The sequence below is a fragment of the Panicum virgatum genome, chromosome 7N, assembly GCF_016808335.1.
Source record: "Panicum virgatum strain AP13 chromosome 7N, P.virgatum_v5, whole genome shotgun sequence".
NCBI classification, from domain to species: domain Eukaryota; kingdom Viridiplantae; phylum Streptophyta; class Magnoliopsida; order Poales; family Poaceae; genus Panicum; species Panicum virgatum.
Window position 1 is genome coordinate 25,421,087 of NC_053151.1, and position 71,826 is coordinate 25,492,912.

Genomic DNA, 71,826 nt, shown 5'->3' on the forward strand with positions numbered 1-71,826 from the left:
TAAAACACCCATCACCTGAAGTATTTTTTACAGGTCAGCCCATAATTGATTCGGACCAACAATCTATTTTTTTTCTTTTTTTTTGAGAGGGTACAAGAAGGACGCCACACGCCCACACACCCACGCACACCACACGCACACGTGCGTGTCCTTACACACACTAGAGGAGGATTGGGAAGCACCAGACTTCCAGTGCACGGGAAACGTGCAGTACCACTGAACGCGCACGCGTGTGTACCCCTAACCTAAACCGGGAAATGTCCCGGCAGCAACCGGGGAAAAACCCCGTGAGGCACGCGGGTGTCAATCCCAGGGATCGAACTCACGCCCGGCCGCTCGCGCACCTGGCGAGCGAGCCAACTGAGCTAAACTCAGTCCTCAATCTATTTTTTTTTCTTTGACGTAAGTGCAGTAAAAATAAGATGGAGGCTGCATCTTTACAGAAGAAACATGCTGTACCGCCACGGTTGGAAGCACCGGCAGTGTTTTTTTCTTTTTCTATTCTTTTGTTTTTTCCTTTCCTTCCCGCTTCTTCTTTTTTCCTTTTTTTTCATTTTTATTCTAATACTTTTGATACAACGTTTCCTTTTTTATTTCTCTTTTTCTTAACTTTTTTTATATTTTCTTTTTTATTCCTTTTCTTCCATGTTTTAATTATTCTTTTTTCTATCATGTTATCAACATGTAAGTTTTATTTTTCTTATAATTAGATCTCAGCAAAAATGTATTTGATTGAATTAATTAGCATTGAAGAAAGTTTTTGAAAGTGCATCTAGACTCCTAATGGGTTTTGTGAGTTGGATGACAACATGGTTAAAGAACTAATATATTTGTTGAAGATATCATGAGAAGGAATTTATTTGTAAAAGAATTTACATTATTGGCGCATGTAATGTGGAATCAAATAAAAGGGAAGTATTGATGAATGTCAAGCAAATTGTGAAGAAAAACAGAAACAAGAGTTCATACAATGATAATTGATGGTTTCTATTTATGACTTGGCACAATAAGAAGTTCTTCATTGAAAGATCATGATTGCAAAGCAAGACAATCATATGAAGATGTGAATGTAAGAAGATGAATTCATTATTGATGTTGAAGCAAAGCTAAGCTCAACAAAGGCAAGATAGGATGTAGGAAGCAAGCGACTATGCAGCGAGGTACTATGTGAATATAGATCAAGTGATTACTTGGATCATGGACCTTTGCTAGGGTGAAACAGCTAGTACTTGAAGGGTTTGGAGAGCAAACTAATGTGGAGCATCAAATCATTATTGAGTCATATGGTGAAGTGACTTAGAGATCAAGACAAGCTTCATTGATCATGGAATTTTCTAAGTCACTAGCTCAAGTTGGATTTGCTTAAAGAAAATTAGAAATGTTGAAGTCCCAAGGTTGATAAAGTCAAAGTATGAAAAGTTTGAAGTGATACAAAGCTCAAGTGATAGAATTGTGATTTATATTTATTCTTAAGTATAGGTATGACATACTATCAAGAGGGATGCAAAATTAGTTGATTGACAACAATCAAAAGTGCTCATAGGATACTCAAGTGAGAATCCTGAGAGAAACCTCCTGTTTACTAACTCTGAGTAATACGGTTGACCAAGTTTTTACCTTGGCGCACCAGGTGGAGCTGTCTATCTGGGTTTGGGCTTTTCTGGCTCAAACCGGTCTAACTAGTCTGGGGGACCGGTCTGACCGGTCTTGGGTCTGACAGCTAGTTTCTTGAACAGATCAGTACTCATTTGATCTCCATATCAAATATTTATTCGAATATTAAGCCATTTTTCCTCCATATTGAACATTTGTTCTAATATTAAGCTATTTTCCTCCATATTGAACATTTTTTCTAACATTAAGCCATTTGTCCTTTGTAGACTACATTTATTTTATTTTATGAATCATGTTTAGTTTTTTGTTTGCCGATAACAATTACATGCTCATGTTATTTAAGTATTTATCTACTGTAGTAAAAAATGTTCCAGCATCATAAAAGTTTATTAAATAATATCACATAAATATACTCACGTGTGGTTTTATTTTGAAGATCTTATCGTAATAAATATTATGGTATAATCAAATTTTGATTTTGATATCCGGTTTGAGATTTTTTATGGACATTTTTTTTGTTTCAAACTCACTTGCAAGTGGGATGAAATCATCATTTTTTTAATCATCCGTGTATACATGCACTTGGTTCCCCTATTTTTGTACGTGTTCTCAGTGGGAGCTGATTAGAGCATATGAATAAATTAATTTGGCCTGTCTAGACAGCTGCTATGTATTCTTTCGGGTGATGATTGAAAAACTTATCCCCTTAGCGACACATAACCGTATTCTAAAATGGTTTGCTTCTTAATAATAATTATGACCATTTCAGACAAAGTTTAGTTTTAATGTGTAAAAAAATCCTAAATGTTGTTTTGCCATGGCTGTAGGCTTTTTTCGAGGACGAGCATTAAGTAAGTATTGTAGATGAGGTCAAAAATAGCCGCACTGCATGATGAAACGCCTGTGCTTGAAGAATCAATAGCTATTGCAATATAACCGGTGGATACACGGTCATCACAGGTAGCATAAACAGGAATGATGGCATCACTTATGGCTAGGTCAGGCATCCATAGACAAGGCTAGAGCTGAGAACTTTTTATGGTGGCTGAATGGCTGCAATGGACTAGGCACCCATGGCCCACCGAGAATGACATGGCGATCGTGCTTCTTTTTTCAACAGGATTTTTCCACGACTTGGGAGGTTGACTGGAGCTGATTTGTGCTAAACCACAAGCCATTAGAGGTGGGCATCCGATCCCTATATTATCCACAAGCGATTAGAGGCAAGCATCCGATCCCTACGTTATCCACACGGTATTCATCCAAAACAGAGTTAGACGAGGTTCCGGTTTGCGCTTCTCTGTAGGCCGACGTCCCCGCCCCTCCCTCCCACCCTCTCTTTGTCTCTCTCAGTTTTGTGCAAGTTTTGCTTACCGATTTGGTTTGTTTGGACCTCCCTTTCCGCTGCCTTTGCTTGATGTTTCTTCCTATTTTGCTTGAGCATTGCAACTCTTTTGATTTCCCTTAGCTACATTTGCTTCCATTTTATTTGATGTATGTGACGTGTTGTAAGATGTGTTATCTTCTACCAACATCAAAGATCAGTTTGTTGCTCCCGTTTTATGTGATATATTTGTAAGTTTAATCAATAAATAATTAAATTATATGCAAGTAGTCCGCCAACGCTATTCTACATCCTAGGTGTAGCAGTTCACCCATGAAGCGCCCCGACCCGAAGATCAAGGCTAAACCATGTATTAACTACCGAATAAAGTCTCCGGCATAATACATGTTACATCAAGTGGAGTCCAGAGTCATACAGAGCTTTATTTAACACGTACATGAGGAGTAAAGTGGCAACACAAAGCTACACAGAACAACCATAGGATAACAACTAGCATAGCGACATGTAGGACTAGCTCTTCATCCATCACGGCTCCACTCGATCAGCTTGGGTGCGGACACGATCTACTCGTAGTCTTCTGGCACAAAGTCAGGATCCTCTGGAGAAAAATCAACAGGGGTGAGTACAAAAGTACTCAGCAAGCTCCACCTCACCCTACGGGAGGGGAATGACATGCACGACGCACATTGAGCACAATGCATTAGCAATGCAACTAAAGGTATGCAACACCTTCCCAACACAATCCACAATAGGTAGCTCACTAGTTGTCAGGACCACACCATAGCCTGCCCATACCGTGGGCACGGACCATTCGAATGGATTATACACTCTGCAGAGGTCGTACACTGTACCCACACGCTCGGCTGTCCGAACGGACAACCGACATAGCCGACACCCAGCCGTGGTCACGCCCCAGCCCGGCCGCACAAAACCCTCGGGCCCTGACCCCAATGGTCTATACCCGTAAACCATCCCTGCGACCGCCAGGCTAACCAGTGGGATTAGGCTAAGTCCGGCCCATACCGGAACCTGTGGTCGTACTAAAGTAAGCTAGGTGAGATGTCAAAATAACTCGATCCTTATGGTTCACCAGGGCAGCAACCATCCCTCAACATATCAACTCGAGCCTACCACCACGGTAGCACTCACCTGCCAGTCTACCACCACGGTAGCGCCGGCTCCAGCATACCCAGCTGCCCCGGTCTCAGCCAGATCCCTTCGTATCCTATTCTCAGTTCTGGATATGCATGACTACTCAGATGCATGCATGAGCACACTCAATCACTCAATTACTGGTATATGTAATCGATCCTAGACCCAGGCTACAGCTAACTGTCCTCACATGGATGCAACCGCTCACGTAGGGGTCGATGAAACTTGCCTTCGCTTGCGTACGCGTCGTCGGCGGCGGCTTCCTGCTCGTGGTACGGGTCTTCTGGCTCCTTGGCAGGCTCCTCCTCGGTCACTCCGTGATCTACGGGCGAGAACGGCACAACCGGCAAACAAACACAAGCAAGCAATAAAATAAGCTCAAATGGAGATGAAAATAGGAGGAATAGATAATATGATTTGGGGAGAGTTTAGAAAAAAGAGTTTCGTGAAAAGGAGTTGATATGAAGGAGATATTGAGTTTACAGTATTGATTGGTAGAATGATTTGGATTAAGTGCTCACGGCCTGGGGGTGTTTTGGGCCTTTATTAGTGGAGTTAATGGTCAGGGGAGCTGCCTGCCATCTCACCTTAGCGCGGAACAGCTCGAGGAAGAGGATCAATTGTTGGAGCTTCGTCTCGTGAGTGAGCTGGGCTCGGGAAGAGTGGTTTAGCTAGCGGAGCGAAGTGGCTCGGTGCGCTTGGGCTGGTGACGGGGCTCGTCACGGCCTTGCTCCTTTTATAGGCGAGGAGAGCAGGAGCGGTGTTGCGCAAGGACGGCGACGGCGTGGGCTGTGGCAGCTCGTCGTCAACGCGAACAGTGGCAGTGCTGAAGGCGCGAGCGCCGAGGCGGCAAAGCCGGCGAGGGCGCTGCAGCGGCGTGGGCGAGGTGGGGACGTGGGGGGTGGGCGGCACGGCATGGTGCCGGCGGTAGTGCGCGGTCCCGTCGTGGGGCCGGCGTGTCGCGCGTGCGCGAGCGAGGGCGAGCGGGTGAGGCGGTTCGGCGGAAAAAAGATCTCGGCCGGCACTGTTCGTGGCGACCCCGATTTTTTTAGCGAGGTGGGTGCTGCCATGACGGGTCTTTTCAAGTCAATGGTGTGGGTACTCTATGGCTTCCAGGGAATGATGAAGTTATGGCAAAGGAGGTAGGCGCTGTCATGATTGTCTGGGAATTATGGCATTGTACGGTGACTTGAGAGGCTTTTATGGAAAGAGACGAGATGATTTTTGTCGTGGGTGCAAGCATGCGTATGCTGGTTACTAGAGGGAACGAATGTACTAACGCAAGACAAGAGTATAAAATAGTTTACCTAGTAGTTATGTAACACCTCATATAACGTTAGTATTATTTTACGTTACTAGTTTAATTGCAACATAAGTTTTATTTTAGTGATTGTTGGAAATTGAGGTGGCCCTACTAAGTTGAGGATCTACACCAACTCACTTCAGAGTCGGTCAGCTTCTAGTTACTTAGTGTACCGGGTCCTTTTGACGGCAGAGCCGCCTTTTGCTCCCGGGAGGCCGAGCCTACCAACAGATGAAGTTGGCTTCCGGGTGGCAGAGCCAACCTTCGATGAAGCCCAGACCCTTTTGTGATCCCGGGTGGCAGAGCCAACCTTCGATGGATCACAACTTATACACTAAGTGCTTAAATTTAACCGGAAGACTAACACTTATAAGACGCTTACCTTATTGAAGGAACAAAGGAACACACACCTAGCACACTCTACCTATGCTCACTTCTACCATGCCCTTGGATGTGTGTGGGATGGAGTGGAGTAGTATGGCATGGCAAGGGGTGGCACCCTCCTTATATAGGCACCCATACCCTCTTGGATGAGTGACACTTGTCACAATCTAGGAAGCTCCATACAAATATCTAAGTTCCCTACAAATATCTAATTCTAGAAAATTCTAAATTTTACCATGACAAGAAAATATCCAAGCTTCTTGTCTTCTTATGATTCTTGTGAAACATTCTAGAATCTTGTCATGGTAACCAAAATTATGCCATTGTTTATCCTTATTTTTATAGAACCTTCTAGAATTTTGCATTATAAATTTCAACACTCCCCCCCTTAAGCGTGATGAAAACTGGGATGTTACAAACCTACCCCACTTAGGTTGAATCTCGTCCCCGAGATTCAGCTTCACCACTAAAGAGACTGGGAAACTCGGCTCGGAGCGCGTCTTCTCTCTCCCAAGTTGCTTCTGCTTCCGAATGCCTGCTCCACTGAACTCGGCAAATCCTGACTTCTGAGTTGCGGGTTCTTCGCGTCACAGTGTCCAGAATTTTTACTGGTACCTCTTGATATCTGAGATCATCCTGCAGGTCGATTGTCTCTGGGGCCACTTGTTCTTCTGGTACTCGCAGACACTTTCTGAGTTGGGACACATGGAATACATCGTGTACATCTGACATCTCTGCTGGCAACTGAAGTTTATAGGCTACCGCTCCCACTTTCTTGATAATTGGGAAAGGTCCAATGTAACGTGGAGCCAACTTTCCTCGTACCTGGAATCTGCGTGTGCCGCGAATTGGGGAAACTTTAAGGTACACATAGTCTCCAACTTCGAAGCTGAGAGTACGTCTTCTTCTATCGGCATAACTTTTCTGGCGAGATTGAGCTGCCTTTAGATTCTCTCTGATTTCTGCTATCTTGTCTTCTGCTTCTTTAATAAAATCTGGGCCCTCAATAATGCGGTCACCGACTTCGGTCCACATGAGAGGTGTGCGACACTTCCTCCCGTATAGGGCTTCAAACGGCGACATCTTTAAGCTTGACTGGTAGCTGTTGTTGTAAGAGAACTCTGCATATGGCAAACTGTCTTCCCAATTTTTGCCATAAGTAAGAACACAGGCTCTTAGCATATCTTCAAGGATCTGATTAACTCTTTCGGTCTGGCCATCAGTCTGAGGATGATAGGCTGAACTGAAGTCCAACTTTGTACCAAGTGCTTCATGTAACCTGCTCCAGAATCTCGAAGTGAACTGGGTGCCTCTATCTGACACAATCCTCTTAGGTACTCCATGCAACTTCACAATATGCTCAATATATAATTTGGCTAATCTATCACCTCCATAAGTGGTACGCACTGGGATGAAGTGAGCCACTTTAGTGAGTCGATCAACAATTACCCAAACTGAGTCATGACCACTCTGGGTTCTTGGTAAACCGGTGATAAAATCCATACTAACTTCATCCCACTTCCATACTGGGATCGGCAATGGCTGGAGTAATCCACTGGGCTTCTGATGCTCTGCCTTAACCCTATTGCACACATCACAATGAGCGACAAATCGAGCGATATCCCCTTTCATACCATTCCACCAATACTTCTCCTTAAGGTCCAGGTACATTTTTGTAGTGCCGGGGTGAATGGAATAGGCTGAGTTATGGGCTTCATCCAAGATGGTCCTGCGGAAATGACCTTGCTTAGGCACACATAATCTCTTCTTGAACCACAAGACTCCATCTTTATCTACTCTGAAATCTGGGGCTTTGCCTTCACTGTTGCGACCTTTAATCCATACCAATCTTTTATCCTCCATCTGAGCTTCCTTTATCTGGTCATCCAGGACGGGATGGACACTAAGGTTATAGTTGCAAGAGCGGCGTACAACCCTTAGGTTCAACTTCCTCATTTCTTCACTCAGCTCTGGGGCTTGTGTGACTAAGTGATGGCAATATGCTTTACGACTGAGCGCATCAGCCACCACATTAGCTTTTCCAGGGTGGTAATGAATTTCCAAATCATAGTCTTTGATCAACTCCAACCATCTTCTCTGTCTAAGGTTGAGGTCTGACTGGGTGAAAATGTACTTCAGGCTCTTGTGATCCGTGTAGATTTCACACTTATTCCCAATCAGATAATGTCTCCAAATCTTGAGGGAATGCACCACTGCGGCTAATTCCAAGTCATGGGTGGGGTAGTTCTGTTCATGTGTTCTCAACTGTCTTGAGGCATAAGCTACAACTCTTCCTTCTTGCATAAGCACACAACCCAATCCTTGTCGGGATGCGTCGCAATAAACGACAAAGCTCTTCTGATTATCTGGCAAAACTAGCACTGGGGCAGAAGTTAGTCGCCTCTTCAACTCTTGAAAGCTTCTCTCGCAAGCTTCAGACCAAACAAACTTCGTGTCCTTCCGGAGTAACTCAGTCATAGGCCGGGCTATCATAGAGAAGCCTTCGATGAATCTCCGGTAATAGCCGGCTAATCCCAAGAAACTCCTGATCTCCGAGGCTGAGGTTGGTTGCTTCCATTCTGATACTGCCTTGACCTTTTCTGGGTCCACTTCAACACCTTCAGCTGTTAAGACATGACCCAGAAAACTGACTCTCTGCAGCCAGAATTCACACTTGCTAAACTTGGCATACAACTGGTGTTTTCTGAGCTTTCCTAGCACAATTCTAAGATGTTGTCCATGCTCCTCAGCACTCTTAGAGTAGACCAGTATGTCATCTATGAATACCACGACAAACCGATCTAACTCTTCCATAAACACCTTATTCATGAGGGTCATGAAAAAGGCAGGGGCATTAGTCAGACCAAAAGGCATCACTGTGAACTCATACTGGCCATAACGGGTCCTGAAGGCTGTCTTGGAGATGTCCTCTTGTCGCACTCTGAGCTGATGATAACCTGACCTTAGATCTATCTTGGAGAAGAACTTAGCTCCCTTCAGCTGATCAAACAGGTCATCAATCCGAGGCAGAGGGTACTTGTTCTTGATGGTGACTGCATTCAGATCACGGTAGTCCACACAAAGTCTCATGCTTCCATCTTTCTTCTTCACAAAGAGCACTGGGGCTCCCCAAGGAGAAGCAGCGGGTCTAATAAATCCCTTTTGTTGAAGCTCTTCAAGCTGCTTCTTCAACTCGGCAAGCTCTGGGGCTGCTAACCGATAAGCATTCTTTGCTATAGGTTTGGTTCCAGGGACTAAGTCAATAGTGAACTCTACATCTCTTTCTGGAGGCATACCGGGTAATTCATCTGGGAACACATCTGCGAATTCCCGAACTACTGGCACATCTTCTGGGGATTCTGCTTGGATGTGGTTTACCATGGAGTCTGACAGGCTTGGCTGGATTTGGCATGTGACTGTTAACCCTTGGCAGTTGGTGACTGTCACTGCTCTCTCAGCACAGGCTATGTTTCCGCGGTGCTTGGTGAGCCAGTCCATACCGAGTATGACATCTATCCCTTTGGAAGTAAGGACTACCAGGTCGGCAAGGAATACTACCCCACTTAGGTTTATAGGGATATCTAAGACACCTAAGTGGCAAGGTATATGACCTCCAGGGGAACGGGTTATTAGTGGCCTCTTAAGGGCTATAGTAGGTATATCATGCTTTTCCACAAAGTGGGAGGATATAAAGGAATGCGATGCTCCAGAATCAAAAAGCACTGAGGCTAGAGCTGATTGGACCAGAAACTCACCGAGAATCACTCCTGGTGCATCCTCTGCTTCTTCAGGATTCACATGATTCACTTTTGCCTTGCCGAAGGACTGTTGCTGGCTCTTAGCTGGTGTTGCACGGTTGGCTCCAGTCGGCTGCTTTGGTCCTTGAACAGAGTTGGAGAAAACAGAAGGGGCGGGCTGATTGAGATACGGACAGTTGGCCTTGTAGTGTCCGGCTTCGCGGCAGTGGAAACAGGTCTTCGCATCGGTCACTTGACTTCCACCAGACGGTTGGTTACGGAGGGTATTCTGGGTCTTCATAACAGGAGCTGACTGAGTGGGCTTCTGGAAAGAACTGGGCTGCGCTTTGAATGAAAAGGCACCCTGGCTCCTTGGGCCTGAGTGAGCCGGATACTGGGTCCTCTGGAACTTCTCCAACTGCTGGGGCTTCTTGCTTTCAAACCGACGTTTGCGCTCACTGAGTTCTGCCTTCCTGTTTCTCTCAGTGGTGATGGCCCTGTTGACCATAACATTAAAGTCACTGTGGGTGGTGACTTCAACCAAGGTCCTGATTTCAGGGTTAAGCCCACCAAGAAAAGCTTCTTGCTTCTTCTCGTCATCATTGATATCCTCTGGTGCATAACGAGACAACTCTGTGAACTTATGAAGATACTCTGTCACAGTCATACCACCTTGACGAAGCTTTCTGAACTCATCCCTCTTGAGCTTCATAACACTGCTGGGAATGTGATGTTCTCTGAAGATCTTGACAAAGTCAGTCCATACCATCTCGTTAGCATTTTCATTTATTTCCCGGTAACTCTGCCACCAAGCAAGGGCTGGTCCCTTTAACTGATGTACAGCGAGCAAAACCTTGTCTCTATCATCTGCATGGACCACTTCAAGCTTCATTTCAATTTCTCGCAGCCAATCATCTGCCTCAATAGGGTTATCAGATCCTCCAAACTTAGGTGGCTGCAGGCGGTTGAAATCTGCAATTCTACTGCCATTGCCATTATGATGCATTGCAGGTCTATTGTTGCCAGGATTGCCTTAAGCTTGTGCTGTGAGAGTGGTCACAAGAACTTGAAGGAGTTGGTTCTGCTGCTGCAGTATGGCTGCCAAGTCAATGGGTGCCGGGGCACGGGGAGGTAGCGGCGGTAGTTGTCCATTTTCTGGTGCTTCTGGGGCTACATTCAGAGGGGCTTGGTTTCTCGGGTTGACCTCGTCACCGTCTTCCTGAGCATGGAGTCCCTGGACTCGGCTCGAGCGACGAGACATCTACGGTCAAGGAGGGCAAGATTAGGTGACTCCCCTAGTATAATGCTGGGGTATATTTGTATATATAAAATATTTTGTACCGCACAATGCACACAAACAAATCATTCTAGCACCAAACAAGCATTCATTCAAACAAGCAGGGGTACATGACACGACGGATTACAATAATGCGGCTCGACTTTTAAGGGTCGGCCGGGACGACTCGACTACTGAACCCTAAAACACGGTCTTCGGGGTCACTGTTTCCGGGATCTCGGGGAGATACGGGAGGCGTGGGCGGCACTGATTCACAAATCCTCCTGCGTGGTTGGGACGAGGAACATAGCGGAGTTCCCTCTAGGATTGGCAGCTTCGCGGCAGTCCTGGGATGGCGTTCCTTGCGCTTGGCACGGTCCACTAGGTAGACACCCCTAAGGAGCTGACTGTGGCGATCTGCCTGCTCCCTAAGGTTCTCTTCGGCCATGGCAAGGCGGCTTTCAGCTTCGGCTGCTCGGGTTTCTGCCTGGGCTACAGCCAGTTTAGCCCTACGCCAACGGGACTCCGCTTCCTCAGCACGCTGGATTAAATCTCTCACACGCTGATGCAGTTGGTCGCACAAATCGTCGAGGCTAAGCAAATAGCCAGACATAGCGACAACTGTGGGGTTCTTCTCTGTCCCTGCGGGGCTCTCCAGGTTGCGGATCCTCGCCGCCCAAGCAGGACGGCTACGGTCCAGCGGTGGAAAGTACTTCATGGGAGTGGAACCCAAGTGCCATTCAAACATCTGGCACAGGTACCGCAGCGCCTTGCGAGCTGCAAGTTGAATGGTGTCAGGCATACGGGCTCCAGTGGCGGTGACGCTCCAGGGTTGAATCTCTAAGTACTTATCACTAGCGCCAATATGGATGGTGATCTCACAGCTTTCGGTGCCATGCTCCATGAACTCGCGACCCATGTACTCCGGTCGTTCCGGAATACCAAGTCACACTGTGGCAGCATAAAGCACTCTGGGGAATCCATCTTCGTTGATGCAGTAGGTGGTGGTCCAGTCATCCGCCATCTGATTTTCAAGGGTAGGGTTAGCATAACAAGGACAAAGTTTAAGAAGTAATATATTTTCAAGGATTGACCATCCTACGGCTCCTACGGTCATCGTTTACTACCGGTTCGCGTCCTACAGCCAAGCATGGCTCTGATACCACCTGAAGCGCCCCGACCCGAAGATCAAGGCTAAACCATGTATTAACTACCGAATAAAGTCTCCGGCATAATACATGTTACATCAAGTGGAGTCCAGAGTCATACAGAGCTTTATTTAACACGTACATGAGGAGTAAAGTGGCAACACAAAGCTACACAGAACACCCATAGGATAACAACTAGCATAGCGACATGTAGGACTAGCTCTTCATCCATCACGGCTCCACTCAATCAGCTTGGGTGCGGACACGATCTACTCGTAGTCTTCTGGTACAAAGTCAGGATCCTCTGGAGAAAAATCAACAGGGGTGAGTACAAAAGTACTCAGCAAGCTCCACCTCACCCTACGGGAGGGGAATGACATGCACGACGCACATTGAGCACAATGCATTAGCAATGCAACTAAAGGTATGCAACACCTTCCCAACACAACCCACAATAGGTAGCTCACTAGTTGTCAGGACCACACCATAGCCTGCCCATACCATGGGCACGGACCATTCGAATGGATTATACACTCTGCAGAGGTCGTACACTGTACCCCACACGCTCGGCTGTCCGAACGGACAACCGACATAGCCGACACCCAGCCGTGGTCACGCCCCAGCCCGGCCGCACAAAACCCTCGGGCCCTGACCCCAATGGTCTATACCCGTAAACCATCCCTGCGACCGCCAGGCTAACCAGTGGGATTAGGCTAAGTCCGGCCCATACCGGAACCTGTGGTCGTACTAAAGTAAGCTAGGTGAGATGTCAAAAAAACTCGATCCTTATGGTTCACCAGGGCAGCAACCATCCCTCAACATATCAACTCGAGCCTACCACCACGGTAGCACTCACCTGCCAGTCTACCACCACGGTAGCGCCGGCTCCAGCATACCCAGCTGCCCCGGTCTCAGCCAGATCCCTTCGTATCCTATTCTCAGTTCTGGATATGCATGACTACTCAGATGCATGCATGAGCACACTCAATCACTCAATTACTGGTATATGTAATCGATCCTAGACCCAGGCTACAGCTAACCGTCCTCACATGGATGCAACCGCTCACGTAGGGGTCGATGAAACTTGCCTTCGCTTGCGTACGCGTCGTCGGCGGCGGCTTCCTGCTCGTGGTACGGGTCTTCTGGCTCCTTGGCAGGCTCCTCCTCGGTCACTCCGTGATCTACGGGCGAGAACGGCACAACCGGCAAACAAACACAAGCAAGCAATAAAATAAGCTCAAATGTAGATGAAAATAGGAGGAATAGATAATATGATTTGGGGAGAGTTTAGAAAAAAGAGTTTCGTGAAAAGGAGTTGATATGAAGGAGATATTGAGTTTACAGTATTGATTGGTAGAATGATTTGGATTAAGTGCTCACGGCCTGGGGGTGTTTTGGGCCTTTATTAGTGGAGTTAATGGTCAGGGGAGCTGCCTGCCATCTCACCTTGGCGCGGAACAGCTCGAGGAAGAGGATCAATTGTTGGAGCTTCGTCTCGTGAGTGAGCTGGGCTCGGGAAGAGTGGTTTAGCTAGCGGAGCGAAGTGGCTCGGTGCGCTTGGGCTGGTGACGGGGCTCGTCACGGCCTTGCTCCTTTTATAGGCGAGGAGAGCAGGAGCGGTGTTGCGCAAGGACGGCGACGGCGTGGGCTGTGGCAGCTCGTCGTCAACGCGAACAGTGGCAGTGCTGAAGGCGCGAGCGCCGAGGCGGCAAAGCCGGCGAGGGCGCTGCAGCGGCGTGGGCGAGGTGGGGACGTGGGGGTGGGCGGCACGGCATGGTGCCGGCGGTAGTGCGCGGTCCCGTCGTGGGGCCGGCGTGTCGCGCGTGCGCGAGCGAGGGCGAGCGGGTGAGGCGGTTCGGCGGAAAAAAGATCTCGGCCGGCACTGTTCGTGGCGACCCCGATTTTTTTAGCGAGGTGGGTGCTGCCATGACGGGTCTTTTCAAGGTCAATGGTGTGGGTACTCTATGCCTTTCAGGGAATGATGAAGTTATGGCAAAGGAGTTAGGCGCTGTCATGATTGTCTGGGAATTATGGCATGGTACGGTGACTTGAGAGGCTTTTATGGAAAGAGACGAGATGATTTTTGTCGTGGGTGCAAGCATGCGTATGCTGGTTACTAGAGGGAACGAATGTACTAACGCAAGGCAAGAGTATAAAATAGTTTACCTAGTAGTTATGTAACACCTCATATAACGTTAGTATTATTTTACGTTACTAGTTTAATTGCAACATAAGTTTTATTTTAGTGATTGTTGGAAATTGAGGTGGCCCTACTAAGTTGAGGATCTACACCAACTCATTTCAGAGTCGGTCAGCTTCTAGTTACTTAGTGTACCGGGTCCTTTTGACGGCAGAGCCGCCTTTTGCTCCCGGGAGGCAGAGCCTACCAACAGATGAAGCTGGCTTCCGGTTGGCAGAGCCAACCTTCGATGAAGCCCAGACCCTTTTGTGATCCCGGGTGGCAGAGCCAACCTTCGATGGATCACAACTTATACACTAAGTGCTTAAATTTAACCGGAAGACTAACACTTATAAGACGCTTACCTTATTGAAGGAACAAAGGAACACACACCTAGCACACTCTACCTATGCTCACTTCTACCCTGCCCTTGGATGTGTGTGGGATGGAGTGGAGTAGTATGGCATGGCAAGGGGTGGCACCCTCCTTATATAGGCACCCATACCCTCTTGGATGAGTGACACTTGTCACAATCTAGAAAGCTCCATACAAATATCTAAGTTCCCTACAAATATCTAATTCTAGAAAATTCTAAATTTTACCATGACAAGAAAATATCCAAGCTTCTTGTCTTCTTATGATTCTTGTGAAACATTCTAGAACCTTGTCATGGTGACTAAAATTATGCCATTGTTTATCCTTATTTTTATAGAACCTTCTAGAATTTTGCATTATAAATTTCAACACTCCCCCCTTAAGCGTGATGAAAACTGGGATGTTACAACCCAGTGGTCAAATTACTGATCAATTGATAAAAAATTACTAAAGCGAATTACTATATTAATCGCTGTGTTCGCTTGGCTGTGGTTGATGGCTGGTACTGATTTGTTATGAGAGAACAGTACTGTTGACTGGCTGGTAGCTGGTGGCTGGTGCTGATTTAGTATGGGAGAACAGTACTACTGGCTGGTTAGCTGACAAGCCAAACGAACACAGCGATTACTGAACCACAATGAGTAAAAAGTGTCAGTAATTGTGCGTAATAGCTATTACTAAGATTTTGTTTAGTAATTGGTGTAGTAAACCTAAGATGTAGAATAACACATGGGCAAGTAGTGTCTAAACTTATACCTATTATATTCACATTTGACATATCTTTAATATGATACCAATATTTTTAATATTTGATAATATTTCAAGTGGAATTGATGGTCAAAGTTTATTTCTAAAGTCTTGTCCAAATGCTACACGAAGAAAAGGTTGCGTCATGTTGAGAAATGTACTCGTGAAAGGGGTCAGGTTACGGTCTTGCTGTTTGAATTTGAAACATGCTTGCGCGGGCGCAGGAGACTCGTAGCGCCGTGTCGGTGTGAACGTCCCGTCGTGCCAGCTGCTCATTTCTGACCCGCGCAAGGCGAAGCCAAGCGCGCGTCGGGCTCGCGGAACGCACCCCTGTCCCTGTGCGCGAGACCACTTGGCACGCGACGCGACTCGTTGATTCGTCGCTCCACCCATCGAGAAGGAGCCGGTGGGCCCGCCCCGTTCGGAACCGTGACCCTGGCGTCCGGGCCCCACGGCCCCGACCCCCTTCATTTTTCCTCATCCCATCCCCATCCCATTCAATCCATCGGCAGCATCATCACCACCCGGTGGGAAGAAGGCCCCGCCTCCGCCCTCGCGGAAGAGACGCGGGCTCTCGAACGAACCCGTCCCCATCCCTTCCCTCTTCCCGAACCACCGGAGCGCGGCGGCGCGGCGCGAGACACCTTCGCGGCCTCCGACAACCCCCCGCCTCAGCCGACCCGGCCCACGGGTAAGCCTACTCGCCCCGCTCGCGATTTTCCGCGGCGCGATCTCTCGTGTCCCCTCGGATCGGGCGAGTCGCTGCGGAATCTGCTGCTCGTTGCTTTGGCCTAGGGTTGTGAGGAGAGGTGCGTGGTCACGGTGGTCTGTAGAGCGGCCGATCTCTGATGGGAGTGAGCGGCCTGTTTGTTTCCCTGTGATTGTTGATCTGCACGGCTGGTGCCGTTCGAGATCAGTTAGATTTGAGGAACCCCAGCCGGCACCCGCAATCTGTGCGGGATTAAGTCCTCCTGCGCCAGAATTTCGGTGCTGCTGTTCACCGAGACCTAATAATTAATTAATCTGCTGTTCCTGTGGCCTGTGCGCAGGGGGGGAGCGTGCCTTCGATCGCGGGCGCGGCAGCTGATGGGAGCCTAGATTCCGGGAAGGACAAGGTAATCCACACCCAGGAACGCGTCATCCCGCGGCCGAGTGGGTCACGCAAAGCTTGATCTGAGAATGGGGCTGTTCCGGGCGGCGTCCGGCCTGGCCCGGGTGGCGCTTCGGCGGAACCTCGCGCGCGCCGCGTCGAGCCCCTTCGCGGGCGGCGCGGCCCCCGGCGCCGCGCCCGCGCGCTACTTCCACTCCACGCGCCCGCGCAGGTTCGCCGCGCCCGCGCCCCGCGCGGTGCCGCTCTCGCGCCTCACCGACAGCTTCCTCGACGGGACCAGCAGCGTCTACCTGGAGGAGCTGCAGCGGGCCTGGGAGGCGGACCCCAACTCGGTCGACGAGTCGTGGGACAACTTCTTCCGCAACTTCGTCGGCCAGGCAGCCACCACCTCGCCAGGCCTCTCCGGGCAGACCATCCAGGAGAGCATGAGGCTGCTGCTGCTCGTCAGGGCGTACCAGGTGAGCGGACACTTGAAGGCCAAGCTGGACCCGCTGGGGCTGGAGGAGCGCCCGGTCCCGGACGTGCTGGACCCGGCGTTCTATGGGTTCTCTGAAGCGGATTTGGACCGTGAGTTCTTCCTAGGAGTGTGGAGGATGGCGGGGTTCCTGTCCGACAACCGGCCTGTGCAGACGCTGCGTTCCGTGTTGGAGCGGCTTGAGCAGGCCTACTGTGGCACCATTGGGTATGAATACATGCACATTGCTGACCGTGAAAAGTGTAACTGGCTCAGGGAGAAGATCGAGACTGTTAACCCAAGGGAGTACACCTATGATCGTCGCCAGGTCATGCTCGATAGGCTTATCTGGAGCACACAGTTTGAGAATTTCTTGGCGACCAAGTGGACCACCGCAAAGCGGTTCGGTCTTGAAGGTGCAGAGACTCTGATCCCTGGCATGAAGGAGATGTTTGACAGGGCAGCTGATCTTGGTGTAGAGAGTATTGTCATTGGTATGCCACACAGAGGCAGGCTGAATGTTTTGGGAAATGTCGTGCGGAAGCCCTTGCGACAGATCTTCAGTGAGTTCAGCGGTGGTACCAAGCCTGTTAATGAAGGGGAAGGGTTGTATACAGGGACTGGTGATGTCAAGTACCATCTAGGAACTTCGTATGATAGGCCTACCAGGGGTGGGAAACATATTCATCTGTCACTGGTTGCAAACCCGAGTCATTTGGAAGCAGTTGATCCTGTTGTTGCTGGGAAGACAAGAGCGAAGCAGTACTACTCTAATGATCGTGACAGGACCAAAAATTTGGGGGTATTGCTGCATGGTGATGGTAGTTTCTCAGGGCAGGGAGTTGTGTATGAGACCCTGCATCTCAGTGCCCTTGAGAACTACACCACTGGTGGGACAATACATATTGTGGTCAACAATCAGGTTGCATTCACTACTGATCCAAAGTCAGGGAGATCCTCACAGTATTGCACTGATGTAGCGAAAGCATTGGATGCTCCGATTTTCCACGTTAACGGTGATGATTTGGAGGCCGTGGTTCATGTCTGTGAGCTTGCTGCAGAATGGCGACAAACATTTCACTCTGATGTGGTGGTGGACATTGTATGCTACCGGCGATTTGGCCATAATGAAATCGACGAGCCCTCCTTCACCCAACCTAAAATGTACAAGGTATAGGTTCTTCTTCGTTTCACTTGTTAAGATCTGGCAAAAATTTATGCATACTATGTCTTCAAAGATTTAGCTGTACTGAATCCTGATTCTTCCTGTACCATTTGAGTAATGATATCTCTTGTACTCCATCTAGTTATATGCTGAAGGAGGAAAAAGAACTGTGTTCTGAGTATTTTAGTTTGTATCTTTTGGTATCACAATAAGAAGAATTAATATAAAGTTCAAAATTAATAGTGATTCTGAATAATCAAATTTTGTTTAGTTTTGGTTTTGGTGTTACCCTTGTCACTGTCAATTATGCCCCTTCACATCTGAGAAGTTTTTCTCTATCCGTACCAGGTGATCCGGAACCATCCAAGTGCGCTTGAGATTTATCAAAATAAGCTGTTAGAATCTGGGAAGATCTCGAAGGAAGATATTGACAGGTTAAACAAGAAGGTCAGCACTATACTGAATGAGGAATTCAAGAACAGCAAAGACTATGTCCCCAACAAGAGGGACTGGCTTTCAGCTTACTGGACTGGGTTCAAGTCACCAGAGCAGATTTCACGTATCAGAAACACTGGGTAAATAGCTCCTCTCTTGCGGAGTTCTTTGTTTTCTGTTTCTCTCCAGATTTTGAGTATTCTTTGTGTTGGAAAAAATCACTTTAAGTACCCTTCATGCAATACATTTCATTGCAACCTGCAGTGTCAAGCCGGAGATTCTAAAACGTGTTGGAGAAGCCATGACTACTCTGCCAGAAAATTTCAAGCCTCACAGGGCTGTGAAGAAGATTTTTGATCAGCGGCGTCAGATGATTGAGACTGGAGAAGGCATTGATTGGGCAGTGGGTGAAGCACTTGCTTTTGCTACTCTTATAGTTGAGGGGAACCATGTCAGGTTAAGTGGTCAGGATGTTGAGAGGGGTACATTCAGCCACCGTCATTCTGTCATCCATGACCAGGAAACTGGAGAGCGGTACTGCCCGCTCGACAATCTTGTTATGAACCAAGATGAAGAGCTTTTTACTGTGAGCAACAGGTATGAATTCAGATGTACCAAATTATTCCAGTTAGATTCTAAAGGAAACATGAATATTATTTATTATAACCGGATATGCCCACAGACCCAGCTAATTGTGTTGGCTGCATAGTGGATTTCTTTTTCCACATATTGAGTAAAATTAAAATTTTCAAAACAAGGCATTGCATGTTCACATGTAAACAATGTAAGGTTAAATTATGTTGTAATATTATTGGTGGTCATTGTTCGACGGCTGACATATGGCTTTGAGACTTTGATGTACTATGTTTTCTGTTGCTGTCAATAATTCTAGAAATGAAATACATCTGATCATATATACTTTAAAACTAAACAATGGTGCATCAAACATAGTGAAGGCTCGGATGTCAGGCTCTACCTTTGGTACTGTTAGTCGTAGAGTTGTACTACCTACTTACTGTTGAGCCTGGGTAGGTGGGTTTTGTCTATCAATATATCAGTAGTTTAATTTGAACATCTGAGATAGTGCTATAGGTTTGTACTGGTGAATCGAGAATCACAAGTAAAGTGCAGCAGAAAGCCAGAAACACAGGACTGGGCTATTCTAAGTTTCTAACTAATGATACTGCTAGTGTGCCTTATCTCCATGCATTGTAGGCACTGACATGATGCTGATGAGGAACAGATTATTAAATAAGCATAATGAGTACTGAGATCTAGTAATAAGATTAAAACTACCCAAATACAGGGCTGGGTGATAGAAAATTCAGTGTTAGTTTGATTAAATTGTTGATTTCCACATGCTCATTTGTCATCTTTTTCAGAATATAAGAATTTCGGAACAAAAAATTTTCCACCCTCGTAGCTGGCCAAATTAGTAGCTTTAATTTTAGATGAAGACAAGTATTGGTGCTGTCCTTTAGGAAATGAAAACCTTGAGGTTGAGAGCTGGTGTATATATGTATTTCCCTTTTAATAGTCAATCTGGCTTTCTTTGAACTGACCAGCATGCAATTATTTCAACAGTTCCCTGTCAGAATTTGCTGTTCTGGGCTTTGAGTTGGGTTACTCCATGGAGAACCCAAACTCACTGGTCCTATGGGAAGCTCAGTTTGGTGATTTTGCAAATGGAGCTCAAGTTATATTTGATCAGTTCCTGAGTAGTGGGGAGTCAAAATGGCTCCGCCAGACTGGCCTTGTCGTGTGCCTTCCTCATGGATATGATGGTCAGGGGCCTGAACATTCTAGTGCAAGACTGGAGCGCTTTCTTCAGGTACTATTTTGCATGTTCAACTGCAGGATGCAGTCACAACTACCTCTTGTGCTTGAATTAGCATCCATACACTTGAAAGGAACAATTGCAAGGCCATTTACTGTAAATTAGTGCTCCCGTGATTGGAATTTTTTTTCTCTCTCCTGTGATCGGAATCTGTTTTTTTCTCCCTCTGAAAGTACTTTGTTCCATATGTCACATGACAAACATTATCATTTACCATAAAAATGTTTGTCTTTGCTGCTTGAATGTTCTTTTATTTGTCATGAGCTCATAACTAAGCAGTTAAATACCTAAATGCAAACCTCTGTCATGGAAGTGCACCAAAATTATTCATGGTAGCTCACTGGTGACAACATTAACTTGTACTTCCTCTACTGTTGAGTTTTAACTAGGGACGGCAACACAACAATTTGCGATTTCTATATTGATGGATTTATAGTTCTAGATATTTTGCAGTTATCAGTTCTATTTTCTTTCAGAGGAATATGTTTTGGTTTAGTTCACTGATACATGTTTGAAAATACTGGAGCAAAGAGGATATTTTGAAATTTTAATTGTTGCTCTTGCAAAGTGCTAAAAGAAGGGAATAGAAATGTGATTAAGTATTTTGATTGCACATGTAGATGCTAATACTTTTTGGTTATTATATAAAACATCAACTACTTTATTGCAGATGAGTGATGACAACCCTTATGTTATACCCGAGATGGATCCAACACTGCGGAAGCAAATCCAGCAGTGCAATTGGCAGGTTGTGAATGTAACGACTCCTGCAAATTACTTCCATGTTCTCCGTCGCCAGGTGATTTTTTTTTTTTTGCAATTTTTCTCCTTCCTCCTTTGAAGCATTTTGTGGTGCCGGTGAACTGAAATATTTTCCCTCTGTTTTCTAGATACACCGGGACTTCCGGAAGCCTTTGATTGTGATGTCCCCAAAGAACCTCCTTCGCCACAAGGATTGCAAGTCGAATCTATCTGAATTTGATGATCTTGCGGGCCACCCTGGATTTGACAAGCAAGGGACACGCTTCAAGCGGCTCATAAAGGACCAGAACAATCACAAGGACCTTGAGGAGGGAATCAACCGTCTAGTTCTTTGCTCTGGAAAGGTATCTTGTCATCCTTGGCAGCTGCATTTTCGAGAAAGCAACATTCCTCTCCGGCAAGTCAGCAAGCGAGTCTTTGACCCCTTTTTTTTTTTGCTATGCTCTCAGGTGTATTATGAACTTGATGAAGAAAGAAGGAAGACGGAGCGCACTGATGTTGCCATATGTAGAGTTGAACAGCTCTGCCCGTTCCCATACGACCTCATCCAGCGGGAGTTGAAGAGATATCCAAGTATGTTTATAAGAATAAGTTGCTCGTTTTTATTCTGTTGCATGGTTCATATTCAACATGTCAAGAAATAGTGTATGCACTACTAGGATATGTTTCCCAACTGGACATTCCTCCATTTTCATTAGTATCCAGTATTGCAAGCTGGAAAGATAAACTGACATTTCATTCACCGAATCTTATTCTAATGAACAAGAAAGAAGCTGACACATGCCATCTTGCTGTGTTTCTGTTGTACAGATGCCGAGATCGTGTGGTGCCAGGAGGAGCCGATGAACATGGGTGCGTACAGCTACATTAACCCCCGCCTGCTGACGGCGATGAAGGCGCTGGGCCGGGGTAGCATCGAGGACATCAAGTACGTGGGCAGGGCCCCATCGGCGGCCACCGCGACGGGCTTCTACTCGGTGCACGTGCAGGAGCAGACGGAGCTGGTGCAGAAGGCGCTGCAGCGCGACCCCATCAACTACTCGTTCTGATTCTGATGAAAGAAATCCCCTGTAGATTCTTGGAGTAGCCCTGGAATTGGAGACCTTTTTGATTTTGATACCACTAGTACCGTAGAGAGAGCAGGTCCGAGTCATACCTGTGCAGCAGCCATTTGGTGAAGGTAAGGGAAATAATTCGTTTCGGATGTAGGGTACCGGATGAACGAAAAACTCCCGTTTTAGCGCATGTTTTGTTCTGCATCGCGTAAATTTTATAAGCTGGTAAATGTTGTTATTACAAGTGCCGGAAACATTACTTGCGGTTGAAAATTCATGTTTTTTTTATCAGAGGTGATGCGTAGATCCTGTTATTACAAGTATCAAAATATTTACTTATGGGTGAATGCGCATGATTTTTTTAAGTCATGATGCATAACTTTAGTTTAATGGCAGGATATACCAACAGTACAGCGCGAAGGCACCTGCGAAGCTGTATGCAAAAGAATCTATGAAGAGTTGAAGACCCTAGGACGCGATTGGTTGGCATTCAAATTATTCACTATGGAGATTAATTTTAGTCTTGCCATATTTTATGGCAAGAAAAATGACTACCTAATCTTAGACAAAGTTAGACAAGAATCTTAGGCCCTGAGTAGAAATTAGGCTAATTTATGGCAGCAACCAGACGATACAAGGGACTATCCATGTGGGCAGGCCACGTTGCATAATTGAACAATACCAATCGCAATGGAGTGTTATCAAAAGTTTCATATGTATTAAATAACATGCCACATCAATAATTTTACTAATTTGAAAGTGTCATTATGAGAAGAGATGAGAAAGAGTGTCATGAGATAGAAGCCAGTACAGCTACCAAGTTCTCTGGATAATAGTGCAATAAAACTATGCATTGAGACTGACCTAATGCATCAGTTACTCGGCTAGGAATTCAATGGAAACAAAATTGATGATGGTAACTTTCAAACCAGACATGTAACTAACTCTTTAAGTGTTTTTACCTCGCAAAAAAATCTTAAGTGTGTTTAATAAAATCTTTGAAATAAAACCACACTTGAGAATATCCGATCATTTTTTAATTAACGTGATTTTTTAAACATGGAACAATTTCTAGGTTCGGAGAGAATTATCATTGCAAAAGGAGAAAATTGTTTTAAAAGAAAATTATTTACAGATTTAACCAAAAAACATATTAAAATAAGGACAATTGGTACAAAAATAATATAATAACTCGCGGTACAAAAGAAAGACGTGTTCATGGTCTGCTCGAGAAGAATGAACTATTGTTCAAGTGGAGAATAATATATAAAAGGACCGAACAAGCTTGGGCTGAAAAAAATAGAACTAGGATGTATTATTGGAGGAGGAAGAGACAACGGGAAAGTAAGAGAGAGAAAGAACATGAAACCCGTAATCGGTGGGGATAACAAGATACTTCTATTTCTTCTCTCTCCTCTAAACACATCAAAATATTACACTGGAGCTGCCCGTATTACACCCGCAATCTTGTGACTAAGAGCAACTTTTTTTTTAAAAAAACAAACTGGACAGGAGAGCTGCCGATTATATATATTAAAAAAAATAAAAAGCTCAAATTAAGCAATACAACAAAAAGGATAATGCAATAACACAACACCAAGCCTCTCAACAAATATATCACGCCACTCAAATACACCCCAAACATTCATACTATAAAGGATGAAAGAATTGAATATAATTCTCACCCACTCTAATCCACCCACCCCTCTCACAAAATATTTCTTTTAGCCTAACATGGAAGAACTTAGTGCTTGACCAAATTAGGTGAGAGACAAAAACACCATCAAAGAAAATGTTTCCGTCCAAAATAAATTTTTTTGTTACCGTAATCTCATCTACCCACCTGCGTATACCCACGCTCACCTTCCGCGCCTCACTCCATCGTCCACGGATTGCATTCCTTTCTCACCCGCGTCAGTTACGGTTTCCTTCCTTCCTCCCTCTAAGGCTGCCGTCACTGGGCTACTGTAAACGTTCCTGCAGGATTGGATAGAGGAAAAAACTGCTGCAGCGCGGCCCTGCAAATGGTCCGCTACGATCCCGGACGGGGAGCTCTTCCGCCAAATGTAGCGAGATAGCGTGAGTCCGCTACCGCCCGACGTGGTGTGGGGGCCCGCGCCTCTGCTCCACTTGCCTCCACCCGCGCCAATGCTCCGCCCGCTCGCTGATTCGAGCCGTGCCGCCGCCAGTGCTAGCCATGGCCGAGAGCTCGCCATGGCCGGCCCCACCTCGCAACCGCCGCCTGGCCCGCCCGCCGAAGCCCGCCGAGCGCTCACCCGCTCGCTCCACTTCCCGGCGTTGCTCCCGCATGCCGGCCTGGGGAGGTCCGCCCACCGCCAGCCGCCCGAAAGCGCGCGCCCACCTCCTGACGCTGCGCGCCGCCCGCGCGCACGCACCCCTGCCGCCGCCGCCGGGGAGGATGGTTGCCGCTGGAGGAGGGCCGGTGAAGCCGTCCCCGCGTGCGCGCCCACCCCCACCACGCGCGCGTGCTGCTTGTGAAGCCACGTCGCCGGTCCAGCCGGCCACACCGCCCTAGCCTCCGCGCCCTCCCGACCGCTGCCGCTGGCCGCCGCACCGCTCCGCCGCTCTCTGGCCGCTGGCCGCCGCACCGCTCCGCGTGCCCTTTGGCCGCTGTCCGCCGCATCGCTGCGCCGGACCGGGAGGCCGGAGAGAGAGAGCGCAAGGGGAGGGGCAGAGACAACGGGAGGCGGGAGGCCGGAGAGGAGGGGGAAGGAAAAAGGGAGAAAAAAGAAAAGAGAAAAAAATAAGATTGTAGTTGTATTATTGAATAAAATATGAGATAGTTGTGATAGCGTAGAGGTATAGAGAAGTATGAACGACTGCGAAGAAATTGAATGTAGATTTGAAAATATCGATGATGGAATATATATACTTTAAAGAATGAATTCACAGTACGACGGGTGTCGCTGCGCCGCCTTCCCGCCCGTCGCGCCTCCCCCGCCGCACCACGCCCCCCCCCCCCCCCCGCCCCCCCGACGTGGCACCTGCCTCCGACGCCGCCGTGGTGCGTGGAGGGAAGGGACCTCGCCGTGCTGGCTCCGCCCGCCAACATCGCCGCCACACCTCCCCCGCAGGCGCACGCCGCCCCCCCCCCCCCGCCCCCCCCCCTCCCCCCGTCGCGACTGCGCCCTCACCGGATCGCGTGCTTGACGGCGCATCGCCGCCGCAGCCGCCGCCGCTCGGCTGACTGGGGCAGGACCACTCACTGGACTGGCGGCGGCGCCGCTGTCTCTGCTCGGCTGACCAGGGCAGGACGACTCCTTCCCCTCCGGCGACCTCACCCTCCACCGCACCTCAACTTCGCCCGGTCCCTGCTCACCCGTCGCCTGTTCCCTTTGGTGAGTCTGCTTTGCTTTCCTCGCTGATGCTTCTTCCTCTTGCCATTTGGTGAGTCGTGCCGGATTCAATTTGTCAGCCAAGCGGGGTCGCCTCTCCTTCGCCCTGGCAGTCGCTGCCAAATGGCTCCTTGAGTACAAACTCAGTCCATGAGAGGTGATATAATCAAATTTGTTTGGGTATATTGATTGGTCTATTGAAATATCAAAACACTAGGAGAATGTCATTTTACCTAGCTTGAGTGAATATATAGGTTATTGTCCTCAGAAATACTGGCACCCATGACCCATCTGGAATATTGGTTCAGTTATCTCAGAGACCCAGAAGCACCTAAAGATGCAATAAAAGCTCTTATTTTGTACCCCCTAGAATTGTGAAATAATCTCCCTAAACCTAGAGCTTGTGTGATGAGCCTTCACTCCTGTCTTAACATCATCAAGATTAGGCAACCCAAGGTGCTTCTTTGGTGTTACGAAACGCTTTGTGATTAAGCAAATTGCCATGGTCAGTACTCTGTTGCAGCCTTGCTGGGTGGTTTTTCTTACTTTTTAGCCATGCCTCTTCACTTTTACGCTTTGTGCTCTTGTCATTGACTCCACAAACGGACAGTTCATAAAGACAGTACATGGTAAATTTCCTGGTTGGTTAAGTTGTTAGCTCCAACACTTTTTAGAGCATCTTCTTGCTGCGTAAGATCGTGGGTTTACATCTGGTAAGCTTACTCCATTTCGATTTTCAATAGATTAGCACTTTCAAGCTTTTAATTGTTGCTTCCATAAAATAGGTGATGCAAGTCCTCTAGCAAATCAAGGCTTGGAGGAAAGTCGTTCCTTTTCAGGCATACTTAATAGTTCTTTCTCATCTTTGCATAACGATAATTTTCAGTAACGAAACTTGGTACTTGGTTTTTTTAGTGTACTTTCAAAGTTTCTGGTAGCAATTGGTTTATTCTAGAAAAATAGGTGGCAGCACTATGTAGGATGTGTGGTTCTTGGAAAAAAGTTTGAGTATCTGATTAGCTTTGCATTTGTTTTTATCAGTAGACCTATAAAGCTACTGATTTATCATTCCAAGTAATTCCACCTTTGCTCACATTAGTAGTCTAAATTTTATTAGAATGTGCTTATGTTCAGGCTCACAACAGATCGAGGTGCTTGCTTGTTCAAATTTCTAATACATGCACTACTACTGACAATGTTTCCATGTGTGTTGAGTCACCATTTTATTGCCACCCTGCATATTTGAGTACCGGAACATCTATGGTCTAAGCTGGTCAATTGTTGGTTCTGTTACAACCAACAGCGATGCCCCCCTCCTCATCCATTTTGCCTAGCTTCATCCAGGTACTTCATTTGGGCACATAATTGTCTTTGCTAATTTTCCATACTATAAAAGTTGGAGTGGAGGTGGTTGGTGGGTTGTCCTAATCCAGAAGCTGGTTACAGGTATGATGGTTTCTGTTAAGAATTTGAGTTGCCGCTTAGACTTCTCAGTACCATTTATGCGAGTGTGTCCTAGAAAAGCACTAGGAGTTTCGGCAATTGGGCATGAGAGGGAAGTGTCTGTGTGGTTGTCACACCCATGTAGTAAGCTTGTTTCAAGAAACTAAAAGAGAAAGTTGGTGTGCCTGAGCAATTACTGCATACGCCTTAATATTGGTGGAACATAGAGGTGGTAGCCTGATAGGTAAAATTAAAAAATCCAATAGCTGCATGGACGACAAGGACTTTGTATCTATAATGGCTTGCACTTTGTGTAAAATAATAGGATTGGTGTATAATGGATTGTATTGCATTGAGGCCTTGGCCGGTATATATAAGAGTACAAGACTTGGGGGGCAAAGCTCCCCGGGATACATATGGTAGTCTACGATACGTATATCTATAACTACCAAATATACTCTAATACCCCCCGCAGTCACAGCGGGAGCACCGCAGACGGTGAGACTGAAGAAGAAGCCGAAAGCAGGGGCCAACGGATTAACATCCCCCCGCAGTCATAACGTCGGTGTGGTGCGGATGCTGCGATTGGAGAGAAAACCGGCGAGTAACTCATGCGGATGGTAGCCCTTTGTGCCGATGTCGAGGTAGCCAAGCTGGAGGGTGAGGAGCCATGGTCGAAGATGCCGTGCATAGGATAGACGTGGTCGAAGTAGAGCTGTCGAGGTTGCCGAAGACGAGGTAGCCGCATAGGAAGCCGCGGGCGCACGAGGAGGCGCCATGGTGGCGGTGTAATGGAGAAGACGCCGAAGACGAAGATGGCGACACGTCGAGGCAGTCGTAGAGGGAGCGATGCCGAAGTCGATGTAGTTAGGCCATCGGGCGACACATGCCCGGGTTTGCCAGGCTCGGGAATGCGCCGGGGACGATGGGCACGCACCGGTGTTGCCAATACCGTACGTGCAAGGGAGGATGCACAACCAGACGCCGTTGTCGGGGGGACCAGTAGAGAAGGCCTCCATGGCGGTCGCAGGCGCAGAAGAAGGCGAGGTAGAAGATGCCAACGCCTGCTGTTGCTGGAGTAGACGAAGTAGTCGGGGACGAGATGGCGACGCTGGCGACGTGGTTGTGCTAGACGAAGCGAGGAGGGGAATCCGAACTGTCCAGCACAAGGCCGAATGATCCGGATGGCGCGGCGGCGGTGCTCGAAGGAGATGGCGAAAAACTCGTACAGCTTTACGAAAGACCATGCGCGAAGTGCGCAACGACGAGTCAACAATGAGGTCGTCGACGTGGTCGGCGGCAGTGAGGAAGGAACGGCGGAGAAGACCATGGGGTGACACCACTGCTGCCCAAAGAGGCGATGCAGCGGCAGCCCTCCCCCTCCGTGCTCGGTGAAGGAGCGCGCTCGATGAGGACGGACGTCACGGGAGCCAGGTGGATCACGCACGTCGGCTGATCAGACCGAGTAGCGTGAGGCGAGACGACGGTGGGCGAAGTCGGCGAAGGCGTCCCGATCGGTGGAGGCGACGACGAGCCGGCGGAGGACGACACACGGACGAAGCGGCGAGGTGGGCGGTGCAGACGGGCGTCCCCTAGGGCGCCGTCCATCTTGCCATGCCACATAGTCGTAGTCGAGGAAGAAGCCGGTGAAGTCGAAGCCGATGTTGAAGTAGAGGCGCGAGGTCGACAGGCGGTGGGCGACTCAATCTCGATCAGTGATTGAGTAAAAGAGCAGAGAAATTAACCAAAACAAACTAGCAGCAATTACTCGTGTAGAACCTCCGGGTGTTCGCAGCACCGGACTCCCCTTACCCTCTTATCTCTTTCCTCACCACGGCACCATAGTGCACGAGAGAAAAGAGCCAGAGGGGCGAGGGAGAGAACAGAGGGGCGGAACCGGCGGCCGAGACGACAGAGGGGCCCGACAGGGAGGAGTCCCGCCGCCGGCGGATCCCCGCCAGGGAGGAGCCACGCGAAGGGAGTGCAGAGCCGCTCGCCATGAGGCGACGGCGGGGCCGAGGTGGAGGCGCATGGCCGGCCGCGGCCGCTGACGGGCCAAGGCCTGGCGGATCGGAGGCAGGTTGAGGCAGCGGGGTAGATGGTCGTGGCGGAGCGGATCCACTGATAGTGGAGGAAACCGGCGCGGATCCAGATCCGCCAGGGGACGAGGCGGATCCAGATCCGCCAGGGGACGAGGCGGATCCAGATCCGCCAGATCCCTCCGGTCGTGGGGACGGACGGGGGTGGACGGCGGATCCTGCCGGCAGTGAAGGCGGTCGAGGGCGGAGGTCAGCGCGATGGAGTCTGGCGCAACGGTCCGCCCGCGACCAGAAGAGGCTGGCGCGGATTCGCCGGAGGAAGCAGGGGTGGCGGAGCCGGACCGCCAGCGGTGGTTCCCGCCAGGGGAGGAGGGAGGCCAGCGTACGACGACACCGGGTGAGTTCATCACGATCTGTTGCTGCTGGACGACCTTCTATGACGACGGCGGATCGATTCGATTGACCGCACAGACGGGGAGGGCGCTGCCCCGACGGAGGTCATGGGCGACCTCCCCGGGGGCGCGCTAGGAGGCCGTCGAGGGGGCGCGCAGAAGGCGCGCCGTGGGGGACGACCGGCGACGCGAGGAAGGCAGGGGCGTGGGTGGCGGCAGCGGAAGGTTTAGCCTAGGATCTCAAACCCTAATCTCGTGATCGTGATACCATGTAGAATAATAAGATTGGTGTATAATGGATTATATTGCATTGAGGCCTCGTCCGGTATATATAAGAGTACAAGACTTGGGGGGCAAGGCTCCCCGGGATACATATGGCAGTCTACGATACGTATATCTATAACTATCAAATCTACTCTAATACTTTGAAGGCATCTGCTGGTTATCCTCTTGTCTAACCTCCAGTTTTTGTTTCAGAGGTGACAATGCAATTGTTTAATTAGACTATGGCTATAATAGTACATCGATGAATTTGTTTTACCATTCTTCCCTATATTATTTTTTTAAGTGATCACCAGGTCTTAATATTCCTTTTTTTAAAGTGATGGACATGTTCTGTTTGAAGCAACAAATCCCACTATCATGGTTGTTGCGCAACACACATCGCCTACATTTTCAGGAAATCAATATTGCACCAGCAATGTTGGTTCCGGATTTGGCTCCTGCAAGATCAGTAAGAGAGGCTATACAAGAAGTCAAAATGGTCCATGTATGTTTCCATCTTTCATGAATAATGAGTTTAATTCATGGCATTTCCAGCTTGTCTGCAACCTGCACACAATTTCCCTGATATTGTTCTTGTATCTCTATTTTTCTCAGACCCTGATATGCTGGAGGTAGGGAATGGTGGCATGGCTTTTTCAGAGTATCGCTCACATTTTAGCATCTAGGCTCTCATGAAGTGTTCATGAAGACTGGACCAATTTTGTCAGTCACATTCGGTTACTACTTCATCAGTCATTAATGGGGTATACTTGGGTAGTGGAATAAACCGAACAGTCTTGTAAAATAAAAAATACTAATTTTATTGCTCAAAATCTGTCTTTTTATATCTGATTGATGACTAATGTCTTGTGTGACTGCTCTCCTGAATCACTGTACATTTATTGTAAACTTGCTTATGACCCATGTTTTTAGTGCTCAAACCACAACATTGATAATATATCTGGATTTTTTCTTCTGCTTGTAATATTAATGATTTAACAAATTATGATAAAGATAATAAATGCTATATAAGTCTTTAAGAAAAACTAGATCAGAGGGAGAAGAGCCTCTCTGGGACTAGAAGAGTCCTGAAGTTCGGCTTGACACCCGTGAAAATTTTAAATACCTTTTCTTTAAACACGTCTGTGGCACGTGAATCACCATTCTATTTATTAACAGAAAATAATATAGATCAAATGAACCTAGAGGACTATGGACCGGATGGTACATAAGACGATGAAGCACGTGTATTTCATCACTGAGTTGGCTGCTAATCTGTTTGAACTGACTAACAGTAATAACTTTTGCTTCATAAATAATTAATTATGTTCAGTATGAATATGCTGGAGATCCAGATATTGGCTCCAAACATGTACAAGGATCCCATTGGTGCGATGGACATGAACACATGCAGTGCATGGTGGGAGCCAGATGTATATATGGGCCATATTCGCTGGAGTGCTGTTGCATTCATGGGCCGGTGAATGAACAACCCAATTTTTTTCTTATTATTTACTTGCATTTTATAATGTTTTTCTTAGTGGAGTTCAGTGATGTAGCATGTTTGGATTCTAAAGGAGCCAAATCTACAGTGAAGTACTTGTATGACTACGATGGGCGGCTCGAGTCATTACGAAATGCAGTCTGTAGATTCTTACAAGTTGCTCAATTAGATTTTATTTATATTGCATTGCTATATGTACAAATAAATAAAGTAAATGTTAGTAGTATTGATGCAATCCAATCATTTTTAAACACGTGTCTATGATACGTGCATCTCCACTTGAAGCTAAAAATCCAGACAATACGCACCACTTAGTCCTTGCGAACTCCACAACTCAAACATCATCATTAGCCGCCACTAGGCTGTTACATTATTCACTATATGGAGACTCACCTCAACTAGGTTCATGTACTATCGCATCTTGTAGATCATCAACATCTTCCCCAACCAATACCGATTGGGGCATTGTCCATCGCCTCAACCTTGTTATCATTAAGGTTGAAATCTCATTTAGAGCAGCATCCACATGTAGGGACCCATTGAACATGTCAACAAACTCTTACAGTGCAACCTCAGTTGGGGCAGCCTCATTATTTAAAATACCAAACTTACGACAAAGGTTTCGCTGTGCTCACTGCATTTGAGTCATCGGGCGTGCGGTGGAGCGGCGTGCGCTGCATCATACCGATGACATGTCGAAAGTCCGTCGCCAGAAGTTGGAGTTGGTGCTGGATCTCTTCATGGTGCTGGTGCCACCTGAGCAACAGGCTGCTGCAGCAACGGCTGAGGAGGTGTTTTTATTTTGCCTGTTTTTATTTTGTACAGGGCGGCCATGCAACCCGCAACTTGGTTGTTTGCGGCATCCTCGGTAGTGTTTGATGCAGATTCTTTTGCTAATGTAGAATCCATCGAGGAGGTGTTTTTATTTTGCCTGTTTTTATTTTGTACAGACGCTGAGATAGTATGGTGCCAGAAAAAGCTGATGAACATGGTGTTGACGCAGTTCTGATCAACACACAAGTGCTAGAACACGCGGATCGCAACAATCAGTCACCAGCAAAATCCCACGATGACCGGTCAGACCGGTCACGCCAACCGGTCAGACCGGTCACGCCAACCGATCAGACCGGTTGGACACTGAGAACCCGCGAAGATATAGAACTTCAAGCTTGGAAGAGACCCCGTCCGAGCTTGAAGACCTAGGGTTGTTCTGGAGTCGGCATGCCATCTAGAATGCCCTCAGACGCCGTAGAGACACAAAAAGAATAGCTAGAGATTGAAAAAGATAGAGTTTGATTAAAAAGTAGATTGAATGGTTCGATTGTGGACCTTTATATTTATCGGCCGGGAAGAACGTACACCTTCCAAATCGAGTTATAAAAAATTACAGATCTTGCTTGACTTGAACTAAACATACCTAGATCGGTTTGACCGGTCAGCCTTGATATTTGCCAATTTTAACTGCCAACGCATAGAGCTACATCAACCCCCGCCTGCTAACGGCGATGAAGGCGCTGGACCGAGGTCGCATCGAGCACATACATACGTGGGCAGGGGCCCGTCGGCAGGGCCCCGTCGGCGGCCACTGCGACGGGCTTCTACTCGATGCACGTGCAGGAGCAGGGCCTGTTTGCGAAACGTTTGGCAAAACAACTTCACCTGTTGGATTGATGTTGTAAAATGTCTAAATTACCCTTCTCTATATTTTTTTCCTTTTCTTTCTTTTCTTTTTTTCTCCTTTCCTTTTTTTCCTCCCATTCTCTTATCCATTCGGCCGCCTCCCCCATCATCATCTCTCCTTCCTCACGAGTCACGCCGCCTCCAGCCCTTTCGCGTCCTCCAGTCGCTAGTTCGGCCATCGTCAACGGCGCTGGACTCCCCCGATGCCCGCAGCAGCCAGCACCAACCGGTCTCCTGTGGCCCGCCGCCGGCCTCCCGCCCTGCCTCGCCCAGTCTCCCACCACCGGCCTGCCCCGCTCCGCCCGGTCTCCCGCCGCCAAGCTCCTGCTCGATCTCCCGGCTGCGCCAGGGGCACAGGCTCCCCCTGCCGCCGGCCTCCCGCCCCGCCGCGCCTCGGGGCCATGGTCTCCGCCGCCGCCGCCTCCGGCGTGGTCCGCTGCAGCCCGGCCTCCGTGAGGAGACGCAGCGCGCAGGCGGGGGGCAAAGGTGGCAGGTGGTCTCGCGGAGCTCCCGGAGCTGCGCGGAGCCACGTTTTTGTGGCTTCGGCTCGCCCAAACCGCTCCAGTCAGCGGGATTTTAGGGAGCTCCAACGTCGAAGCCGTTTTGGAATCACCGTTTGGGAGGGCTTCGCCTAGAGCCGCTCGAGGAGCCACGCAAGGAGCCCTCCCAAACGGGGCCGCAGACGGAGCTGGTGCAGAAGGTGCTGCAGCGTGACCCCATCAACTACCCGTTCTGATTCTGATGAAAGAAACCCCCCGTAGATTCTTGGTGTAGCCCCAGAATTGGAGACCTTTTTTATTTTGATACCACAAGTACCGTAGAGAGAGCAGGTCTGAGTCATACCTATGCATATGTGTGGGTCTGAGTCATACCTATGCATATGTGTGGGCAGAATACCCGAAACCTGTATCCAAAAAACCCGAGCCTGAAACCCAAAAATTTGAAACCGAAAAACTTGAGCCCAAAAAACCCAAATCCTAATTCAGGTTCCATCCCACGATATTCGAAATTATTACGGGTAATTCGGGTATTAGGCCACGGTACCCGAACTACCAAAATACTCGAACAACAGGCCAACCCAAAAATATCATTCATCCTAGCCCACTCATATTTCCAGCCCAGCCCATCAAACCCCTTCCTAACTCTAACCCTGGCCAGCTCTCATGCCCCCAGCTCCCCATGCCGCCGTTGCGCCCACCCCGTGCGCTGCCCAATGCCATCCTCGGTCCTCGCCCCTCAACGACTCGACGCCCTCGCCCCACCGCCTCCCCCGCCAGCCGCCGGTGCAGTCGCCACTGCCGCCCGCCGACCCGACGTCCCCGCCCCCGCTGGTCTCAATGGCGCCTCCTTGCCACACAACGGCCTGACACCCCCGCCCCGCCCCTGCCAGTCTCTAGCTCTCCGCGGTGCCTCGCCTCCTTGTCCCCCGACGGCCCGACGCCCCCAGCCCCGCCTCTGCCCTCGCCGGTGGTGCAGTCGGCGCCGCCGCGCCGCCGACGCCCCCGCCGGTCTCGACGTCGCTGGTCGAGCTGCCACCGCGGGCTGGTCGAGCTGCCACCGCGGGCTGGCCGAGCCGCCGCCACTGCTCAAGCTGCAGCGCTGCAGCTTCGTGTAGTTCGGGGTTGCCCGAACCTGAACCCAAATTTTCGGATACCCGAAATGTCAGATTTTCATTTTTTCGGGCAAATTTCGAGTATAACATCTGAAAACCCAAAATTTCAAAAATCTGAAAAACCCGACCCGAAATATTCGGACCCGAATGCCCACCTATACCTGTGCAACAGCCATTTGGTGAAGGGAAGGGAAATAATTAGTTGTGGACGTATTGCACCGCACTGTTTTGATATGTGTATCTGTTCTGAAATGTAAGGAATTGAAAGATTTAAAATTTGTACTCAAATATAAGGTATCCTAGAGTTTTTTTTTTTATAAAAAACGCATGCTAGTTTTCTTGATTTTGGTGCTAGTTTTGTAAAAAAATTTAATTGCGGTGGGCCGAGGGAGTAAAAAGGGTATGCTAATCTCTTTGCTTTGGTGCGGACACTGGAAATTAAGTAATTGATTAATTGAACAATTAAACTAATAAAGGATACATGCGTGTTTTCTCTACATTCATAATCTGTATAAAAAGATGTCATACATTTGAGGAAGGAGAGAGTATTTCTTAATACTAAACTGGTAGATTTTTTTTTGAACATCCAAAATGGTAGATCTTGTTATTACAAGTACATAAATATTTACTTGCGGTTGAAAATTCATGCTTTTAATCAGAGGCGTGATGCATGATTTTAAATGGCATGAGAGAAGGCACCTGCACAGCTGCAAGAGAATCCACGGGCTCAACCAGGCGCTCCTACTGCTGGGCCTCCGAATGAGCCCTCCTGGGCCATGATGATGATGGCAGTCAACACCCAGCAGCGCAGGCAAGTCGCGAGTCTTCTTTCCTCTTCCTACAGCTTCCAGCGGCGAGACAAGGCGATTTCTCATCTCCTCCGCCGATTCGACCATTCCTCGCCTCTGACGCTCTTGGCGGCGTCCGAGGAGGGAAGACTGGGACGAATCGGCGGCGGATCTATGTTCTCTTCTATATAGTTTAGCTTATTAGGAGGTTAGGTCTTCCCGGTGGCGGCGGTGAGACGCGCACCGGTTCTTTTGTTCCTCCGTGATGGCGTCGATGTCTGCGTCGATGGTGATGCTGACGTCTGTGTTGGCATCACCAACGGCGTGTTCTTCGGCGGCGATTCATGGAGGTTAATCTCCTTCCGTAGCAGCTCCGGTGGCTTCAATAATGCTGCAGATCGGAGGTTTGTCAACTTGTGCAGCGGTTCCAGCGGGCGACGTCATCGACGTGAAGAGGATGGACCCAGATCGAGCCTCTTCATTATCCCTGGCGGATTCACTGCCTCGGCTAGCGACGGAGGCACTAGGTTTGTCTACCAACTCGTCGAGATGCCGGGTTGGGTTCTGTTTCCCACCTTTTTTTGGTGGTTCTGCTACCCTCCGGGGTGATTCGTCGTCCGGTGTGTTGGGGTGTATGGCGTTTCATGCGGCGTCAGATTCCTCACAGTCCGGCGAGGCGATGGCCTTGTGTCATCTTTTTCTTCAGCCGGGTCGTTCAGCGGGTTCAAAGTAGGTTGGTCTCGATCTGCTACTCAAGACGGTATCAAAACTCTTTGCTTCTTCGTTAGGGAGGAGGTAGGTTTCAAGCGATATGCTTCGATCGCCGGCGGCGAGGAGAACCGGGAGGAACTTACAAGGACTAGGTTGTAACTTTATTTTCTTTCGAGGGTGTCTTTGTAAGAATTTGGATGTAACCACCAAAAAAATATTTATGAATATAAACCCGGTTTATAAAAAAAAGCAGCGCTTTTGATTTCTCTTTCGCCGTACTGAGCTAAGCTGCATTTGGTTGGTGCTGTACGATTGGCTCTTGTTAGTGTCCTTGGCATGGGACCCTTTAGCATTTGACTAGTTTGAGAGGCTTTCACTCATCGCTGCTGTTCCAAATAAACTTGCTTAAGGGCGATTTTTTTTTTTGCAACTTTGACCACTAATTAGAGATATTAAATAAAATTTAATTACAAAACACCTCCACAAATAGGGTTATTATAGCAGTACTGTAGGGATGAAAACGGCCAGGATCGATTAGAAAAATATTCTAACTATTTTTGTTTTCATATTTACATTCGGAAACGAAATTGGAACGGAAAGGCTTGGTCGGAAAACCGAAATCGGTCATGCGGGATATCGAAAACAGTACAATTCGATCGGAAGTATATCGATAACGGTACTCAAAAGCGGGAATCGAATCATATAACCCCTTCAAACAGTCGACTCAACACCAACACACGTAACCGATTCATACATTCAACACAACATAACAGTTACAGGGACGAATAGCATATAGGCAAATAGTATATAGAAAGGTAGGGAAAACCACAAATAAATTAAATAACATTGAATGATTTAACATATGTATATGCGTATATTCACTTTTACAAATTATTTGATTAATACTTTATTTTCAAAGAACAATGAAAATACATGCACTCAAGAAATATTTTCGATATAAATAAAAGAAAGAATAAAAAAACATTCGCTGTACCCAACGACATGCAGGCATGCAGCAGCAGCTTGTAATACTTTGACATGGGCCATAAATTCGCTAGTGGGCCAGCCAAAGGCCGCCTCTGCTTCTGGCGCCCGCCCCTGCCATGCATGCTGCAGCGCACCTGCTCTTTAAGTTTAGTCCCGCATCGGCATGCGAGGTAGCTTCGAGGCACACAGGTTGTATAAAGAAGGCTCGGCTGCTGATATGCTTAAAATATTATATGCTGGGCGCAAGTTAATCAGTGGCGCGCGTTATTTCTTATTTGTGAAGAAAAAACGGAAAATTCCCGTATTTAAAAACGTGAGTATCTGTAATAGCGGTTACTGAAAATTTGGTCAAGAGAATGGTGCCCCTGATTTCGTTTCCTTTTTTAAATTTCGTTTCTGTTTTTACCGGATTTTTTTTTCATAAATCTGTTTTTTCCTGTAAACGATATTCGATCGGGTTTAGACGGTATACGATATTGGTCGGTACGGGATGATTAATTAGACTCATTAAATCCAGCGAGCACAAAATTTCATCTATCTGTGAAAAAGTTTTGAAAATAGACTTCATTCATAGTATTTTCTTAAAAAAAATTCGCGAACTAACCAAACACAGTCAAAGTGGCTGCTTTTTTTTTCTCAAAAAATTACTTGCCGCAATCTGTCATGACTAGGGCAGTTATACCCAGGGTTCACCAAATCGGTGGGAACCGGTCCGGTTTGACCGGTTACAGTCCGGACCGGTTCCAGTTTCGGCCGGTACCCAACCGGCCAAAATTCAAAATTTAATTTTAAATTCAAAAAATGAAAAATTCCCAAAACATTCCTAAAAATACTTCAAGTTGCGATGAATCTAATGGTATCAAATTTTCTCAAAAATTCGTTCATTTAGTATAGTTTGCGGGGATTTAAAGTTAAATCAAAAAAGAAAAAGAAAAAAATGGGCTGGCCCATTAAGGCCCACCAGTCAAACCGGCCGGTAAACCGGTCCAACCGGCCGGTAAACCGGTTGCACAGGAGCTTTTGAATTTGGATTTGAATTCAAACCGGTCAAACCGACCGGTAAACCGGTAAAACCGGCCGGTAAACCGGTCGGTAAACCGGTCGGAACCGGTTGCACGTGAGCTTTTGAATTTATTTGAATTTGGATTTGAATTCAACCGGTTTCCGGTCCAACCGGTCCGGTAAACCGGAACCGGTGGCCGGCGGTTTGGATTAACCATTCGGGAAAAAAAAACCCTGGCTATACCTACACTGTCTTTGCAGGAGTACTGAATAGCCAACTGAGCTGTGGTTGAAAGTGATACGTGGGCTTTACTCAAACAAATATTACTGGGCCGCTCGCCCAATGGCCCAGATCCGTTACCTTTGAACAATAGAGAGAGCGCACGATCTGTCAGCTCCTGATCCAATCCTGCTGAATCCGCCCCCTCCCTCTTTCCGACCCCCTCTTCCTCTTCCCCACTCCGAGCGGCGACGGCGGGGCAGCAGCTGGCGGAGGCAGCTGCTGGCGCGGCGGCGCGCTCTTTTCCCTCCCCCCTTCCGCTTTCCCTTCCCTTTTCCCTTCCTTCCGCACCGCCCGCTCTCTTCCATGGTGGCCACGGGATGGAGGCATCCCGGCGGCGGGACTGCCTTGGGGCGGAGCGGCGGCAAGCCAACCTTGAGACGGAGCGGGCGGCGGGGAGACAGCGGTGCGGCGGGCCAGCAGTGGGGCGGCGGTGGGCGGGGCGGCGGGAAGGCGCGGCGGGGAGCGGTGGTGTGCTCGCCGCCGGCCGAAGCTGATATTTTTCTTTTTTTTTCCTATTTTTTATTTTTTTGGATGAAAAGGTTTTTCTCTATTTTTTTTGTTTAGGATGTAAAAGTTTTTTCCCAAACTTTTTGTTTATTTAGATGCAAATTTTTTTCTTCAATTTTTTTCTCAAAACTTTTTTGTTATTTTTCTCTCTCTCCAAAAATTGTCTCGAAATTTTTTTCTATCTTTTGAATTTTTCCTTAAAATTTTTCTATCTCTCTAAATTTTGTCTTTAAATATTTTTATCAGAAAATGACAAAAGTTACCAAAAAAGGAAAAAAAGTAAATGGTCTGAAGATCGACGGTAGGAAACCCCTCCCTACGGTCGATCGTAAACTAGCGGTGCTCAAATCTCTACTACTAGAAAGAGGCTAAGAGCATCTCCAAGAGCTCTTGTATCTATGGATAGCTAAAATCCCGATTTCAGGGTTAAGCCCACCAAGAAAAGCTTCTTGCTTCTTCTCGTCATCATTGATATCTTCTGGTGCATAACGAGACAGCTCTGTGAACTTATGAAGATACTCTGTCACAGTCATACCACCTTGACGAAGCTTTCTGAACTTATCCCTCTTGAGCTTCATAACACTGCTGGGAATGTGATGTTCTCTGAAGATCTTGACAAAGTCAGCCCATACCATCTCGTTGGCGTTTTCATTTATTTCCCGGTAACTCTGCCACCAAGCAAGGGCTGGTCCCTTTAATTGCTATACTGCGAGCAAAACCTTGTCTCTGTCATTTGCATGGACCACTTCGAGCTTCATTTCAATCTCTCGCAGCCAATCATCTGCCTCAATGGGGTTATCAGATCCTCCAAACTTAGGTGGCTGCAAGCGGTTGAAATCTGCAATTCTGCTGCCATTGCCATTATGATGCATTGTAGGTCTATTGTTACTAGGATTGCCTTGAGCTTGGTCTGTGAGAGTGGTCACAAGAACTTGGAGGAGTTGGTTCTGCTGCTGTAATATGGCTGCCAGATCAATGGGTGCTGGTGCACGGAGAGGTAGCGGCGGCAGGTTTTCATTTTCTGGTGCTTCTGGGGTTACATTCAGAGGGGCTTGGTTTCTCGGGTTGACCTCGTCACCGTCTTCCTGAGCATGGAGTCCCTGGACTCGGCTCGAACGACGAGACATCTACGGTCAAGGAGGGCAAGATTAGGTGACTCCCCTAGTATATTGCTGGGGTAGATTTGTATATATATAATAGCACACAACACAAACGAATCATTCAAGCATCACACAAGCATTCATTCAAACAAGCAGGGATACATGACACGACGGATTACAATACCGCGGCTCGACTTTTAAGGGTCGGCCGGGACGACTCGACTACTGAACCCTACAACACGGTCTTTGGGGTCACTGTTTCTGGGATCTCGGGGAGACGCGGGAGGCGTGGGCGGCACTGATTCACAAATCCTCCTGCGTGGTTGGGATGAGGAACACACCGGAATTCCTTCTAGGATTAGCGGCTCCGCGGCGGTCCTGGGATGACGTTCCTTGCGCTTGGCACGGTCCACTAGGTAGACACCCCTAAGGAGCTGACTGTGGCGATCTGCCTCCTCCCTAAGGTTCTCTTCGGCTACGGCAAGGCAGCTTTCAGCTTCGGCTGCTCGGGCTTCTGCCTGGGCTACAGCCAGTTTAGCCCTACGCCAACGGGACTCCGCTCCCTCAGCACGCTGGATTAAATCTCTCACACACTGATGCAGTTGGTCGCACAAATCGTCGAGGCTAAGCAAATAGCCAGACATAGCGACAACTGTGGGGTTCTTCTCTGTCCCTCCGGGGCTCTCCAGGTTGCGGATCCTCGCCGCCCAAGCAGGACGGCTACGATCTAGCGGTGGAAAGTACTTCATGGGAGTGAAACCCAAGTGCCATTCAAACATCTGGCACAGGTACCGCAGCGCCTTGCGAGCTGCAAGTTGAATGGTGTCAGGCATACGGGCTCCAGTGGCGGTGACGCTCCAGGGTTGCATCTCTAAGTACTTATCACTGGCGCCAATATGGATGGTGACCTCACAGCTTTCGGTGCCATGCTCCATGAACTCGCGACCCACGTACTCTGGACGTTCCGGAATACCTAGTCGCACCGTGGCAGCATAAAGCACTCTGGGAAATCCATCTTCGTTGATGCAGTAGGTGGGGGTCCAGTCATCAGCCATCTGATTTTCAAGGGTAGGGTTAGCATAATAATGATAAAGTTTAAGGAGTAATATATTTTCAAGGATTGACCATCCTATGGCTCCTATGGTCATCGTTTACTACCGGTTCGCGTCCTATAGCCAAGCATGGCTCTGATACCACCTAAAGCGCCCCGACCCGAAGATCAAGGCTAAACCATGTATTAATTACCGAATAAGGTCTCCGGCATAATACATGTGTAGCGCATCTAGGCCGATAGATGCTAATGGTAAGTTTCAGTGATTTATGACAACCGTATGTGACTAACGTGTGTTTTAAAGGGAAAGCTCAATAACTGGATTAGTCTCATATGAAATATGAAAGGAGACCCCTCAATTCGAAACAATCATGCATTCCAAGGACTCAATTTGAAAGATTAAGGACCTTTCTAGTCTCAAGTGTCACAAGGAGATGAAGGACACTTGATTTAGCTAGGTTTTATAGTTTCTAGTTCTTGATCGTACTATTAAGAGGGGTTCATGAGTTAGTAGCTTGATCAAAATTGAGTTGGCCTTAGAAATCTTGCACACTCACTCAAAAACAGCAAAAGATGGTCAATAGAAGTTAACACAACTCTTGGAAGAAGAAACAATCAAAGTCACATTCGAATCCAAGTCAATTCAGCGTAAAACAAAGAAAAACAGCAGCACCGGTTGAACCGGTGCCCTAGCATCGGAGCATCCGATGCATGGCGGAAGGACCGATGCCCTGTCGGTCAATCTTCTTTGGAAGCAGGCAGGAATCAAGTCAAAAACTCTATAGCACCGGTTGAACCGATGGTCCCAAGAAAAGCACCGGTGCATTAGATGTACTTTGTTCCAGAGAGCATGTTTTGGTGCACTTCAACTTCTCCTCAGCACCAGTTGAACCGACGCTTCAGAATCAAAGCACCGGTGCATTGGATGTACTTTGTTCTAGAACGCTTGTTTGAGTTGATCAGTGAACCTCTTCAGCACCGGTTGAACCGATGCCCCTACAGAGCATGCACCGGTGCAATGACGCAAGCATGGATACTGTGTCAGAACTCCAACGGCTACTAATTGGACACAGAGAGACCGGTTGAACCGATGCCTATACTTTCTATCCCGTTGGTTCTTTCGGTGGTCACGGTTTTTCTGCAGAAAACTTCCAACGGCTATGTGACCTCCTCCACTCTATATAGGGGTACCCCTGGCTCTTTTCAGTTGCCCTTGACACCTTGAATACCTGAGGCCACCCTTGAGAAGAAGAGAAAGAGCTTTGAGCGAAAGAGAGAAGATCTAGTGTTTTGTTTGTGATTCAACCTTGAAGAATTCACCCTTTGCAAGTGTAGAAAGTGTGCTTGAGCTAGGGCCAACTGAGTGTAGGTCAAGTGAAGGCTTAGGAGCTTGTTACTCTTGGTGTTTGGCAGCACCTAGACGATCTTGGTGATTGAAGGTGTTTCTTCCGAAGCTTGCCAAGGATTGTGGGAGCCCGAAGAAGTGTGTACGTGGCTTGAGCTCCACCACGCAGGGATGGTGAACGGAGACTCTTAGTGAGCGCCCAAGTCTCGGTAACATGGGAGGTGACAAGACTCTTAGTGAGTGTCACAACGTGGATTAGGGGTGTGTGCCAACACATCGACACCACGGAAAAAAATCCGGTTGTCTCTTGCTCACTCTTTCATTTCAAGCATTTACTTTCATGCAATTTTTCATGTGCTTGACCTTAGAGATCATAACTTAGCTCTACTTTGCTTAGTTTATTTTCTTTAGTAGCTTGTGTAGTTTGCTTAGTTAGCCAGTTGGTGAATTGAGCCTTACTAGCATTGCATAGGTTAAGATTGTTTTAATTGCTTTAGAAATTTGAAAAAGGCCCAATTCACCCCCTCTTGGTCCATCGATCCTTACAATTGGTATCAGAGCCTCATTGCTCATTTGGATCATTAGGCTTCACCGCCTAGAGCTATGGCCAAGATGGGTGGTTCGTCGCCTCACTTCGAAGGCAAGAACTTTACCTATTGGAAAGATCGCATGGCCGCATACCTTGATGCGATTGCCCCCGAAGTGTGGTTGGCAACAAAGACCGGGTTCACCGTAACTCCCACCATGGAACAACTAAAGTGGAATGCAAAGGCTAGAAATGCAATTTTTGAAGCCTTTAGTGAGGAAGTGTTTGCTAGAGTAAATGGCATGGACTTAGCAAGTGATATATGGAAAGAGCTAATTGAAATTCATGAAGTCTTCACAAAAGTCCGTGAACAAAAATATCACTTGTTTAGAGCAAAGTATGATTCTTTTAAGATGCTTGCTCATGAAAATTGCAATGATATGTATTCTCGCTTGAATGTCATTGTCAAGGACATTAATGCTCTTGAAGTTTCTAAAATTGACAGTGGCTCCATCAACCGCAAGATTCTCATGCTCCTTCCGAAGCCCAAGTACAACATTATCAATGCTATGCTTCAAAAGGAGTATCTTGATACAAAGGAAGTGGGAGAGCTTGTGGGCGAAATTCGCGCTCATGAAATGGGTATCCTTGGTATGTCCGAAGAGCCAACAACAAGCAAGTCAATTGCTCTCAAAACCAAGGCCAACAAATCCCGCAAGCTCAAGATGGTCAAGCAAGAATCAAGCTCAAACAATGAAGAAGAAGATCATCATGAGAGCTCATCCGATGAAGAAGATGATGGAGAACTTGCTCTCATGATGAGAAAGTTCACACGCTTGAATGACAAGATCAACAAGAAGGGTTTCAACTTTGACCCCAAAAGAAGAATGTTCCGGCCATGGGGAGACGTCAAGAACAAAACTTGCTACAATTGTGGAGAAAAAGGCCACATCTCTCCCGATTGCCCCAAGCCGGACAAGAGAAAGAAGGACAATAAAAGCAAACATCGCCATGATTCAAGCGATGATGAAGAGGATGAAAAGAAGATCAAGAACAAGAAGCTTGGGAAGAAGAAGAGCCATGACAAGAAGACCAAGCTCTTCCCAAAGAAGAAAGGGCACACCAAGAGAAGCTTCTTGGTGGAAAAACAAGAATGGGTGACCGATATCTCATCAAGCGAAGATTCAAGTGATGAAGAAGACATCGTCACCATCGCCCTCACCAATGAAGAACCACCACTACCTCCGCCTCCTATGTGCCTCATGGCAAAAGGTAACACTAAGGTATGTGAGGTAGATAGTGAAGATGATAGTGATGAAGAGCTTGATCCATATGAATTCACTAACCTCATTAATGAGTATACATCCGTCATCAAGAGGGAAAAGGGCAAAGTCAAGATTCTTGAGAGCACTCATGCCAAGTTAGAGCTTGCCCACTCTGACTTGCTTGGTAAGTACAATGACTTGCTCAAAGAGCACAATGAGTCACTTGTACTTGCTAAGCAAGTTGAAGAGAGCCACAACAAGCTTAAACAAGAGCATAGGGAGTTGGCTCACAAGTATCAAGAACTTGAATTTGCCTATGAAGCAATTGACCCAAGTCTTGAGAACTTTGTCAATTAAAACATTGAAAAGGTCAATGCTTCTACTTCATGTGATGACCTACTCATTAATGTAAATGCCACTAATATTGTGCCCGAGCTTGCTCCTTCTAGGGAAAAGGAATTGATGGATCAAGTAGTAAGCCTCAAGAGTAGTGTGGAGAAGCTCTCAAGAGGAGAATACATCCATAAGGAAATTCTCTTCAATAATGCTCGTGACTATGGCAAGAGAGGTCTTGGTTCATTTCCGGAGCCAAATCAAGGCACTACTCCTTCTCCGGAGATCAAGACTAGCTTCATCAAGGAAGTTGGTTCATATTGCCAATATTGCCAAGTTACCGGGCACCACACTAGGGAGGGCACCTTACCATCACGCCCTCTTCCCACTTTACCTAAGAATTACTCATCAATGTTTCAAAATAACCATTTTCTCTTGAGTAAAGTGAAGGGCAAGGTGAAGGCCAAATTCATTGGCAAAATTGCTAAGGAGTCAAAGAAGAAGCTCCCCAAGCAACTTTGGGTCCCAAAAGCTCTTGTCACACATGTGCAAGGCCCAAAGCTTGTTTGGGTTCCTAAAACTCAAAAGTGAATTCTCATGTGTGTAGGTGAACTACAAAGCCGGCGGAAAACATTGGGTACTTGATAGCGGTTGCTCTCAACACATGACCGGCAATGATAGCATGTTCACCACTCTTGAAGACCCCGGAGATCATGAACATATCACCTATGGTGATAATTCAAGGGGAAAAGTTTTAGGTTTGGGTAGAATAGCAATCTCTAAAGATTTATCTATTTCTAATGTCTTGTTTGTAGAAGCTCTAAGTTTTAATCTTATTTCAATTGCTCAATTATGTGATCTTGGACTAACGTGTACCTTTGACAAGAATGGTGTTGTAGTAACTCTTGAAGAAGACAAGTCATTGGTATTCACAGGGTTTAGGCATGGCAACATTTACTTGGTGGATTTCTCTTCAAAGCAAACAAGCACCATGACATGCCTCTTCACCAAGTCGTCTCTTGGGTGGCTTTGGCATAGAAGAATTGCTCATATCGGCATGAGCAACCTCAAGAAAGCCCACAAGAGAGGGATGATCACCGGCTTGAAGGATGTCACCTTTGACAAGAACAAGCTATGTAGTGCATGTCAAGCCGGAAAGCAAGTTGCAACACATCATCCCATCGAGACGATGTTGACTACCTCCAAGCCGCTCGAGCTACTTCACATGGATCTCTTTGGTTCAACTACATACAAGAGCATTGGTGGTAACCTCTATTGCCTAGTAATTGTTGATGATTTTTCACGTTACACTTGGGTTATGTTTCTAGGCGATAAGGGTGAAACTCTGGAACTCTTCAAGACATTTGCAAGAAGAGCTCAAAGGGAGTACAACTCCCCAATTGTGAAGATCCGGAGTGACAACGGCACCGAGTTTAGGAATATGAGAATTGAAGAATGGTGCGATGAAGAGGGTGTCAAGCATGAGTTCTCCGCCACCTACACGCCTCAACAAAATGGAGTGGTGGAGAGAAAGAACAAGACATTGATCACTCTAGCAAGAGCAATGTTGGATGACTATGGCACGTCTGAGAAATTTTGGGCGGAAGCAATCAACACGGCATGCCATGCGTCCAACCGGGTGTATCTCCACCGACTCCACAAGAAGACTCCATATGAGCTCATCACCGGGAAGAAACCAAATATATCCTACTTTCGAGTCTTTGGTTGCAAATGCTTCATCTATAAGAAGAAAAGGCTCGGTAAGTTTGAGAGTAGATGTGATGAAGGTTTCTTTCTTGGTTATGCATCAAACTCCAAAGCATATAGAGTATTCAATCAAACCTCCGGGTTAGTTGAAGAAACATGTGATGTGGAGTTTGATGAATCTAATGGCTCCCAAGAGGAGGTTGTTGGCTATGACAATGTAGGTGATGAGGAAATTGATGAAGCATTGAAGAATATGTCCATTGGGGATATCAAGCCGGAAGAGGTACATGAAGGCAATGATCAAGGGGGAGGACCTTCCTCATCTACACCAAGCACCTCCACGGCACCCCAAGTGGATGAAGATCAAGAAAAAGATGATCCACAACCTCAAGAAAATATGCCAACGCCAACACCCCAAGTCCAAGAACAAGAAGAGCAAAATGTTCCACCACAAGCACAAGTCACCCATGATCCACCCCAACAAGCATCCACGCAAGCACCGCTAATGAAGCATGGTCGCATCTCCAAGGATCATCCAGTTGGTCAAATCATTGGTAGTCCTTCCAAGGGAGTAAGAACTCGCTCTAAGCATGCTTCATTTTGCGAATATTACTCATTTGTTTCTTGTATTGAACCCACTAGCATAGAGGAAGCACTCGAGGACTCGGATTGGGTGATGACCATGCAAGAAGAATTGAACAACTTCACCCACAATAAAGTTTGGGTCCTCGAAGCTCCTCCGAAAGACAAGAACATCGTCGGCACCAAGTGGGTCTTTCGAAACAAGCAAGATGAACATGGGGTAGTGATACGCAACAAAGCAAGACTTGTGGCAAAAGGGTTTTCTCAAGTCGAAGGTTTGGATTTTGGTGAAACCTTTGCTCCGGTCGCAAGACTTGAAGCTATCCGCGTCCTTCTTGCTTACTCTTCACATCATAACATTAAGTTATGTCAAATGGATGTGAAAAGTGCTTTCTTAAATTGCGTTATTAACGAACTTGTTTATGTTGAGCAACCTCCCGGGTTTGAAGATCCGAGGAATCCTAACCATATTTATAGGTTGCACAAGGCACTCTATGGGCTCAAACAAGCTCCAAGGGCTTGGTACGAGAGGCTTCGTGACTTCCTAATCATGCAAGGCTTCAAGATCGGGAGGGTGGACACCACGTTGTTCACAAAAGACGTCAACGGGGATCTTTTCATTTGTCAAATTTATGTTGACGATATTATCTTTGGCTCAACTAATGATTCACTAAGCCATGAGTTTGCTACCATGATGTCTAGGGAATTCGAGATGTCCATGATTGGCGAATTAACCTTCTTCCTTGGTTTTCAAGTCAAACAAATGAAGGAAGGGACATTCATCCATCAAGAAAAATATACTAAAGATATCTTGAAGAAGTTCAAGATGGATGAGTGCAAGCCAATCAAGACACCCATGGCAACCAATGGGCATCTCGACTTGGATGTGGACGGTAAATCGGTTGATCAATCCCTCTATCGTTCTATGATAGGGTCTTTGCTTTACCTTACTGCATCTAGGCCCGATATAATGTTTAGTGTGTGCTTGTGTGCCTGCTTTCAAGCAAATCCAAAGGAATCACACCTCTCGGCTATGAATAGGATCATTCGGTATCTCAAGCACACCCCAAGCATAGGCTTGTGGTACCCCAAAGGCGCTAGCTTAGATCTCTTGGGATACTCGGATTCAGATTTTGCTGGAAGCCGTGTGGATCGCAAGAGTACCTCCGGGGGTTGCCACTTGCTTGGGCGTTCTCTAGTTTCTTGGTCGAGTAAGAAGCAAAATTCCGTGGCTTTGTCCACCGCGGAAGCGGAATATATAGCTGCCGGTGCATGTTGTGCCCAAATCCTATATATGAAGCAAACCCTTTTTGACTTTGGTGTGAAACTAGATAGGATCCCGCTCCTTTGTGACAATGAAAGTGCCGTAAAAATTGCCAAAAATCCGGTTCAACACTCCCGCACAAAGCACATTGATATTCGCCATCACTTCTTGCGTGATCATGAAGCCAAAGGAGACATATCTCTTCAAGGTGTGAGATCCAAGGAGCAATTGGCGGATATTTTCACAAAACCTTTAGACGAGAGTACTTTTGTTAGGCTAAGGAATGAGCTTAATGTATTAGATGCGGCAAACGTCATGTAAGATGCCTTGTCATATAGAAAATTGCATACATATAGGACTGAAAGGATCTTAAGAAGCCTAGAGAGGGGGTGAATAGGCAATCTACAATTTAAAAACACTTAACAAAAGGGTCAGACACAGACTATCCCGGATACTCCGGGTTTGGTGGTCCGGAGTATCCGGAACTATATCCGGAGTCTCCGGGTTTGAACAACCTGAAATGAAACTACAAGAAACTCTGCAAGAAAAGTAGATCAAGCTAGATAAAGAGTACCAGGGGTTCCTTAAGGATGATATCCAACAAACGAAGTTCACTAGAAACTCGTGAGTGAGTAGATCGAGCTCAAACCCTAGAAAAGGAGTCTCACAAGCAAATGACAACGAAATCAAGTAAACTAAGACAAAGGAGACAAGGATTTGTTTCCCGAAGTTCACACCTGAAGGTGCTACGTCTCCGTTGAGGAAGGATTCGAGAGATGGTACTCAAGAACCCCTATGCTCCTCTCCCAAGGGCGAGATCACCTCTCAAGCCCAAGGTTACTTACTATGGATTCCTCGGCGAGGAATGAAGATTACAAACTTCTTGTGCAGCTCACAATCTTGGTTGAGCAATCACAAGCACGCCTAGCCGTCTAGGAGCACAAGGCTCCAAGAGTAACAAACTTGAATCCGCGGGCTTGACCAAAACCAAGTGCTCAAGAGATGGAAATGGAGCTCACTAGCACTAATCCTTGCTCTTGCTTGCTTCTCACTCAAATCCCTCAAGGGAATCACTCAAGAATGAAGAAGGGAGAGTGAGGGAGCTCTCTTTGACTTAGGTTTGAGTTCTGTTCGTCCAAAGTGGCAAGAGTGAGGGCTGAAGGGGTATGGAGGGAGTATTTATAGTCTTCAGCCCAAAAATAGCCGTTGGGCGAAAGGGTACCCGGAGACTCCGGGTATATGCCCGGAGACTCCGGGAAACCCTGATTTTTCAGCCCAGAAACAGCACCCGGACACTCCGGGCAATGGGGTCCGGAGTATCCGGCCCTATACCCGGAGTATCCGGGTAAGGCAGGGAAAACACTTCGGTTTATGGCTCCTTTGAGTTGTTTTGTGGCTCACAAATGTTTGTATATGTTCTCTTGAGCACAAGATCCAAATCGAAACCCTTGAACCAAGTCCCTCTTGATAGTACGGCGTTCCTATACTCAAATTGTAAATTCAAAATCTAATTTCTCGAGTAAACTTGAACTCCGCTTTTTTTCATTTCCTTTTTGAGGGTCATATATCATCACTTGATTCACCTATACAAGTTCACCACATGCACACATGCTCAATTACACGATTAAACGCACATGTGTTTTGTCATTAACCACCAAAACCCACTTAGGGGCCTAGATCGCTTTCAAGGACACTTGTCTAACCTTGTCAAGATAGTGATGAACATGGGTCTTGCATGAGCCGGTGGTCTTCGTTTCGCTCATGGCATGAAGAATGGTTCATCATGAAGAAGCTTGCCAAGTGTTCAAACTTGACAAGATAGATTTAAATTTGTGCAAAGCATGTGCTTGTCATATAGAATGCATCCATGTTTAGTTCTTGTTTTGCATTGGCATTGCATCACGTTAGTAGCATCACAAGGGAGCAAATCACACTTCGAGAAAGATATTCATGCTAAATATGATATATCATCTCTACAAGAGTGATAAGATCAATGTTGCGCTTTCATGCCTATTGAGTCACGTCCTATCGAACTTAAAGTTTCAATCTCTAAGTTCATAGGCAAAGTGGCTCATACATTTGGTTTTTGTGTTTAAACCTCGCTTGGTTCTTAATTTGCCTACGTTAATATAAAAGCTTGCGAGCACTTAATTTGAGTGTTCGAGGGGTGAGGTTGTCTCTCGAAAATGGTCCAAATTGAGTGTTTATGGCTTTGGGTTTGAAAATTTGGATTAGAAGTAGAGCTTGTAGTTCAGCAGAGATTTTCCTTAACCACCGGTTAATCCAACGTTCTGTTTTTTACCTTCATCGGTTCAACCGGTGCTTAAGTCTTCGTGGCTCGGTTTCTGCATCGTCTCTGGAACAACCTCCGTCCGTTACACCGATGGCCACCGGTGCTTCCGATGGTTGGCGAATGAACCGACGCCTCAGCAGCGGTTCAACCGGTGCTACTGCGTGGAGTTTTTAGCCCTTGCAGTGTCTCTGGACCTTACTCCTGCCATTGCACCGACGCCCGTCGGATGTTCCGATGCATCATTGGCGGTTCTTCCGGTGCCCCTGTTGACCACGTTTTCCTCTCAATCAGATCTGGTCAAAGTTACACCGGTGGATACACCGATGCCTTTTTCACCAAGCCATCGGACCTTCCGGTGCTTTTGGGTTGGCGGGCCCGCACGTCCTTTTTTACTTAATCTTTCCGCGGGCCCCGCGCGTCAGTCACTTAACCCTTCTCCTTCCTCGCGAAACCGACGCCCCGCACCCGTACGCCGCCGCCTCTGCACCCGTGCATCTACTGCGCCACCGCCCATGCACTTCTCCACTACGCCGCCGCGCCACGCCGCACGCCAGCGCCCGCTCACGCGCCACGCCAGCGCTCGCTCACGCGCCTCGCCTGCGCCCGCGCCACGACTGCGCCGCCTGCTCCGCGCGCCGCCGCCATCCACAATCGCCAGCGCCGCCGCAGCACCTTCCCCACCTCCGCACGCGCGCTCCTCTACTCATTTGCCCTCCTCGTGCCGCAGCTAGGGATCTATTCCATCCTCTACACCCTTTGCTTGGGCGCCCTCAAGGTGTTCGAGGAATTGCCTTTTAGGTTTTTCTTCGGTTTCTTCCCTGTTTTGCAAGGGTATGGCCTACACACTCCTTGGCATGTGAAGTTCCCTTGTACATCATCCTTTGCACACATGCACATATACACACACACCTTTCTTGTTTATGCAAATCCCTTTTTAGTGTGATGATTCGATGGATATCCACTAGATCTCACGTCATAGGCTCAAGTCAAATCCATGTTTTTGCTTATATGACAGATGGCTGGTGACAAGAACGGCAAGGGTAAGATGGTTGCGCAGAAGAAGAAGAAGCGCACCCGTGAGGACCGCGAGCGAGAGCAGGCTGAGGTAGTTGCAGACGAAGCAGACAGGCAGGGTTCACTCAGGATCAGAGATCCTCAGCCTCAGGGGGAGCCACAGCAGCAGTTACATCGCTCAGGACGTACTCAGACAACTCAGACCACACCTGAGTCCTGCTCACGTCCACGGACTTAGAGGGGAGCAGGTCATGCACAGCAGCAGCAGCACACCGGCAGTGACACATAGATAGGAGGTCAGGACAGTGGTGAGGAGCTGCCCGAGGTTGAGCTATTTGATCTCAGGGGTATTCCAGGACCTAGGGTCAAGAGACTGAGATATGCTCGAGGAGTCTTTCTACCACGCTTATACCCAGATGGATATCAAGATCAGTGAGCACAAAATGCTCCACTGGGTGGCTATGTGCGTGGCAGCAGGAGGCATTCCTATCCACCCCTTGTTTGAGAGATATGAGGGTTTACCAGCTCTACTGAATGAGAGGTCTCGGTACATCAGAGAGTGGGTTCGTGTCTTCTACGCCACCCTATTTGTTGAGGAGGACCGACAGTTCATAGATTTTATGTTCCAGCAGAGGCATTATAGATTGACTCGAGCTCGTTTAGCTACTCTGCTTGGAGTTCAGATTGCCGAGGAGCCACACTTCGTGCACTATCAGGCTTACGGCAGCATGGTGCCTTCTCGTCGTCCTCATGAGTCTCACGTCCCGTCTGACGAGGAGATCAGCGTTCTCTTTGAGCAACCTTTCCTGCCTGGCACACCGAGGACCCCGGACAGACTTACTCACGTAGCTCACTTAGTACATCTAGCTCTGAGGAAGAGTCTGTTGTTTCGGATTGGATACAATGAGGGGATCACAGCTCTGCAGCAGTGGCTTCTACTTTATATCATGACAGGACGAGATTTTGACCTCGTCGACTTCTTTATCTGCGAGCTAGAGGACGTGATTCTGGATGGGATGACAGTTCACCGTCGCCATCCTTTTGCTCATTGGATCTGCTGGATACTTGTTCAGCTCAGTCAGAAGGAGCATATGGATGAGCTGGAGCAGTCGAGGACACACTTCAGTTTTTACTCACCTGCTACTCCTCGAGACGGTCATCGTGGCTCGAGAGGCCAGCGTCGAGCACAACGGGTTCTGGATGAGCGTATCTTGGCTGAGGGCAGAGTTGCAGACGATCCGACAGCAGCCGAGGACGGTTCACTAGCAGCAGCAGAGGCCCACCTCCCACACTACTTGATCGCAGACTCGGAGGACTCAGGATGACGAGGACTTCATTCCCACTATTACCGTCCCTCGAGGTGCTCATGATGATGAGGCAGGATCCTCTGGTGCAGCCCGCACCCCTGCTCCTCCTGTTACCACAACTCAGGTCACTCAGCCCGATGCTCTCGCTACTATTCTTCAGAGGCTATCTGACCAGCAGGACCGGTTTGCTGCAGCTCAGCTGAGTATGCAAGCCGAGCAGGCTCATCAGCAGGAGGCCCAGACTCTAGTGCTTGAGGGGATTCGGCAGCAGCAGGAGGCCATGAGGTTACAACTTCAGCAGCAGTCCCAGATCCAGCAGCAGATGTTTACTTTCTTCTCGGGATGTTTCGGTCAGCTGTACCGTCATACTGGACTGCCTGAGCCTCAGCTCCCTACACCCCAGCAGCTCCAGTTCGACCCCACTCTCCCCCTGCACCTGTTGGCGGCTTTGTGTAGACGCCCTTGTCATCCTTCCCGATGTCACCACTTCTTCAGACCGGGTTGTTTGCCAGTCCTATTCCTACTGCTGCTCCGGCTCCTACTCCACAGCCTAGTGTCTGGACAGCCGAGCAGAGTGCAGAGTTTCTCAGGCAGCAGTAGGTTCTACACCAGCTCCAGCACCCCTCGGCTCAGTCACTCACGTTCGACTCACCTTCACAGCTTGAGGTGCTCTGTCCATCCGTCGTGCGCCCTACACAGCCAGATCTGACTCCCGTCACGTCTGCTCCTCCGACGGACTCCACGGTCGTCGCCGCGCCAGCTTCTACCGCTACACCAGCTACTTCTACTGCTCCGACGACTTTGGTCGAGCAGAAGTCCTCTTCGGTCGACGATGACTGGACGGACGACGACGCCGACGACTCCGCCGCTCAGTTTTCCACCGGACCCAGCCGAAAGACCCCACCTTCTCTAGCTCAGGATTAGATCGCCTTCCTTTTTGGTGCTTTGTTGCCAAAGGGGGAGATAGATAGGGGGAGTAGAGATAGGGGGAGCTTGGTGGTTTGTGGCGTGATTGGATCTTCATGGTTTTTGTGTATGGACATGTCATTTGGATATTGTGTATGCTCTGTGTTGACATGTCCCTACATGTGCTTTATTTTGAGTAATGCATGCCTGTTTATCGCTTTTCAATTTCATATCTTGTGTTTCTCTACTTTGTGTTGTCATCAATCGCCAAAAACGGGGAGATTGTAGCACATCTTGGCCGATAGATGCTAATGGTAAGTTTCGGTGATTTATGACAACCGTATGTGACTAACGTGTGTTTTAAAGGGAAAGCTCAATAACTGGATTAGTCTCATATGAAATATGAAAGGAGACCCCTCAATTCGAAACAATCATGCGTACCAAGGACTCAATTTGAAAGATTAAGGACCTTTCTAGTCTCAAGTGTCACAAGGAGATGAAGGACACTTGATTTAGCTAGGTTTTATAGTTTCTAGTTCTTGATCGTACTATTAAGAGGGGTTCATGAGTTAGTAGCTTGATCAAAATTGAGTTGGCCTTAGAAATCTTGCACATTCACTCAAAAACAGCAAAAGATGGTCAATAGAAGTTAACACAACTCTTGGAAGAAGAAACAATCAAAGTCACATTCGAATCCAAGTCAATTCAGCTGAAAACAAAGAAAAACAGCAGCACCGGTTGAACCGGTGCCCTAGCATCGGAGCATCCGAGCATGTTTTGGTGCACTTCAACTTCTCCTCAGCACCAGTTGAACCGACGCTTCAGAATCAAAGCACCGGTGCATTGGATGTACTTTGTTCTAGAACGCTTGTTTGAGTTGATCAGTGAACCTCTTCAGCACCGGTTGAACCGATGCCCCTACAGAGCATGCACCGGTGCAATGACGCAAGCATGGATACTGTGTCAGAACTCCAACGGCTACTAATTGGACACAGAGAGACCGGTTGAACCGATGCCTATACTTTCTATCCCGTTGGTTCTTTCGGTGGTCACGGTTTTTCTGCAGAAAACTTCCAACGGCTATGTGACCTCCTCCACTCTATATAGGGGTACCCCTGGCTCTTTTCAGTTGCCCTTGACACCTTGAATACCTGAGGCCACCCTTGAGAAGAAGAGAAAGAGCTTTGAGCGAAAGAGAGAAGATCTAGTGTTTTGTTTGTGATTCAACCTTGAAGAATTCACCCTTTGCAAGTGTAGAAAGTGTGCTTGAGCTAGGGCCAACTGAGTGTAGGTCAAGTGAAGGCTTAGGAGCTTGTTACTCTTGGTGTTTGGCAGCACCTAGACGATCTTGGTGATTGAAGGTGTTTCTTCCGGAGCTTGCCAAGGATTGTGGGAGCCCGAAGAAGTGTGTACGTGGCTTGAGCTCCACCACGCAGGGATGGTGAACGGAGACTCTTAGTGAGCGCCCAAGTCTCGGTGACATGGGAGGTGACAAGACTCTTAGTGAGTGTCACAACGTGGATTAGGGGTGTGTGCCAACATATCGACACCACGGGAAAAAATCCGGTTGTCTCTTGCCCACTCTTTCATTTCAAGCATTTACTTTCATGCAACTTTTCATGTGCTTGACCTTAGAGATCATAACTTAGCTCTGCCTTGCTTAGTTTCTTTTCTTTAGTAGCTTGTGTAGTTTGCTTAGTTAGCCGGTTGGTGAATTGAGCTTTACTAGCATTGCATAAGTTAAGGTTGTTTTAATTGCTTTAGAAATTTGAAAAAGGCCCAATTCACCCCTCCCTTTTGGTCCATCGATCCTTACAACATGTTACATCAAGTGGAGTTCAGAGTCATACAGAGCTTTATTGAACATGTACATGAGGAGTAAAGTGACAACACAAAGCTACACAGAACAACCATAGGATAACAACTAGCATAGCGACATGCAGGACTAGCTCTTCATCCATCACAGCTCCACTCGATTAGCTTGGGTGCGGACACGATCTACTCGTAGTCTTCCGACACAAAGTCAGGATCCTCTGGAGGAAAATCAACAGGGGTGAGTACAAAAGTACTCAGCAAGCTCCACCTCACCCTACGGGAGGGGAAATGACATGCACGACGCACATTGAGCACAATGCATTAGCAATGCAACTAATGGTATGCAACTCTTCCCGACACAACCCACAGTAGGTAGCTCACTAGTTGTCAGGACCACACCATAGCCTGTCCATACCGTGGACACGGACCATTCGAATGGATTATACACTCTGCAGAGGTCGTACACTATACCCACACGCTCGGCTGCCCGAACGAACAACCGACATAGCCGACACCCAGCCGTGGTCACGCCCCAGCCCGGCCGCACAAACCCTCGGGCCCTGACCCCAATGGTCTGTACCCGTAAACCATCCCCGCGACCGTCAGGCTAACCAGTGGGATTAGGCTAAGTCCGGCCCATACCGGAACCTGTGGTCGTACTAAAGTAAGCTAGGTGAGATGTCAAAACAACTCGGTCCTTATGGTTCACCAGGGCAGCAACCATCCCTCAACATGTCAACTCGAGCCTACCACCACGGTAGCACTCACCTGCCAGTCTACCACCACGATAGCGCCGGCTCCAGCATACCCAGCTGCCCTGGTCTCAGCCAGATCCCTTCGTATCCTATTCTCAGCTCTGGATATGCATGACTACTCAGATGCATGCATGAGCACACTCAATCACTCAAGTACTGGTATATGTAATCGATCCTAGACCTAGGCTATAGCTAAACGTCCTCACATGGATGCAACCGCTCACGTAGGGGTCGATGAAACTTGCCTTCGCTTGCGTACGCGTCGACGGCGGTGGATTCCTGCTCGTGGTACGGGTCTTCTGGCTCCTTGGAAGGCTCCTCCTTGGTCACTCCGTGATCTACGGGCGAAAACGGCACAACCGGCAAACAAACACAAGCAAGCAATAAAATAAGCTCAAATGGAGATGAAAATAGGAGAAATAGATAGTATATGATTTGAGGAGAGTTTAGAAAAAAGAGTTACGTGAAAAAGAGTTGATATGAAGGAGATATTGAGTTTACAGTATTGATTGGTAGAATGATTTGGATTAAGTGCTCACGGCCTGGGGGTGTTCTGGGCCTTTATTAGTGGAGTTAATGGTCGGGGGAGCTGCCTGCCATCTCACCTTAGCGCGGAACAGCTCGAGGAAGAGGACCAATTGTTGGAGCTTCGTCTCGTGAGTGAGCTGGGCTCGGGAGGAGTGGTTCAGCTGGCGGAGCGAAGCGGCTTGGTGTGCTTGGGCTGGTGACGGGGCTCGTCACGGCCTTGCTCCTTTTATAGGCGAGGAGAGAAGCAGCGGCATCGCGCAGGGACGTGCGACGGTGTGGGCTGTGGCAGCTCGTCGTCAACGCAAACAGTGGCACCACTGAAGGCGCGAGCGCCGAGGTGGCAAAGCCGGCGAGGGTGCTGCAGCGGTGTGGGCGAGGTGGGGACGCGGGAGTGGGTGGCACGGCGTGATGCTGGCGGCAGTGCGTGGTCCCGTCGTGGGGCCGGCGTGTCGCGCGTGCGCTAGAGAGAGCGAGCGGGTGAGGCGGTTCGGCGGAAAAAATCTTGGCCGGCACTGTGCGTGGCGACCCCGATTTTTAGCGAGGAGGGTGCCGCCATGACGGGTCTTTTCAAGGTCAATGGTGTGGGTACTCTGTGGCTTCCAGGGAATGATGAAGTTATGGCAAAGGAGGTAGGCGCTGTCATGATTGTCTGGGAATTATGGCATGGTACGGTGACTTGAGAGGCTTTTATGGAAACGAGATGATTTTTGTCGTGGGTGTAAGCATGCGTATGCTGGTTACTGGAGGGAACGAATGTACTAACGCAAGGCAAGAGTATAAAATAGTTTACCTAGTAGTTATGTAATACCTCGTATAACGTTAGTATTATTTTACGTTACTAGTTTAATTGCAACATAAGTTTTATTTTAGTGATTGTTGGAAATTGAGGTGGCCCTACTAAGTTGAGGATCTACACCAACTCACTTCAGAGTCGGTCAGCTTCTAGTTACTTAGTGTACCGGGTCCTTTTGACGGTAGAGCCGCCTTTTGCTTCCGGGAGGCAGAGCCTACCAACAGATGAAGCTGGCTTCCGGGTGGCAGAGCCAACGTTCGATGAAGCCCAGACCCTTTTGTGATCCCGGGTGGCAGAGCCAACATTCGATGGATCACAACTTATACACTAAGTACTAAGCTTAACCGGAAGACTAGCACTTATAAAGACGCTTACCTTATTAGAGCAACAAAGGAACACACACCTAGCACACTCTACCTATGCTCACTTCTACCATGCCCTTGGATGTGTGTGGGATGGAGTGGAGTAGTATGGCATGGCAAGGGGTGGCACCCTCCTTATATAGGCACCCATACCCTCTTAGATGAGTGACACATGTCACACTTTAGGAAGTTCCCTACAAATATCTAAGTTCCCTACAAATATCTAATTCTAGAAAATTCTAAATTTTACCATGACAAGAAAATATCCAAGCTTCTTGTCTTCTTATGATTGTTGTGGAACATTCTAGAACCTTGTCATGGTGAACAAAATTATGCCATGGTTTATCCTTATTTTTATAGAACCTTCTAGAAGTTTGCATTATAAATTTCAACACTCCCCCTTATAGAACCTTCTAGAAGTTTGCATTATAAATTTCAACACTCCCCCTTAATCGTGATGAAAACTGGGGTGTTACAAACCTACCCCACTTAGGTTGAATCTCGTCCCCGAGATTCAGCTTCACCACTAAAAAGACTGGGAAACTAGGCTCGGAGTGCGTCTTCTCTCTCCCAAGTTGCTTCTGCTTCCGAATGCCTGCTCTACTGAACCCGGCAAAACCTGACTTCTGAGTTGCGGGTTCTTCGCGTCAAAGTGTCCAGAATTTTTACTGGTACCTCTTGATATCTGAGATCATCCTGCAGGTTGATTGTCTCTGGGGCCACTTGTTCTTCTGGTACTCGTAGGCACTTTCTGAGTTAGGACACATGGAATACATCGTGTACATCTGACATCTTTGCTGGCAACTGAAGCTTATAGGCTACCGCTCCCACTTTCTTGATAATTGGGAAAGGTCCAATGTAACGTGGACCCAACTTTCCTCGTACCTGGAATCTGCGTGTGCCGCGAATTGGGGAAACTTTAAGGTACACATAGTCTCCAACTTCGAAGGTGAGAGTACGTCTTCTTTTATCGGCATAACTTTTCTGGCGGGATTGAGCTGCCTTTAGATTCTCTCTGATTTCTGCTATCTTGTCTTCTGCTTCTCTAATAAAATCTGGGCCCTCAATAATGCGGTCACCGACTTCGGTCCACATGAGAGGTGTGAGATACTTCCTCCCGTAGAGGGCTTCAAACGGTGACATCTTTAAGCTTGACTGGGAGCTGTTGTTGTAAGAGAACTCTGCATATGGCAAACTGTCTTCCCAATTTTTGCCATAAGTAAGAACACAGGCTCTTAGCATATCTTCAAGGATCTGATTGACTCTTTTAGTCTGGCCATCAGTCTGAGGATGATAGGCTGAACTGAAGTCCAACTTTGTACCAAGTGCTTCATGTAACCTGCTCCAGAATCTCGAAGTGAACTGGGTGCCTCTATCTGACACAATCCTCTTAGGTACTCCATGCAACTTCACAATACGCTCAATATATAATTTGGCTAATCTATCACCTCCATAAGTGGTACGCACTGGGATGAAGTGTGCCACTTTAGTGAGTCGGTCAACAATCACCCAAACTGAGTCATGACCGCTTTGGGTTCTTGGTAGACCGGTGATAAAATCCATACTAACTTCATCCCACTTCCATACTGGGATCGGCAACGGCCGGAGTAATCCACTGGGCTTCTGATGCTCTTCCTTAACCCTTTTGCACACATCACAATGAGCGACGAATCGAGCGATATCTCCCTTCATACCATTCCACCAATACTTCTCCTTAAGGTCCAGATACATTTTTGTAGTGCCGGGGTGAATGGAATAGGCTGAGTTATGGGCTTCATCCAAGATGGTCCTACGGAAATGACCTTGGTTAGGCACACATAATCTCTTCTTGAACCACAAGACTCCGTCTTTATCTACTCTGAAATCTGGGGCTTTGCCTTCACTATTGCGACCATTAATCCATACCAATCTTTTATCCTCCATCTGAGCTTTCTTTATCTGGTCATCCAGGACAGGATGGACACTAAAGTTATAGTTGCAAGAGCGGCGTACAACCCTTAGGTTCAACTTCCTCATTTCTTCACTCAGCTCTGGGGCTTGTGTGACTAAATGATGGCAATATGCTTTACGACTGAGCGCATCAGCCACCACATTAGCCTTTCCAGGGTGGTAATGAATTTCCAAATCATAGTCTTTGATCAACTCCGACCATCTTCTTTGTCTAAGGTTGAGATCTAGCTGGGTGAAAATGTACTTCAGGCTCTTGTGATCCGTGTAGATTTCACACTTATTCTCAATCAGATAATGTCTCCAAATCTTGAGGGAATGCACCACTGCGGCTAATTCCAAGTCATGGGTGGGGTAGTTCTACTCTTGTGTTCTCAACTGTCTTGAGGCATAAGCTACAACTCTTCCTTCTTGCATAAGCACACAACTCAATCCTTGTCTGCATGCGTCGCAATAATTGACAAAGCTCTTCTGATTATCTGGCAAAACTAGCACTAGGGCAGAAGTTAGTCGCCTCTTCAACTCTTGAAAACTTCTCTCGCAAGCTTCAGACCAGACAAAGTTCGTGTCCTTCCGGAGCAACTCAGTCATAGGCCGGGCTATCTTAGAGAAACCTTCGATGAATCTTCGGTAATAGCCGGCTAATCCCAAGAAACTCCTGATCTCCGATGCTGAGGTTGGTTGCTTCCATTCTGATACTGCCTTGACCTTTTCTAGGTCCACTTCAACACCTTCAGCTATTAAGACATGACCTAGAAAACTGACTCTTTGCAACCAGAATCCACACTTACTAAACTTGGCATACAATTGGTGTTTTCTGAGCTTTCCCAGCACAATTCTGAGATGTTGTCCATGCTCCTCAGCACTCTTAGAGTAGACCAGTATGTCATCTATGAATACCACGACAAACCGATCTAACTCTTCCATAAACACCTTATTCATGAGGGTCATGAAAAAGGCAGGGGCATTAGTCAGACCAAAAGGCATCACTGTGAATTCATACTGGCCATAACGGGTCCTGAAGGCTGTCTTGGAGATGTCCTCTTGTCGCACTCTAAGCTGATGATAACCTGACCTTAGATCTATCTTGGAGAAGAACTTAGATCACTTTAGCTAATCAAACAGGTCATCAATCCGAGGCAGAGGGTACTTGTTCTTGATGGTGACTGCATTCAGATCACGGTAGTCCACACAAAGTCTCATGCTTCCATCTTTCTTCTTCACAAAAAGCACTGGGGCTCCCCACGGAGAAGCAGCAGGTCTAATAAATCCTTTTTGTTGAAGTTCCTCAAGCTGCTTCTTCAACTCAGCAAGCTCTGGGGCTGATAACCGATAAGTATTCTTTGCTATAGGCTTGGTTCCAGGGACTAAGTCAATAGTGAACTCTACATCTCTTTCTGGAAGCATACCGGGTAATTCATCTGGGAACACATCTGCGAACTCCCGAACTACTGGCACATCTTCTGGGGATTCTGCTTGGATGTAGTTCACCATGGAGTCTGACAGGCTAGGCTGGATTTGGCATGTGACTGTTAATCCTTGGCGGTTGGTGATTGTCACTGCTCTCTCAGCACAGGCTATGTTTCCGCGGTGCTTGGTGAGCCAATCCATACCGAGTATGACATCTATCCCTTTGGAAGTAAGGACTACTAGGTCGGCAAGGAATACTACCCCACTTAGGTTTATAGGGATATGTAAGACACCTAAGTGGCAGGGTATATGACCTCTAGGGGAATGGGTCATTAGTGGCCTCTTAAGGGCTATAGTAGGTATATCATGCTTTTCCACAAAGTGGGAAGATATAAAGGAATGCGATGCTCCAAAACCAAAAAGCACTGAGGCTAGAGCTGATTGGACCAGAAACTCACCGAGAATCACTAACGCAAGGCAAGAGTATAAAATAGTTTACCTAGTAGTTATGTAATACCTCGTATAACGTTAGTATTATTTTACGTTACTAGTTTAATTGTAACATAAGTTTTATTTTAGTGATTGTTGGAAATTGAGGTGGCCCTACTAAGTTGAGGATCTACATCAACTCACTTCAGAGTCAGTCAGCTTCTAGTTACTTAGTGTACCGGGTCCTTTTGACGGCAGAGCCACCTTTTGCTTCCGGGAGGCAGAGCCTACCAACAGATGAAGCTGGCTTCCGGGTGGTAGAGCCAGCGTTAGATGAAGCCCAGACCCTTTTGTGATCCCGGGTGGCAGAGCCAACCTTCAATGGATCACAACTTATACTCTAAGTACTAAGCTTAACCGGAAGACTAGCACTTATAAAGATGCTTACCTTATTAGAGCAACAAAGGAACACACACCTAGCACACTCTACCTATGCTCACTTCTACCATGCCCTTGGATGTGTGTGGGAAGGAGCGGAGTAGTATGGCATGGCAAGGGGTGGCACCCTCCTTATATAGGCACCCATACCCTCTTGGATGAGTGACACATGTCACACTCTAGGAAGTTCCCTACAAATATCTATGTTCCCTACAAATATCTAATTCTAGAAAATTCTAAATTTTACCATGACAAGAAAATATCCAAGCGTCTTGTCTTCTTATGATTCTTGTGGAACATTCTAGAACCTTGTCATGGTGAATAAAATTATGCCATGGTTTATCCTTATTTTTATAGAACCTTCTAGAAGTTTGCATTATAAATTTCAACACTCCCCCTTAATCGTGATGAAAACTGGGATGTTACAGTGGAGTGTCATGGTGATGACATTCCTCTCACATTTCATGACACTCCTCTCTCCTCATACTATTGGTACATTGTTGACGCTCCTTAGAGCGCCAATTTATGTACCGCAAGCGCACGGATCGTGGTAGCTTTTCCCTTAGAGTACTCTCCCAAGGTTTATCAATCCGTGGATCGGAAGTGAACCGACTAGGGTTTACCATCTAATCTATCGAACCTATCCTAAACATGAAGCGAAGATTACATATAAACTGAACACTTGATAGATATGAATGAAGCATAAGTGTTCATCACACCCACAACCGTAGATGAGATAACACAACCAAGGAGCTAGGGCCTATCGTCTCTAGGTACAGTTCTAGTCAAAAAGGTGATCAAAACATAGATTGCATCTCAACTAAAGGTACACGAAATCATCTCTCAGAAAGACGGCTCGCAAGCGGCCTACTTTCCCTTGGTCACCGGTGCGAGGTGCGTGTTAACGCCCAAGGTTTCCCAAAGCTTTACCCCAAACGCCCACCAAATGCTCTTCCTCTTGGTGGCCGCGCCACGACTCCCATGATACTCGCCATCGATCCTATTCCACATCATGTCGTCGCTAGGGCTTTTCCCTCCGCCATGCTGTCACCACACCGGGGTAATCAACCAACTAGCTAAAACACGCTACCTCAACGTATCCGCAAGATATAGACTAATCACCACGAATAGATCTAATCTTACTGTGAACATATGGATGCATCACATATGAGAAAGAAAGCATGCATTGAAGTAGACCAAAGTCGAGACAACTAGAATAAATAGTAGATTGATATCACCATCGTGTATGTACATACCCCGACGAATGTTGGGGGTGACTCCCGAACTCCACCATGGCACAACCTCGCAGGGAGGCCATGGCGGCTAGGGGTGGCCTAAGCCATCTCCTAGGTACCTTCGAAGACTTGCGGCGGCCGTCGTCTCCCTCCGGCCTTGGCCCTAGGTTTTCGTCGAGTTCTGGGTGGATTCGATCTCCGAGTTGAATAAGGTGCGAGCTATTTATAAGCCGAGGAAGCCACCGGTCGAAGGGGAGGCCAAACCGACTCGAAAATGGGCTGGGCCGGCCGGCCTACCCCTTTTCGGGCTCGCCTCGGTCTCATCTTTCACGTGTAGACTCCTCGCATCTTCTAGAGTTTCTGTCCTTCACGATTGCACCCCTTTGGACGTTGTTATCTTGGAGATATCTTCGAGGGAAGGATAGGATAGGGAATCCTTCCTTAAATCTTCATTTGCTTTGCTTAATTCCGAAGTATCTTGATCTCTTCTTCGTGGGCTCGGTCCTTTGGGCTCTCTTGGAGGATGGATGTGCATGAATGGGCTTCGAATCAACATGGGCTTTGGTCCTCCTTTTGGGCTTTGGCCTTCGTCTTTCTCCGTGTTAGCGCTCGATCACGGGCCTCGTCATTTCATGCTCCAAAATAGGCTAAAAACCTGCAAAAACGAAGTTCCTCCAAAATATATGTGCAAATGTGAAAATAACCAATAATTAGGTCGGGGTTAGGACGGTTAGTGATTTTGATATTAAATTCATGTCATTATCAAGGATAAACAAGGGATAAAAGGGGTACTTAAGGAGCGCCAACATACATGTTATCAAATTTAATGTCCTTGACACTTTATGACACTCCCACTGAGATTGGTCTAAGACGTGCACACATATCAAGATTCAAACTTTTCTATCTTTGACCAATAATTTGATTATTAATTTTTTATTTTTATAATGTAAACTTTATATGTTGAATTCATAATCAAATATGCTTTACCATGATTATAAGTTTATCACTGTAAGTGATATAACATATGAGAAATGAATGGTCGAAGTGTTATTTGAAAGACCGTGCCATATTCTAGTATGTCTTATAAACGTTGAAGAAGAGAGCAGTATATAGCTCACTTGTCTCTCTAATAAAGTTTTTTGATTCTTGTGTCGAAGCCGGCCGTAAACTTACAACATGCTTCTCCTGTCCTCTCTCTTTCATCTTATCATTGAGCCTACTTTAAGTTTGTTACTATACTTGCTCTTATGATGCCTAGGCATTACTTGGAGGAAAGATCATTTATTTTTGGTATAAATGCTTGGCTACCGTTCCACCTTGAAATTACTTTTACAGTGGTAGCAGTCAGTCATAACCAGTGCACCTACCCATTTGGATGTATCTGCTTTGACCTCAGTCGTCAGGGCATACATTAAGTACAGTGGCCTCGAACAAATAACTAAATCCGTGTTCAAAGTGTTAACATACTGCTACTGCAGTTGAGTGAATGGAGAGAGAGAGACTATGCCGAACCTCAACTCCTCAAGCACCTTCAAATATTGAAGCACGCACGTAAATGGTTGCCGCCAGTGGTCGGTTTTAGTTTCATGAGGTTGCCGCACCTGTAAAAGGCACCTCTACTCTGAAACATCTGCCGTAGTAGCTCTGAATGCAGCGCGACTTCCTGCATTCAAATAGAAGGCTTCCTAGTCGTGCGGGAGGATGCATCCAAACCTAAGAAAACATGATGATACCGTAGCTACTAATGTTCATTCTCAGTAAACCAGTGTTTCATCGTTCAGTTGGTTTGATCCTAGCTGACTTCGATTTGAGTGGGTCCAAGTGTACAGTACATATAGCCACGTCCTTGATCATAGATTTTTTTTAGATAACGAATGAAACATCCGGCCTCTACGACCGAGGACGTACACAGCCCGTTTATTACAGAGTTTAGGAAAAACAAAGATTACAACCAAGTTCCACTGAAAAGAACAAAAGAACTATAATAAACGAAGATTATGGTTCCACCCTCCTTTGACTTGCTCCAAGGCTACTATTTCAATCTTCTTGCTCATCATGGAGAGTGTGTTCTTCACTTGGTTGTTACGCTGCAACTGCACCCAGAAGCGTAACCAGTACGCCCCACTGAAAATAACTTGCAGGGTCGAATTAATCTTGATTTTATCAAAAATAATATCATTTCGACACCGCCAAATGGCCCAGCAAAAAGCAGCCACCCCCACCCAAATCAAATTCCTAATCTCTTTTGATTGATTAGAAAGCCAATTACCAAACATATGACTAATTGATCTAGGAGGGGATAATCCGGTAGCAATGTGAATGATCCTCCAAACCATTCTAGCATAATGGCACTCCAGAAAGAGGTGTCTGTTGGTTTCATCCAAATTACAACCACAACACTTCTTGCTCCCTTTCCAGTTTTTCTTTGCGAGGTTATCTTTGGTCAAATTGACACCCCTTTGTAAATACCAAAGAAAAAATTTAATTTTCAGAGGAATCTTCAGTTTCCAAATCATCTTATGTCGAAAAGGTGGATGTTCGGATAACGAATTAAGATAAAAAGATCGGACAGTATAAGAGCCCGATTTAGTTAAGTTCCAAATAAACACATCCGAACCTTCCACTAATTCGACATTAGCAATTCGGGCTGCCAGGTCATGCCATTCTACAAGTTTGTTATCCACCAGGGCCCTTCTAAAAGAAACATTAAGAGGCCTAGTAGCCAAAATTTTGGCTACTGTAGCATGCGGATCCCGCACAATGTTGTAAAGTGATGGATATCTAACCTTGAAAGGCAATACACCTATCCAAGTGTCATCCCAAAAACGAGTTTGGCTCCCATCTTTAATAACAAAAGAGCCATTAGAAAAAACCTCATCTTTGATTTTCATCAGTCCTCCCCAAAAATGAGAGTCATAAGGCTTTGCAGAAACCTGAGTCAGGGATTTGGTTCTTAGATATTTATTCGTTAGTAAAGTTTGCCATAGCCCTTCGGTATTGAGCAACTTAACCAACCATTTAGCCAAAAGGCTCTTATTTTGCAACTGTAGATCTAGAATACCAAGCCCCCCTTGCTCCTTAGGACGACATAGTATATCCCATTTGGCAAGGCGATAAATAACCCTACTTTCTATTGCTCTTTCTAGAGTAGTGTTACTTATCTTCTATCTCCCTCTAGTGGACCCATTAGGTAGGAAGTATCCACTAGAGGTTATCTAGGTGCAAGAAGTGGGAGTTCGCGCATCGACTTGGTGGTTTGGAAGGTGTAAGTAGACCAGGAACCTGGGGTGCCGGGACGGTCTGAGTCTGGAGATTGGATGATGATATAGGGTTTGTTTGGTTTGGCTTTTGACGGTGGCTTTTGCCCTCGAAAAGCTAAAAGCCAACCAAAGGAGTTGGTTGCAACCTAAAGTCACAGCCAAAAGCTGCTTTGGAGCCTATACAAATCCCATGGCACCCTATGCCTGCTTCTATGGCGTCGAACATTTTCCCGAAATTACCCGAATGACAACTCAATATGTGGATACTGGTTTGTTTCTTTTTTTCCTCCCCGCATCGAACAGGCGGCAGTCCCTCTCCTGCCGGCCGCCCGCTTGTCCTCCCTGCGCCGCCCGATCCCGCCTCGTCGCAGCTCCGCTAGCGTGCCACGGGCACCTCTCCGCACCGCCCCGTCCCTTCTCCAGCATGCTCCCTGCGTCGTCCCGTACCTCCACAACCAGTCCACCACCACCACTACGATGACGATGACAATGAAGGCGAGGAGAAGAGTTGGTGGGGGTAGGCCACCCGCAACAATGTCATCGGCCGCGTAGGCCCATCGTCGCTCCCATCCTTACGCGTGTACGCTGACACCACCAACGATGGCCCCAGCAGCATGGACAACACGTGCAGACTGTACACACTACTGCGCTAGCTCAGCAAGCTGGAGCATAGCATGCTGCTCCCCACGTGGCCCTTTCACTGACGTGCTATTGGTCAGCTTGACATCATGAATCGAGTTCTTGCTCACCAGGTTGGAGAAATTGCATAGTGAGGCGGAGCTCGGTCCAAGCGGGGGGACTTGGGAAGATCTCGATCAATCTCTTCGCTCACGATAGGAAAAAAAGATTTGACGCCATAGGGAGCAAGAGTAGACTCGTGTGCAGCATCTATTCATGGCAGCTCAGTAGGAAAAGCACCTTGGGCAGGGTGGCCGCCGCAAGATATCCAGGGAGAATGGCGTGGGAGGAAGAAGATGATGACAAATGGGATCCGCTCGCCAGTGAGAGAGGGAGTGAGTTGAATGGGAAGGGTTATGGTTGACATGTGGGATCCGGTTGACAGTTTTCTGAAAAGCCACAACTGCCCAACCAAATGGCTTTCGGCTTTCTCACAGCCCACACCTCACAACTGCATTTCTACAGCCCACAACTAAGTTTTCAAAAGCCACAGCTCAACTAAACATACCCATACTCTACTTTTTTCGCTGCATAGGAAAACTCTGAGCCTTTGCTTGATACTTTTGTGTACTAATATAGTCCACCTTAAATCTTGCATACTATGGCAAAGTGAACCTTTCCCATTTCTTTAGTGTAGATCATTATTTGTAGGTCCAAACATGGATCTCAAGACCGATCATCCAGATGCTACATTGGAAGGGTTGTGTTGCATCGCTCAAGGATACTCGTGGTGAAGAAGTGAGATGAATATTTGGTGCCCCAGCTACCGATTCATAGGACTTCACTTTGTCGTTCATCCCAAGGGGCTTGTACCATATCATGTTCCGAGCTGATTCAGATGTAAGTATTCATTATTGTACTCTTTTATTGATGTATGGAAATGATATTACGCTGAAATGAGTTTTGTGCATGATAGCTTTTGATTCTAGGACTATCACAAAGGTACAAGGATTCAGATTCTTAGAAATGAGAACCTAGGTCGTTTCACCAGTGATATGCATGATCGCCATTCAATTGGTTTCAACATATATGTGGTATGTTTGTTTTCACTGATTCCATAACTTTTAATTATTTTGAAGCTATCTCCAAGCATATTATATTAATCTTGTCATCTTGTCTCAAGTGACTAGTTGTGCATATTCTTTGCCTCCCACCATATGTATGCACACACCCAGGTGGAACTTAGTCTATGTTATGTGAGTTTCATGTTCATGATCTTGTTTGCCGTCCACATCCAAAAGATCATGATATATGAAACTCTCCCTTGTGCATTTGATGTCCTTATTTTCGGTGTTTGATTCCAAAGGGGAAGAATTTTAGCGACCAAAGCAAGTATACCATAAAGGGGGAGCTGTTGTTGAGGGGGAGCATGCAAAAAAGCAAGAACTTCAAGTGCACATCGCAAGTTCATATCACAATTTTGAAGGTGACTCCAAGAATTTGGTCCAAGAAAGGGAGAAAAGTGGCATTGAATGAGGAGGAGTCTCAGATCCATTGTGATCACAGAATGGGCATTTGTATTTCAAATAGTAAGAGCAAGGTATGATCATCTCCATTTTTTTCAATTGGTATCTTTGCATATTCCAATTAGAATATGTTCTTGCTCTTGCATTGCATCCAAGCAAGTAGTTGTTTTATTTTTCATACTATTATCTATTTCTTTGGTTGTGTTGTGATCAGTCACCAAAAAGGAGGAGAATGTACAGAAAGTGGCCCGCAAGACATTGTTTGTGATTTTGATGATTGAATAACAACATAACCTTGGGACTAATTTTTTGTCAAGATATACCTTTATAGATGTTTATAGAAACCAAGGGTGTAATGGAAGTCATTGAAATAATCAAGTAAGAAAAGACCCATGAATAAATCAAGTCAGAACCTCACCGACGCATTTGACCGATTCATTCGGTGATGCGCAGAAGAAGCACCGAATCAGTCAGTGATCAAGAGTAGATGAAGTAGAAGGTTCTGGATGATCGATTCATTTGGTCAAGCATTTCTCTGGAATGACCAACTCATTCATTTATACCAAATACTGCCATCGAATCAGTCGGTGGTCCTGGAATAAAGAAGAACGGCTCTGGAATGACCGATTCATTCGGTCGTGTCCATTGGAGCACCACCGAACAGCTCAGTGAGGCTCATGGGTCTGAGAATCATTCACACAATGGCTACCTTCCACAAGAGTTCTGATTCATGCAACCGGTGCATTAGGAAGGGACCAAATCAGTTGGTCAAGAAAAATTTTCAGCATGTTGGTGCAACGGCTAGTTTCTTTGATTGGGGTTATAAATACCTCTCCACCTAGCCATTTCAAGCATGTTAGAGCTTGGGGAAGTTATAGACTTGTGTTCCACTTATACTGAAGTGCTAACTACCAAAGTGCTCAAGAGAAGATTAAGGAAATTAGCAAAAGTCTTAGGGCTTGATTAGTTTTAGGCCTCTCAGCGCATTGCTTTAGGTGTTAGCCTAGAGTTACATGAGGTTTGCGCACCTCATTGCTATTGGTTCTTGTGCATAACAAGTGTTGTAAATTCAAGGCTTGTAAGTCTTGCGAGACCTTCCAACTGAATTTGTGGAGTGCCTGCCGATGCTTGTGAGAGGGAGCAGAAGATCACGACGTTTTGCTAAAGCTCTACATAGTGAAGACTAAGGGGAGCATCTGGGAGAGGCAAGGTGGAGACCCACTTGCGCGTGGGAAAGGCGCGTCGGTTATCCACATAGTTACTCGACCGGGATCTTGGCCCTTGCACGGGCACTCCGTCCTAGATGCTCAAATGAGGATTAGTGAAAAGCAAGATCTTTCCATTATCTCGGTAAAAAATCATCTTGCTAGGAGTTTCCATTTTCTATCTCATTTACATCCCGTATTACTTCTTGCACTTACTTTCTGCTTTTACCTTTCCTAAATTGCGAACACTTTTGCATGATAGATATAGCAACACATATAAAAACCTAGTGCACATCAAGATAGTTTTTAGAATAGATTTTTATATATGCTTGGAGCCTTAGTTTTTAGAACACCTTATTCACCCCCTCCCTCTTAGGGTGTCACGGTCCTTTCAGTTTGGGTATAATCATATCATGATCATGGCCAAAGATATTCCAAAGTTTCCTTTGTCCATAAGATATAGATTGTATGAGTATCTAGTGATGTCTTTTGGACAAACCAAGTGCTCATGTAGTATCAGATGAACTCATTGTTCATGCCAGAGTTGGACAAGTTTGTTGTGGTATTTATTGATGATATATTGATTTATTTTAAGAAGGAAAGAGAGCTTGCCGAACATCTAAAGATTGTTCTAGAGCAACTACGAGAACAACAGCCATATGCGAAACTAAGCACGTGTGAGTTTTGGTAGAAAGAGGTAGCATTTCTTGGAGATGCCCTATTTGAAAATGGTGCTGCAGTTGATCCATGAAAGGTTAAAGATGTAAAGAATTGAAAACCTCCTACTTGAGTGCATGAAGTTTTAAGCTCCCTATGATTGTTTGGGTATTATCATTGCTTAATACCCAACTTCTCCAAGATTGCAAGCCAATCACAGAGTTATTAAAGAAAGAAAAAAGTTTATATGGAATGAATAGTGTGAATAAACATTTCAGACCCTAAAAAGTTTATTAACCACAACACCAGTTCTAGCTCAACTGGATATTGAGAAGACTTTTGGTGTGTACTGTGATGGATAGATTGGGTTGTGTGTTAGTGAAAAAGGACTGAGTCACAGCTTATACCTCTACAAGTGAAGTGTCATGAAGAACACACACATGATTTGGAATTAGCAATCTTAGTGCATGCCTTGAAGATATGGTGAAATTACCTATTGGGGAAACTTATACCATATCTATAGAGATCACAGAAGTCTGAAGTACATCTTCACACAATTAGATTTAAACATTAGGCAATGCATTTGGTTGGAATTGATTAGGCTATAATGATCACTGTTATGGATTGGGCATCATTTGGGCAAAAGGAACTAATCTGATTATGAGGTTTGAATCTATAGCTGAAGTTGAGGAAATTTGATCAAAATGAAGAATTCTAGAATTTGAAAGTGGAATTGTGAAAAAAAACATGTGTAAATTAGTGGTTAAGATCAAGATGTATTCAAATAAGATAAGAAACTATTCAAAAATTTTAATTGGAGCAAATTCATGAAGAAAGGAAAAATAGTCGATTAATTAGATAAGTGAAGGGCATTGAATTTGAAATTCAGTTAAGCTGTGATATTTGGCCATAGTGCTAGTATGAACTAAGTACTACACCATGGAAGAATATTTACTGAATATTTGAAGTGTGTTGGATTATTACAATCAAAGTATGATAAGATTGCTAATTTCGTGATGAAGCTAAAAAGAAACCAAGTGTTGTTTTGAAGTGTTAAAAGCCAGATTTTGGCTCAAATTGAAGTAAGATTTCACTTAGGAAGTTTGAACAACAAAATATGTTTAAGTGAAGAGGGATATGTGGAGTGTAGAATGGTGCTACATGAAACACAAGAAAGAGTTGATAGGGCATTAAAATTTTGATTTCAACGTTCGAAGAATGAAAGGGACACCCTAAAAACTCTGATTTTTTTTGAGTTCAACAAAATGGCCAAATCTTCTAGAGGATTTTAAGCAAATTTTGTTGACCCTTTGCAGTAGAATTGAATATAAGAATTACATCAGGATGTTCCCTTTTTAACTTTGGTTCAGAGTGATCTAAATGTTTACATTTGGAATTTGAAGAAAATTTGGTTCAAAGTCTCTGGTTTAGATGAGTTTAGTGGGAAAGAGCAGATCAAAGATGGACCAGTGGCACTGCCCCATCGCTTAACTTTGACAAGAGTTTTT

General features: G+C 46.8%; 2 protein-coding genes and 1 long non-coding RNA gene across 4 annotated transcripts; all 3 read left to right on the forward strand.

The window, feature by feature from the left end:
* The first annotated feature begins 15,796 nt into the window (after window positions 1–15,796).
* On the forward strand, window positions 15,797–22,370 carry LOC120683574 (2-oxoglutarate dehydrogenase, mitochondrial-like). The gene is made up of 9 exons (XM_039965663.1): window positions 15,797–15,951; window positions 16,311–17,996; window positions 18,339–18,565; window positions 18,690–19,022; window positions 20,010–20,256; window positions 20,933–21,061; window positions 21,153–21,368; window positions 21,474–21,597; window positions 21,835–22,370. Exons 2-9 carry the CDS (start codon window positions 16,440–16,442, stop codon window positions 22,071–22,073), a joined length of 3,072 nt encoding a protein of 1,023 aa, XP_039821597.1. The 5' UTR covers window positions 15,797–15,951; window positions 16,311–16,439; the 3' UTR covers window positions 22,074–22,370.
* Window positions 22,371–25,251: 2,881 nt separating this feature from the next.
* Window positions 25,252–30,531, forward strand: LOC120682490. 2 transcript variants are annotated; one of them, XR_005678475.1, is made up of 4 exons: window positions 25,252–25,438; window positions 25,516–26,881; window positions 29,912–30,078; window positions 30,189–30,531. It is a non-coding gene; the product is annotated as an uncharacterized LOC120682490 (long non-coding RNA). The 2 variants fall into 2 exon arrangements; XR_005678474.1 differs by having other exon boundaries at window positions 25,255–26,881.
* Window positions 30,532–32,960: 2,429 nt separating this feature from the next.
* On the forward strand, window positions 32,961–33,493 carry LOC120681071 (translation initiation factor IF-2-like). Its single transcript, XM_039962615.1, has 2 exons — window positions 32,961–33,243; window positions 33,393–33,493. The coding sequence occupies exons 1-2, from the start codon at window positions 32,961–32,963 to the stop codon at window positions 33,491–33,493; spliced, it is 384 nt and encodes a 127-aa protein (XP_039818549.1).
* Window positions 33,494–71,826: the final 38,333 nt, after the last annotated feature.

What these genes read in the sequence shown, in the direction of transcription:
- LOC120683574 (XM_039965663.1), top strand. Translation starts at nt 16,440, where the DNA reads ATGGGGCTGTTCCGGGCGGCGTCCGGCCTGGCCCGGGTGGCGCTTCGG. An exon ending in TCACGTATCAGAAACACTGG is followed by an intron (nt 18,566 to 18,689) that starts GTAAATAGCTCC and finishes TGCAACCTGCAG; the next exon opens with TGTCAAGCCGGAGATTCTAA. An exon ending in GACTGGAGCGCTTTCTTCAG is followed by an intron (nt 20,257 to 20,932) that starts GTACTATTTTGC and finishes ACTTTATTGCAG; the next exon opens with ATGAGTGATGACAACCCTTA.
- LOC120681071 (XM_039962615.1), top strand. Translation starts at nt 32,961, where the DNA reads ATGCCCGCAGCAGCCAGCACCAACCGGTCTCCTGTGGCCCGCCGCCGG. An exon ending in CGCGCAGGCGGGGGGCAAAG is followed by an intron (nt 33,244 to 33,392) that starts GTGGCAGGTGGT and finishes GGCTTCGCCTAG; the next exon opens with AGCCGCTCGAGGAGCCACGC.